We start from the raw sequence: 60,948 nt of genomic DNA on the forward strand, positions 1-60,948 counted from the left end.
CGTCTGAAAGAAGTCGTATACAACTAGGATTGCTTCAGGGTGAGTAATTTATGTCTTAATTTTCAGGTGAACTAACCCTTTAAACCACTGCAGTTACATGGAGTAGCCTACTTCAGCCTACTATTTCTTTCCAACCATTCTGAACTTTGAATGTGTAGGTTGCGTTGCCGTCAATACAGAAAGCTCTCAGATTTCATAAAAATAATATCTTCATTAATGTTCAGAAGAGGAACAAAGGTCTTATGGGTAAGAAACACATGAGGGTGTGTAATTAATGGCAATTTCCATATTTGAGTGAACTAAAATTTAAAACAAAATAAAAGACGAATGGTATGTATTAAAATATATATACCACTGTATTAAAATATATACTATCAGATATTGCTCACTGAATAATATTACAGTACAGAAGAAAAAGCTGTGCTGCTCTAATGCTTTCTAGCTGACATGTGATGTTAGCTTGCTAGCTTAAGTTAGCTACTTGTTTCTATGGACAATATTTCAAGTATTAATTGCTTTTTATTGCTGATGTGTGAACAGCATGTAACGGAACTTTAAAAATGAGAGCCTGCACATATTTTACCTCTATTCTACACAGCTTGTTCCATTCTCGTTAAAACGGTCTGTTGAGTTCCTGGCTCTATGAAGCCACTCCTTCAGAAATACGCAATCAGGCTAGGATTGGTTAGTGTGCTGTGATTTGCTAAACATCATGCCCTCATACCATTACGGGTAGTTGCATGTTCCCGGGGACAGGGTTTATGTGAACATCTGGATTAGTTATGTCACAAATCTGGGAAAAAGCTTGTTGTAGTCCTTACCAGCCTTTTTTGTAGCCCTTTTAATAGTGATTTTTTTTTTTTAAGAAAATATCTCCCTTTGCATTGAACTTCGAGCATTGTATAACTTTGCAAAAGTTGTTCATGCTCTAACAGCAACATTACACACTAACTAAAGTTAGTAAAAAAAAAAAAAGTAATCACAATAAACCACCCCTTAGAGCTAGTCAAGTAATACTAGTAGATACATTCTTACAAAATCAGTTCAAATCACACTGATGTCAACTAACAGGTGGATGAGAATACCTGAGGTGTGCTCAGCAAGATTTTACAGTGCAGGTGTGCAGTTTGATGAACTGTCTTAAATGGCCAGATCTCTGGCCTACATCTTTGATCCTATTTCAGTACAATTATGCATGTTAGCTTTATTTTTGGAGGCAAAGTGTGTAATTTCTGTCCATCTAGCTGCACTTAATGGAATTAAAAATGCATAAAAAATTACTGTTTTCAAACAGGTTTCCAGAACACTCCCCCTCTGCCATTTGTGGACCAATTGTTTCTTTTTTTTTTATAATATTATAATTATTATTTTCTTATACTTGCAGCCCTGGTTACATCAGCAGAACAGAAAAATAATTGTAAAAGAGGATAAAGCTTTTATGTTTTAATGAAAGATTGTAAAAAAAATAAACATTTATAATACCTTAAAAACAATCTGCACGCAAATTTTGAATTTAATTTTAATTTAATTTTATTTTTCTTAATGCGTGTAAATTCTTAGGACAAGCTTCCAAAGTCTCATTCTCTTCATTTCATAATTAACATAAAAAAAGAAAGAAAAAAATACTTGATATGAAAGTGTAGCACATTTAAACTTTTCTCACAATGAAGATGACAACTTTAATTGCAAACTCCTAGCTGGTTTCTTCACTCAGAAACAAATGTAAGGCTAATATATTTTTGTCTTAATTATTTTATCAGATATTCATATGTGATGTTACACTAGAGTGCCACCTCTAGCTCATTATGTTTATTATAAGCTTTTATTAAACGCGAACAACCTGTGAATAAGGCCAGTGAATACGCCACCAGCTGCCCACAGATCGCTTTAAACCAGAGTAATAGTGCTGACTGAAGATAAGGTTTTGCTTTTTATAGCCAACTAAATACGGCATAGCAGCTATTCCTGGATCAGCTCGAATCTGATGCTTTATATAGACTGTGATAGACAGTGACAGACTGGAATGATATGCATGTGTAATGTGTCAGCTTGTGCTGATTAGGGTCGCTGGGTATGATTGCTATCAAAAACAATTGGCCAAGAGTTAATTAGCTTTTCTTTTAACGTCTACTATCGAATGTGGGACCAGGATTGAAACCAAGCGTTGTCTTCGCAGGACAGCACGCACGCGCGCACACGCACGCATACTACTTCGAATACTGTCCAGTCCCAGGTGTACAGGAGCTGCGTGTGGTTTGTCCTACTTCCTGTACAGTGTGACTGTACGTCGGATTGTGCGAGAGCATGTGTGTAACGTTGCGACAAACACTGACCTATTTCAATATGCTGTAGCCTAATATTTGCAAGCCCGGATAAGTTTGATCTTTTTCGAGAGAGTAGGATCTGTTCATCTTGTAATGCAAGCGGATTTAATTATAATCCAAGAACGCCAGAATTCAATTTAGCACCTTTACTTGCCAAGATCAATAAGACCCATCCCCCAAAGTCAAAGTTTGCCACGGACAAGATCTTGCATGAGAACTGCTGCGTTAAGTGAGTTCGTGCGCAACGTCGCCACTACTTCACCAGTGTGATCTTGCCGAACGTTCGCAGGCAGAATTCTCTTAAGTGCGCTCGTGTGTGTTGCGCGTCGGACACATGTCCCAGTTTTGGCACTGAGGCGAGTGTGTAGGAACCCAGCGCGTCCTCCTCTCTCTCCTCTAACCTCATCACAGCGAGACGGCACGATTCACAGGATTCTTCGCCATATGCTTATCTTATCCACTGAGGTTGGGGTTTGGAAGTAAGCGATCCATCGGGCGCAGAGCGAGTTCTGGATTTGGATGCTTCGCTGGCACGGCTTTGCGGGTGATGGTGAAGCGCGTCTTGCGCGCTGACGCTCGTTTCCTCGAACTTTCATCGGGACGTTTGGCGAAGGGAAATGTGAAGAAGGCTTAAAGAATGGCATGTAAACATGGTTTCTGCCAAGAAGGAGATGGTGACTGCGATGTACCCCACTTCTATTCCCACTCTCCTCTACTTTCTGTGTGTGGCGGCTTGGTGAGTTCCAACTGGATGTGAGCGTTACGCATGGCTTCTTTACGCCTCGACAAACCCGGGCGTCTTTGAACTGTTTGTGCTGTTGATTGATACGAAAAATAGGCGTTTATATTTCATGTGTGCGCAATGTTAAAATGCTACAGTTTGCTCTGTGTTGTTTTTAGCATAAAGAGAATATCTGGACAGATCAGAAAGGATGAGAAATTATACCCGGAAAATTTCACACGCATTCTGGACCGACTTCTGGACAGATATGACAACAGGCTCCGACCTGGATTTGGGGGTACGTGCCAAAATTTTCACAATCATAAGAAAAAAGAAAAAGAAAAAGAAAAAGAAAAAAAACACGTTGCTTTTAATACTTCTCGCGCAAAGCGAGCTCTCCAAATGTTGTGTTTTTCTGCAGGTCGCATGCTGTTTACCAAGTGTTGTTTGTTTGGTGAGGGTTGGTGTCCTCTGAGGGGAGATGGAGGTGTTAGCCAACTCCAAATGTCATTTTGCTGCCCACTTTCTTTTTCTGCTCTCCGTGTATCTGTAGATCGGTGCCGTTGAGTTATGTAATCACGCCGAGAAAGCCGCTTAGAATGCACACATTTTAAGTAGGAAGAGTACAGATGTTCGCTTTGTTTGCGTAAACCGCTCACTTTCTCCACACTATCCTATCTTTAAACAGCGCGCATCAACGTGTTAACCTGTTTTTCCAAATCCGAATGATTCGCTGCTGTACAATGGTTGGTCATGAGCGAATTATTTTATTGTTGCTCTATTTTTGAGTACAATAGCAAGAAAGATTTGACTGGTCATTGTGGTTAAAAACTTCAGTATTAACCCTTTAGAGTGTGCTTGAAATGTTTAAAAATAGCCAAAAAGATCTGGATATTAAACTTCGCGTGTTAACACTTAATCTCTTTGTTAACAGCATGAAAAAGCATTATTAGATTATATGATGCTTTAGAGATCATTAGTTAGTGTGCATGCAAATAGTTAGAAATGGAATTTAATATTTTCAGCCTAGAAACATGAGCTAGTGATGTATTAATCATTACATAATATTGATTAATGACTTATTGATGAAAGTTACTATATAAAGAAAAACATCAAGACTTTCTGCACACATCACAGTTTCCGCTCTTCCCTTTCCCTCGTTTAATTTTTTACCCAAGAAATAAATAATCAAATCAAAGACTGTGGTTCTCTATGCGTAATGCCAGGATGTGATTGGAGCTCTGGGAATGAAGCTCTGTTTTTTTTATGTAACTTTTTAGTGAAGAGGCAGAGAGCACATCTCTCCTAACAGAGCAGTACACCCACCTTCACATAACAAGAGCTCTCGAGCGGAGCTGGATCAGGCTGGAGGGGATTGATCAGCTCTCAGCTAGATGGTGTGGGTTCACAGTTCTAGTAGGATCGCATGAGTTACCCTTGCCGAAGAATCCAGTGCTTCAGAGATGATAGATATCAGGGCTTGGGTGTGTCTCTTACCTGGCTTTGTTGTTGTCATCTGATTGTTGCACTGAGGACTTGGGTTTGAAAAAAAATGCACTTTTAAATATACTGTATTTTGAAATTGTTCACCCAAAAATGAAAATTCACTCTAATGTTGTTATTATTTCTGTGGAACCTAAAAATAGCAAATTTGGTCAATGGTGCATATGTCAAAAAAGCACCGTAAAATTTGTCCATATGACTTGTTCACTATTTTCCAAGTCCCCTGAAATCAGTGGCTTGAGAGAAAGATTTGTTTTGTAAATGACAAGCTAAATTTTGAGTTACTGTTTCTCATACAAGCTGTCTGATGGCTTCAGATGGCTTGGAATACAGAGCATGAGTCATATGGACTATTTTATGACATTTAAAAGGATTTATTTATTTATTTTTGTACTTTCTAGAGCTTGACTAATTACTACAGAAAAGAGGTGTAGGATTTACTTTCAAGCAATTTTCACAAATATTTCACAAATATATATATATATATATATATATATATATATATATATATATATATACATATATAATTTTTTTTTTTTGCAAAATGTACTCCAATGGTCATTGTTTTTACAACTCTGAAATAATAATAATAATAATAATAATAATAATAATAATAATAATAATAATAATAAATTTTACATTGCATGAACTGTTATACTGTTGAAATAAAAGCTGTGTGAAAATCTTCCTTTTGTGTTTCAATAGAAACAAATTAGATAATTGTCCTGCAGTAAGAGTTTTGATAAAGTCAACGTGAAAAGCAGCTTGATATTCAAAGAATTTGATGAGAAATGTTTCATATCGAGACCTTTGACTTGTGATTGTATACGTTGGTCTTTTTGGCAAATCTGAGCAGTTTGAGGGACTGTTGAGATCTCTTTTAAATCTCTAGAGGAGATGCATCTGAAAGCTGGAGACCTAAGAAAAGCAGTTTAATCTAATTTCTGTTGGAGAATCATTTGAGATATTAAACAGGTCTCTCTTTTTTATTTTTGTGTGCATTGGAGTGAATGAGATTGTTCCTGTCTTTCATATTTCTGTAGGATTCATGGTTGTCAACTGTGAGAGATGCTCAGAGTGTCTGTTTAATGACAGATGATCCATTTTCTTGTGTTTGACTGAAGGCACTTCTGTCTCAAGTGATTTACTCCAGCATCTATCAGAGAACCTCTAGAACATTAAGAGTTTAGCCCTCACAAGTTCAGCCAATGAGACGGTTCAGTGATTAATCATGTGATTTAGAGCTTTGAATGCCTGGGTCTGTTTCCAGTGACATGTTATTTATTTATTTATGTATTTATTCTTTTTTTTTCTCCACAATTTTTTAAAAGTAGATAAATAAATGAGAAATTGTTTCAGTCAGAGAAAACTGGAAAAATTTTAATCCAAACTGATAAAATTTCCTTTCCTACTACACAATCCTGATCATACTGTGCAGTACTTGGCAGTGTAGGTTTTTAAGAAAAGTAATCTGCATAATCTGCCTCAGACTTGACTTTCCTTTTGGCTGTGTCACATCCAAGATGAAGATGGGTTTATTTCTTACTCATTTGGAGACATTTAGCATTACATCACTTACCAATGGATCATCTTGCAGTGAATGGGTGCCATCAGTATGAGAGTCCAAACAGCTAATAAAACATCACAATAATCCACCATACTCCATCTATTAACATCTAGTAAAGCAAAAAGCTGCATTTTTGTAGAAAACAACCCCATTGTTAAAATGTTCTGACCTTTTAACTGCTGCTTTTGGATAAAATATGAGTCCTCTATCCATAATTTTCCTTTTATTCAGTGCGAAAGTCATCATCAAAGTTTTTATCAGCTATTTGTAATCTCATTCTGATGGAACCCATTAACTACAGAGGACCCATTGATGAGCAAGTGATGAAATGCTAATTTTTTCCAAACCTGTTCTGAAGAAACAAACTCCTCTACATCTTGGATGACCAGAAGGTGAATTTTTATGTGAGCTATTACTTTTAGCTAAATAGCTGTTTAGGTATTGTTTTAGACTACCACAATACTGTAGGTAATGCGTCAAAGAGTTTGTTATCTAATGCTGCTTAACATTGTCATAAACTTTATGCAATATTAGCTAATAATTACAGATTTTCCTCTCTCAGATTCCATTCTGATACTTTATATCATCAAATATATTCCTGATTGATCAAATCAATACCTGCCAAACATGTTTTCTCATTTAAGGCGGCAAATGACTCGAGAATGTGGATTTATGTTGACTTAGACAGCAAAAAAGCAAAAGGAATGCTATTAATCCATATATTTATTTATTTCATTTGTTGGTTCGGGTCACATTCATAAATCACATCAGTTTTGTGCATTTCTTTTAGATTGATTTCTAGTCATAAGAGGTTTAATGTGATTCTGATTCCTGTGTCCGACCAGGTCCAGTGACGGAAGTGAAGACAGATATTTATGTCACAAGTTTCGGCCCAGTTTCTGATGTGGAGATGGTGAGTGCTCTGAGATTTTTATGATTATGTGTGAACAGGTTGGATTTGTGTGTGTACATGTATGTGTGCACAAGCAGCTTTTATATAAGGTGTCATATCCATCCGCTGAGATATTATTAAAATTAATAATTCAGGCAGCTTGTCATTTAGATCAGTGCAAGGTATCTGCTTAGTCAGATTGAATCAATTACTATGTGGCAGAGATTCAAAAAAATATATATAAAATTTGTGGTTGAGTCAACAGTTTCAGCAGGTATTTTCCCCTGAGAAGAATATGAGGTTCAGCACCTTGCACAAGAGCATAACAACACTAAATGTGACCAAACTTATATTGTTTACAGCAGATTGGTACCTGCAATATTAAAACCAGCAAAAAGGAATGCACAAAAGGACATTCAATATCCATTTTCTGTATTGTCATATTGTTTCCAAGTGAAACAGAATATTCAGCTGGTTTTCTCCAGTACACTAGGGAAAAAATGGTCTAGAAACAATTTTCATTCAAATAATTAAAAACAAATAATTACAAAGAAATGTCAAGTAACATTAAATTAAATGTGAAATTTTGAAGTAGAAAAAAAAGAAGAAAATAAATTGTATTTAATTGTAAAACATGCTCTCCAGCAATCTTTGTTTTATTTACAACTTTGACTTGATTGGCTAAAATATATATATATATATATATATATATATATATATATATATATACAGTACAGACCGAAAGTTTGGACACACCTTCTCATTCAAAGAGTTTTCTTTATTTTCATGACTATGAAAATTGTAGATTCACACTGAAGGCATCAAAACTATGAATTAACACATGTGGAATTATAGTTCCCCGAGAGATGCTTAGCACTTGTTGGTCCTTTTGCCTTCTGTCTGCGGTCCAGCTCACCCCTAAACCATCTGGATTGGGTTCAGGTCCGGTGACTGTGGAGGCCAGGTCATCTGGCACAGCACCCCATCACTCTCCTTCTTGGTCAAATAGCCCTTGATGCCTTCAGTGTGACTCTACAATTTTCATAGTCATGAAAATAAAGACAACTCTTTGAATGAGAAGGTGTGTCCAAACTTTTGGTCTGTACTGTATATATATAGTATGATGATGATGAATAAATGCTGGAGTGATTATGGAGACCCTTGACTTTAGATTGCATACTCTTTTGAATAATCTGAAAAAGTAGATTTTTTTTCTTTCTTTATTTATTTACAAGGAAATTCTTTTTTGGAGGAATTTGATTGAAAATATTTAAGTTCATGTTGAGAACTTTGACTTGACTAAATTGCTTACTTTGATATTTGCATACTTTTGGTGAATCTGCACAGTTTGAGAAGTAAACAGGGTTCAATTTGATTGTATGCTATTTTTAAGGGTTACACTGGATTTCTTACAAGAAAACTCTTACTTGGAAGAATCTGATGAGAAATCTATGGTACCCGGGAGTTGACATGGTTGGTTCACTTAGTATTGTCGTGGCCACAACATAATAACTCGTGGGAACGTGATAATATGTCGTGGCCATAAGATTTTAATTTGTGGTCACATTATATTAACTCGTGGGAATGTGATATTATGTCGTGGCCTCGAGATGCTATGCTATAATGTGAGTTGCTTTGGTCAAACAGGTTGTTTACGCATTAAACTTGTCATTCCCTCAACATAAGAAGTTGTGGTCACGAGAAACAGATCATAGCATCTCGAGGCCACGACATAAGGAAGTTGTTACCTTGACAAAATGATCTCGTGGGCATGACATAATGTCATGTTCCCATGAGTTATTATGTCGTGGCCATAACAAAACTAAGTCAACTGACCATGTCTGCTCCTGGGCACTATAGAAATCTTTGAGTTCATACTGAGATTATTCAAAAAGTAAATAGGGTTCATTTTGATTGTTTTTAAGGGTAACAGGGTAACATTTTTTTAAATGTGTAGACAGTGTTTTTGCAAGATTATGGTATATTTTTTATTTTATTTTTAATTGATAAGTAGATTTTTACAGAACCACTTTATGAAGGATTCTGACAGGAGTAAGTCAGATGGATTTGAGTGCTGTTCTGACTGCTCTATTTCTGTGCTTTTTTCCAGGAGTACACCATGGACGTGTTCTTCCGCCAGACATGGGTGGATAGGCGGTTGAAGTATGATGGCCCGGTCGAGATCCTCCGGCTAAATAACCTGATGGTGACCAAAGTTTGGACCCCAGACACTTTCTTCAGGAACGGCAAAAGATCTGTGGCTCACAACATGACGGCACCCAACAGACTCTTCCGAATCATGAAGAACGGCACCATCCTGTACACTATGAGGTACAGCACACATCCGTCCAGTCCTGAGTTCAATTTATGCTGAACAGAGTTTGGCAGACTTTGTTTGCTCTTGGGTGACTGACGTTATGCCAAGTAGGATGTGTTCCTGGATCATCTTTTGTTGGTCCTGCAGCATCATTTGTGTTCAATGGAAAATGGCAGGTTGATATGAATGTTGCTGAAGCCTAAAACGCCACCCTAAGGCTAACACTACAATACTAGCTGTTTGAAAGAAAAGGATGTTGATCCAGGAACATGTCCTGCTTGGTGAAAAAGACTTTGAAGGTGTCTCTGGACTTCACATCCTCGATATTTTAATCATTTCTATCGGTGTTTTTTCAACAGGTTGACAATAATTGCAGAATGTCCAATGAGACTCGTTGATTTCCCGATGGATGGCCACTCCTGCCCTCTGAAGTTTGGCAGCTGTGAGGATTACACTATATATATATATATATATTTTTTCACAGAACACTAAAGCATGATTTGAGACAGTATTTCAGAGTAAAGGAACATGGCAGTTTGAAGTGAGGAGAAGAACATTACTTATGAAGCGTTTCTTCAAGAGCACTGAAATATTCCCTTCTTTGAAAAATGGATTTCTCTCTCTTCACTGTCAGATGACTAAACAATTTATATGGGAAACAGAATTGATAATTTAAGGATTTATTTTATGTGACCCTACAAATTCAGAATTGAATTCATCTATATGCTTGTGAACTTCCGAAAGCTGATAAAATTCCCTTATAGCATGCCAATTTAAAATTCAAAAGATTTCAGGAAAAGGTCAAACCTATTGATAACTTGTCCCGTCAAATGCTTTCTAGGATGCAAATATCACTTAATATTAAAACACACCAAAAACACACTTCGAAAAGGTGGCTGATTCAGAAAAGCATACTACCACAGGCTAATATGTTAGTATAATATTTCAAATTGAGACAGTGTTTGACAAAACATGGCTATGTTAAAAACAGCACACTGCGCATACTATTTCTGCTTCATATAGTATATACACTACCATTCAGAAGTTGGAATCCATGGTATTTTTTTATGATTTTGAAAGTAGTCTCTTATGCTCACCAAGGCGGTATTTGTTTGATCAAATACATTAATGCTATAAAATACAATTGCATTTTAAAATAACTGTTTTGTATCTGAACATGTTGCAAAATGTAATTGCTGTGATGCAAAGCTGAATTTCAGCATCATTACTCCAATCTACAGTGTCACATGATCCTTCAGAAATCATTCTAATATGCTGATTTGCTGTTCAAGAAACATTTCTTATTATAAATATTGAAAACAGTTCAACAGAACAGCATTTGTTTGAAACATTACAAATGTCTTTACTGTGGCCATGTGAGTGTGTCTGAATAAAAATATGAATTTCTTTACCAACCCCAAACTTTTGAACGATGCTATATATAGTAAATAGTATTTATATTTTATGTGAGTAAAAGCCAAATTGCTTAATACATTTGCTAAAAAAAATTACAGTGTTCAGCAGAGAGTACTGCATGGGATACTGCTTCCCACAATGCAATCTGCTCAACTTGACCATTCAAGTGATGTTACAATTAAAAATATTTTTTCTTAATAGTCAGGCTGTCAAGTTTTGTATAAATAAATAAATATTTATTTAAATTTAAATAGCATGCAGTATTCAGTGTTTACTGCATGTTATGTAAACTGCGTGATTCCTTGGCTGCTAGTTTAAACGCTGAATAGTTCTTCATCTTGAATTACTTTTACATAGTTGGCTAAGCAAATGCAAAGAAAATAAAATAAAAATACGTATATAGATATACATACAGTATATAAGATACAAGTTTAATTTAAAAGCAAATACCTTAGAGGTCTGAAAAGCAGCTCCTTTCCACAAGGAGAAATTACTTTTTCCTCCGAGTGTGTGAATACGGAGTTGGTTCATACTCTAAAAACTGAACAAAGAATCTCCATATCAGCAGGACTGTTCATGACAGTCGGTCAGCAAAAATGAAAACGGGAAAAAAAAGTTCAGAAACAGAAAGAGACATCTGAAAAGGCGTAATCTCAAATGGGAATATGTGGCAGGTGGGTAGGGCTCTTTTATGGAGACTGCTGGAAGATCTGGAGATAAAATCAGCCCAGAGAGCTCCAGCTGGCGCGTTGTGACATTGTGATGGAGGACGTTCTCGATGTTTTGGGTTTTTTTTTTGGTGACTGTGCTAATGTGCTGACGGATATATTGCTCTCTCTTCTTTGTCTGCTTATGCATCTTTCTGTCCTTTCTCTGGGCCGGAGGGGAAGCATCTAGACATAGAGCTTTTCATCCCCTGTAGAGACGAGAAGGTCACCACAGCTTCCCCTCCTGCCCCGGGACAGCGCAGACCTATAACAGCTCTCGTTTTCATTTTACACTCTTTCCTTTGCACTCTGATACAGTTTTCTGCTCCTCTCTCATCTCATGTCATGTCATTCTCTTTCTTCTGTATTCATGTATTATGTGATGGTTGCTCAGGTCACTATAAGAGTTAGGATTAGTCATTTGTACTGTACATGTACTAAACCTTAGAACAGAAATTGTAGTATTATTATCAATGTCTGTGGTTTAATTAAATAAATATATGCACTGCATGTTTCCGAGTGAAGCACGGCACTTTGTTTATTTGTTCACACGCAGCTTGTGGTCTGGTGCTTTCAGTCTCTCAGTTTGTAGTTGATGTTGCTCTACTTGAACTCATCTCTGCATCTGCTCTGAGTTTGGGTTGCATTTTTAAATACAAAGTACAGAAACCATCTTCCCAAAGCTTGTTATGGTGCTTGATATTGCGATCTAGTGTTTCTTATCTTACTAATTCAAATGTATTGTCATAATTATAAACACACTGGTTTGTAACACAGTTTTGTGGTTTACTAGACTTCCTTACTTCCTTAGCCCTGCGTTCCTACTTTCTGCCATAAAAACTCGTTGGTTTAATATTTGGAAATTAAGTGATTAAGGCAGCCATAAATATTGGTATTATAATTTTATAGTTGTAATGCAAATAAATATAACATTTATTATTATTATTATTATTATTATATTTTAAGTACTCATTGTTTCTTTTACAATGAAATTTTACAAAAGCAATAGGCCCTATTTATTTTGTTTAATATTTTAATTTAGTAATAAAATTTAATAAAAACTGAATAATAATAATAATTTTATTGTACAGTCAACTATTATTTATTGTCATATTTAAATACAATTATAAAAGTTTTGACAAAACTGCACAGTCCTAAAAACAAACCTGCAATAAATCTGGAGCTTTTAAGACAAATCTTAGTATCTCATCTTAGTAACAACCAGTATTATTTTATTAATATTGATAATATACTATTGAACGTTTTTTATTTATTTCAACATTTTGTATGTAATTTTGTTGTTTTTGTCATTTTTATTAGCTTTTTATATCTCTAAACTGCTTTTATTCATTAGTATTTATTAGTTTTTGTTTTATTTATTTTGGTACTTCAAGTTATAAATAGGTTATCATTAAAGGTTATATTATATACGTAGATTATAGGTTGTTATTATATTAATTTCAGTTAACATTCATTTTGTTACAAGTAAAGAAAATGGTTTTATTTTAGCTCATTTAAATACCCCTGGCAAGTAGAAACATTTTTGACAGAAACTTTTGCTCTGACATGTTCCAGTCTCCAGAAAATAGTTTGTAATTATACTCATGTTTATCTGATCTGTCTTTTTCTCCCGCATGGGTTCGTTCAATTCCCCTCGAAAAATTCTGTCATGCCCAGTGTGACTTTGGATCAAAACTTGCTTAGTCTCTTTGTCCCCTCTCTCTCTCGTCTCTTGCTCACTCTCTTTCTATTTTCATGGGGTTGTTGGTGGGTGTCTTGGAAGCCCTTCCTCTGCTCTATTTCCCAGTGTGTGGGGGTTCAGAAAAAAAAAGATAGCAAGGAGGAGAGGAAAAAAAGAATTAAGGAAGATAGAGATGATGATGATGACGATCTCAAAGGAGGACAGGAGCACAGGGAACGTGCTGACGGACTCCTGGATATTTAGTCAGTCTCTACTCTGAGAGTGTGAGGCTTTGATGTATGGATTTACCCAATAAATGAAATCTGTCTGATTCCAAGCAGGAGAACTTCTCAGCGGATCTGATTTCTGTGTCAGGATGATTGTTCTGCTTGGCTCAGATTTTAGATTGGCATGCACAGTGGAGGAAGTGGGCAGCAGTGAAAAAAAAGATCAGTGTCTAAGCGGCGACCGTTCGACCCCGAGCTCAAGGACTAATACGCACAGTTCCATGCGTAGGCATACCCAGAGGAAGATTTATTGCTCAAAATTGCTCTTTCATAGCTCAGGAGACATAATAATGTTGTCAGATATGTCTAATTGAAGTATTAACCCCTTTATTTTTCTTCGGTGAAATAAAAATAGCTAAAACGAGACAGTTGTAGATATGGTGGAGTTTGTTCTTACTGTTTGCAGCAGTTTTTGGAAAGAAAAATTTAATATCTCATTTTTTCTTACAGATAACTGGAAGATAATTGTTCTTGTTTTGAGTATAAACTCATTTTGATCAGTTTTTCAGAAAACAACTTAATATACAAAGTATTTTTACTTCTCTAGTGGATGCATTGTCATTTAAAAATGTTTAGATATTTGTACTGAAAAAATACTTAAAAAAAAGATTTTAGAAGTTTTTATTTATTTGTATTTTTTTAAATGAAATGAAATTCTCTTGAGAAAAGAAGCCATTAATCTCACATGTAACTCCACTAGAACAACAATCTCACCAATGTCTGTGCTCAGATTTGCCAAAGCTACCAAAATCTGCAATCATAAATCTCAATATAAACAAATTTTTTCCAATCATCTGCAGTTTCTAGCAATATGCCAGCAAGTGCCTCGTTTGTTTCCAGTTTACCTAAGGCTTTTTTTACTAGTCCATTTACTCTCTGTTTAATCTCATTAGTCTTTTTCATTTCCACTGGGATACACACAATGCCACATATATGTGGTCTGATTGTTAGTGTTATGCACACATATTCTATATATGTCACTCTGGACCAGAAAATCAGTCTCAAGTGTCAAGTTTATTAGGATCTGACAATATTTGGCCGAGATACAGCGATTTGAAAATCTGGAATCTGAGGGTGCAAAAAAATCTAAATACTGAGAAAATCGCCTTTGAAGTTGTCCAAATTAATTCTTAGCAATGCTTATTACTAATCAAAAATTACGTTTTAATATATTTACGGTAGGAAATGTACAAAATTTCTTCATGGAACATGATCCTTAGATTTTTGGCATAAAAGAAATATCGAAAATTTTGACCCATGCACATTTTTTTGACTATTGCTAAAAAAATACCCCAGCGACTTAACACTGGTTTTGTGGTCCAGGGTTACAAATCATGTAAGGTTTTGTTAGGACAGCTCTGTTTTGTGTGTCAGATGCCTACCCAAAGACTGAGATGATCTACACCTGGACCAAAGGCCCGCAGCATTCTGTGGAGGTCCCACCTGAGTCATCCAGCCTGGTTCAGTACGACCTGATCGGACAGACTGTGTCAAGCGAGACTGTAAAATCTATCACAGGTACAGACACATAACACTCTCACAGTGACACCAACATTTTTGCTGCAAATATCTTGCAATATAAAGGATACGACCGTTCAAATGTTTGGGGTCTGCAAGATTTTCTGTGTTTTTGAAAAACTTTATTCTCACCAAGGCTGCAATTTGAATAAAAAATAACTGTTTGAAATTAAATTTAAAAAACATTTTAGCAGCATTTATTTAATTAAATACAGTAATACTGTAAAATGTTATTACATTTAAAATAACTGTTTTGAATTTGAATATATCTCGAAATGTAATTTATTGCTGTGATTTTTCATTTTCCTTCAGAAATCATTTTTATATGCTGATTTGCTTATTGTTATTATCAATGTTAAAAACAGTTGTGCTGTGAAACGAATTAAAACTCGACAGAGACAGAGACGAGAGAGGGGAGAGAGGAGAAAAAAAATAAAAATCCGGTTCCCAGACGCACTGCTGCTCGGCCCTCCACCAGCTGGGTGATCTCCTCCACGGTGCCTGGCGGTGGCACTGGACGGCCCTTGGCGGACGGCATGACACTCCTCCGCCGCCCGGTGGACGGTGACGGCTCCTCCGGTTTTGGGCAGCCGGCAGGAGTCCCCCGTTCCCTGCTCCTCCGGATTCCTTCACGGAGGCAGCAATCTCCGGCCCCCTGGCGAACGGCACCGACTCCTCCGCTCCCTCACGGACTGCAGCCGCCCCTCCATATCACGGGCGGCCAGCAGCGAGCTCGCCCGTCCCCGGCAACTCACTCCAGCCCACCGCCTCGAGCATCCATGGCGGCACACTCCCTCGCCTGCTCGATGGCACCGCGGATTCACCACAGCGGCGAGGGATCTTCAGCAGCGCATCCCTCCTTCTCCCGGGTTTCGGCACCACTGTAAGGAATTAAAACTCCATAATCATCGGGAAGAAGGAGGCAGGAACTGGCGGACAATCAAATAAGATTTAATAATGACAAAAGAAAAACAGAACAAATAAAAAGCAAAACACATACTAAAATCCAGGCCTGGTCCTCTCTCGTCCGTCACTGTCGTCGCTCCAGTTTTATATCCCTCCATCTCCTCCGTGGGACTCGAGACCGGTGGGTTGAACAGGTGTCGCTCATTTCCAATCACTCCACCGGACTCGCTCCTGTTCCCACGTCTCTCGGCCCCGCCCCACTCGTCACATGCTGCTTCAAATTTTTGTGAAAACATTGTTTTGGGATTCTTTGATTAATAGTAAGGTTCAACAGAACAGCATTTAAATGGGAAATCTTTCATTGTAAATATATTGACTGCTACCTTTGATCAATTTAATACATCCTTGCTGAATAAAACTATTAATTTATTTCAAAGAAATTGTACTGACCCCCAAACTGTTGAACAGTAATGTAGTGCTTGCAGTAAATTATTTTTGATAACAAGCAAAATATCTTTGCTGCATAAATCAGACTTACTGAAAATGCAAATTAATTCTGCCAGCAGGAGGTGCTTTAAAGCAGGAGAAACAGAGGTTTCCCCAAAAACTGGTGTACAACAAAACAGCGCTGAGCTCACATACACTACTTAAGAAGGCATATAACATGCAAGATGAAATAAAAATTGCATAGAACATTTAATAGACTACTTAAATTTAGTCTTCCTTTAGAAATATGAAAACACCCGCGCCTCGTTTAGATTTTTAATCGTGGAGTACGTGCTCATTAAAGCCTTTCGAAAAAAATCGATCAGTTTTGATATTGTGAGCACTAAAAATAAATAAATGTGAGGGAAACACATCCCACAGCACAACCACCTGAGCCCAACTCCAGTCTACACATCACCTTAACTTTAACTTCTTTTGTAGACTGCGCTATAGCCAGACTGATAAACACAGACTGGAAGTTAACTTAGGACCAGGCGCATGTGCCCAATGAAACCATCTACAGTATATACCTCATTTAAAAAATAAAGAAATAAATAAATCAGTTTGTTTTGTAAAGTTGAATTTTTATATTTTTAAAGTATAACAATTTTATATTTATAGAACTTTCAGCATTAAGGGCAATGACATCACAATTTTTGCATTCTAAATTCTTTCTCATATCTATTTCCATATTAGAATTGCGATTGGACAAGTTGTTGTTTTTTTTCTCAATATTTATAACCATTTATAGCAATTTGTCCAAACCACTGATCTATATATATAACTGGATCGCTCATCGCGTTCTAAACTGCCAGTGAAGCCACCGGAAGTGTTCGATCCGCCATCTTACTAATCCCTACCAGCAGAGAGCCCCATTGAGTTACATTCAAACCGCTGACCTGAAATCACCCGATTTGAAGCAAATCAGTCAAATGGGATTCATTTTTATGTTATGTGTATGTAAATTCATCTTTACTTCAGATGTTATCTGCAGTGTTTACATTCTTTTGGGGCAGGATAAACGATATATTTAAACCGTTTAGGTGGGTGTGTCTGCTGCGCACTGACGACACAGGTAACTGATCCAACACAAAATACAGCCTATTTCTTTATGAACATAATTTTTCAGGAATTATTAAACATGAACGTATTAATATCGGAAATGGATTTGAATATATTACAATGAATAATACAATTATGTTGTTAATATTGCTCTATAATGAAATTAAAAGCTTAATCTTAGAAATAAAGCTTTATGTCTTTAAATCCGTGCTGTTAGTCATTTATTTCTCTGAATAAATTCAGATTTCAAATTGAGAACTTTGTTGTTTGTTATATATGTTGAGGTCATGTCTGTCTGATGTTTTCAATATTCATTATGCTCGCTCCTGTGATATTATACGTAGCTTGTTAATAAGTAGGGGAAATTCTCGACATTTAAAAAATAACCGTTTACATGCCTAGGGTGTTTGCATTGTAATAATGTACAGAAATACTTAAAATGTATAAACGCTGAATTGTTAGGCGATGATTTTTCATTAAAGAGTAACTAAACCCTAAACCAACTTTTTTTAGTTAATGATCTATAAGAATGGGGCTTTATTAGTGCTGTTCATTGATTCAAGTAACTTTTTTGACATTTGAGTATAAAGTGTTTTAATTCTACAATATATGGTGTAAAAACGTCTGAGTGCTGCCCTCTTCAGGTTGAACGGTGGCTACTGAGGTTGATTTTTCCTATTGGATGTTGCGGTGGCAAGTGACGTAAGCGGTGGCAGGTGACGTAAGCAGTTTCCAGCTCACCACGCCCCTTGGTACGAGCTACCATGCCCTTGGCAGTATAAAACCATTTACACAGCACAGCAATAATGAGTCAGGAGCTGGAATTGCGAGTATTGGTAACAACCAGGATAGACTTTTATAGCATCTATTTAGCATAGCAATTATATAGTTATTTAGATCTTCAAGTTAGCGTAGATTTATCTGTATTTAGTACAGTGGTAAGGATGGTACGGAGGTGTGTTGCTAGTTGCGACAGCACTGCTGGACTGCATAGTTTACCAGCAGACTTTAAAATTAAGCGCCAGTGGTTGCATGCACTTGGCCTGGAAGACCGCAAGTTCCCGCCTAGAGCTCGAGTGTGCAAACTGCATTTTACACGGGATTGCTTCTCCAATGCAATGGAGGTGGAAATGGGCTTCTCCACACAGCTCGCGCTGAAAAGCGACGTGGTGCGGGAGTTAAGACCGCAGTTTGAGCCAGCAGCTCGAATTGATATGAACAGACACCTCGCTAGGGATTACCACACTAGGGATTACCAATATGGCGCCGCGGCGGCTTCACTTTCATGACGTCATGAGCAATCCAGTTCTATATTATAGATCAGTGGTCCAAACAAGCCCTGATCACATGACAGGACATTTTGTCAATTTGCTTGGTTTCTATGTATCTGGTCATTCATCTTTAAATCATTGGTAAATAAAATCCTGCTCTCCATAACCATATACAGTATATAAAAAAAGCTCTGACTGGATGTTATTATGTCACAATATGCAACAAAAATACTGACCATTTAAACCCCTCCTTGTTTACAAACATAACACTGGAATTTTAAGCCACTTAAGCCTGGCTCACACTACAGGATTTTTAAAATCCTAAACGATTATGAAATCTGGCTGCAGCACACACATTAGGTGAATCTTCGCAGATTATCTTCCCTCAAATCTTAAACATGCACACACTACAAGATTTGAACATCGCGGCGCAATACACGCTACAAGATATCATTAAGATTAGGTGAATCTTCGCAGATTATCTTCCCTCAAATCTTAAACATGCACACACTACAAGATTTGAACATCGCGGCGCAATACACGCTACAAGATATCATTAAGATTAACATACCAGAAAGAGCGCGTCACGTGATCTCACGCATCAGATCTTCACTGATATTTGATTACATATGTTAGCTAGCGTGCTAGCAGCTTTCTGCCCTCACCCAGTGCATTCAAAACTGAGGCGGTTTTTACTCCAGCGCTTCTCTTTCTCCTTACGGTTGTGATGCGTTTTCGACACATTATACAGACTTTCGTGTTACTACAAAATGTCAAGAATCAGTTTCCTCTGTCTCCACTATCCAATGGAGCCGTACATCAGCTGTTTTGCGCATTGGCTGTGAAAGTACTGACGTAATCATATAGCCATCATCATCCCGATTTAAATCCTAAATATCAAACATGTTTGATATTAATCGGGGATGCCCCGATTTGTGTGCGAGCAGATCGGGAGGTGCAAGATTCGATCGATGAACGCCTCACATTACCAGATATTCCACGCTGAACATCGGGACTGATCAAGGTGCTCGACAAGATGTTTGCTCCGATTCTCAGGAGGGGGAAATCGAGGCTAAATCGGGTAAAAAATCCTGTAGTGTGAGCCAGGCTTTAATGAAGTCACAGAATTTCTCGTTATTTTGAAATTGATGTGTGAATGGTGCTTTACCGGAAAAAAGACGAAACGTCCTTACCTGTGTGAAACAGTGCATTTTAGTATTTACTGGTAAAGTCATTCTGGTAATTTTACAGCAATTTACAGGTATTACTGTGGGAAAGGGGCTAATGACTCTGTGTGAAACAACATATTTAACTGACACAGAAATCTAAACTTACCATAAACTCAGAAACTGTTATTTCTTTCTGGAAATGCAAATCTAATTTTATTTATACTGCTTAATCTAATTGAAAAATGACATTTAAAACATCAAGCCTCCACAGATGTTATGCCTTAACCGTTTGTTCTGTGTGCTACAAATACCACAAGCCATCTTATCAGTCTGCACATTCAGAGACACCTGGTCTGTGTCCGAGTCACCTGATCAAAGCATATGGAGAATATCTGATAGCAATGTAAACTAGATTAAAAAAAATATTTTTACTCATGCCTCAAGGCCTAATGTCGGCTTAAATGAAAAGGTCAGTATGAGCGCTTGCAGATCGGCTTGGTTTTTTAGCAACTGTGCGCCTCAGTGAAACACAAGTGCGGAAAAATCAATGGCATTTGTTTATTTATTACGTCTTTTTGATCAAAATTACATAAGAGATTTGGAGCATTCAGGATGTGGTTTGATTACTGGAGCACTGTTTCCCAATAAGGCTATGAGCCTCATTCTGTTAAAATAAGATGAATCTGCCAGCGTAGCTTAACATCCAGAAAACTTTGCTGTTCAGCCAAAATAAATCTGCTGTGGTGACAGACTGTCATTCTGACCTTGTTCCTTTTTGTGTCTGCTCTTGGGCTAATAAGGCACTTTCCTGTTTCTGTTTCTCTGTTCTTTCAGGTGAATATGTAGTAATGACGGTCTACTTCCACTTGAAACGGAAAATGGGCTACTTCATGATTCAGACATACATCCCCTGCATCATGACTGTAATCCTTTCTCAAGTGTCTTTCTGGATAAATAAGGAATCCGTGCCCGCCAGAACTGTCTTTGGTACGTGTTACTCTCAAATCTTCTGCACCGTTAACCCCTCTGAGCTGCCAACACCATTTTCATGCAAATATAGAGAAAAATGCTGCTCCCTTCTGTCATATTTTCCTCCCTCATTCTATCCGTTTCTCTTTCTTTTTGTCTCATTTCACTGCGTGAAACTGTTGGTCAATGTCTTTTTTAACCCCGGGTAAAGGCCACTTTTGAAAGTAGATTAGCATGACTTTTTTACCCTGATTGCAGTACTAAAGGTATTCTGTGTGGTACGTGAAATGTGACAATACATTTTTTAGCAAATGACAGCCAACTATAAGCTGCCTTAAAGCTCTTACCATTAAAGATTGATGCATTTTCTATGGTTAAGGTGAGTCTTTAGTCTTGATCCAATTACAATGCTTTGATGCCTCACCATCTTCTGAATCATAACATGTATTACCATGTGTTTCATATCATTAGGTATTTGGCGATTCCCAGTACTATAAAAACGAAAGAGAGAGAGAGTGTGTGTGTTGCAGGATCAAATTAAAACAAAATGTGAGCAAGTGTATGTCTATTATAGTTTCCCATTTCATACAAAATGTTTTTCTCTAATTCAGTGAAAGTTATTGAATCATATTTTCAAAAGATGGTTTCAGACACAATTTGCAAAAAAAAAAATGATTTACTCATTAATCTTTTAGCCTTTTTCCCAGTAAAATATGTAAATATTCTAAAATGAAGATACAAATTAGTTCTTGGTTGCAGAGCAGTGTATCAAAATTAATTGAGTTTATGATTCAAATAAGAAAGAAAAAATTGTCAGTGGGGTCAGAAAAAAATACTTTTTTTTCCATTGAATTAAGTGTATTTTTCTCACCCCACTGGCATATTTTATATAGTTTTTTTTTTTATCTAGTTTTACTTAATTTTTAGGTGTTTTAATATCTCATTAATTTTGCTTCTCAATTAAATATATCTTGATAAAAAAAAAGAAGGTTTAGTATTTGTACTGGAAAACAAGACTATGTGTGTGTGTGTGTGTGTGTCATGGGGTGAATGAGACCACAGACTCGGTACTGCTGGTAAGTGCCCCGGAGGGTGATTTTATAACACACAACGGCCCGATGTTGCACCTGGAAACAGAAGTCCTGGAGCACTAGGAACCACCGGGTCACCCGGGCGTTTGTGTCTTTCACCTGGGACATCCACTGGAGGGGGCCGTGGTCTGAGGGTGAACCGGCAGCCCCTGAGGTAGTACTTCAACTCCAGGACTGCCCGTTTTATGGCCAGGGCCTCCTTCTCCAGCGCCGTGTACCTGGTTTCTGTGGGTTTCCTACTGATATAGACCACGGGGTGCTCTTCTCCATCCCGGAGCTGAGAGAGAACTGCTCCTAAGCCGGTGCCGGAGGTGTCGGTGTACAGGGTGAAGGGGCAGCTGAAGTTTGGGGCGTATAGGACAGGGGACGACGTCAGGGCCATTTTCAGGATACGGAATGCGGCTTTGGTATCCGGGGTCCAGACTATCTTTCCCTTTCCTGGTTAGGTCTTACAGGGGGCAGGCTATAGAGGAGAAGTTATGAATGAAGCATCACTAGCCCGCCAACCCCAAGAAAGCTCGTACCTGGGTTTTGTTTGTCGGACATGGGAACTTCTTCACTGCCTCAGCCTTCTTCTCCTGAGGCATGATGAGCCCTCTCCCAATGCTTGATGGGGCCTGAGCAAAACATCCATCAGCCGCTTGAACGTGACTGGAGCCCAGTGAAGCCAGTGTTGTCCTGCTTTGGTACCATCACGATTTGGCTGGCCCAGGGGCTACGGGAGGGCTCAATGATTCCTAGATGGAGCATCTTCTTTATCTCCTTCTCTATAGCCAGCCGGCGAGCTTCTGGTATCCGGTAGGGATGCTGCAGGATTACGACTCCTGGTGGTGTGCGGATTTCGTTCTCAATGATGGTGGTTCTGCCCGGGGTTTCACTGAACACATCCTTAAACTGCCGGACCAGGGTTTCGATCTCTGTCTTCTGGGCCGCTGACAGCTGCAGGTCCATGTCCACGACTGGAGGGGCTGTGTGGGTGAATGCTGCGAGTTGTTCCATTTCTTGAGTAGGTTCACATGGTAGATGTGCTCTGTTTTTCGGTGGCCGGGCTGTCACACACAGTACGTCAATGGCCCCATTCGTTCCACCACAGTGTAGGGCACCTGCCAGGTTGTCAGCAGAAACAGATCTCGGGCAATGTTCTTGGTGTTGACGGTACAAAGTGGGATGGCCTTCGGGTACCAGTGGCATAATTGACAATGGCGAGGATGTGTTCATGACCCCCGAGCAGACTTTGGCAGCGGTCCCACCAGATTTATCCAGATCCGCTCGAAGGGCACATCGATGACAGGGAGTGGAATGAGTGGGCTGAGGGGAGGTCGATGGGGTGCCTTCTTCTGGCAGGTAGGGCAGCTTCGGCAGAACCGTTTATCTTCAGCATCCAAGCCTGGCCAGTGGAAACGGCCCCGGATGCACTGGACTGTGTTTTCTGCTCCCAGGTGTCCCACCATTGGATGGGCATGTGCTAGTTCCATGACTGTCTCAGTCTTGGTCTTTGGCATGACCAGAAGCACTTTTTCCTCCCACCACCTGTGGGCAACACAGTTATAATAATCATTAATAATTCCTTACATTTATATAGTGCTTTTCTAAGGACAGAAAGTGCTTTACATTGTCAGAGGGTATCTCCTCATCCACCACCAGTGTGCAGCATCCACCTGGATGCAACGGCAGCCATAGTGTGCCAGAACGCTCACCACACACCAGCTTTACTGGTGGAGAGGAGACAGAGTGATGAAGCCGATCAGCAGATATGGGGATTGTTAGGAGGCCATGATGGTCGGAGGCCAATGGGAGAATTTGGCCAGGATGCCGAGGTCACACCTCTACTCATTTCGGAAGACATTTTAGGATTTTTAATGACCACAGATAGTCAGGACCTCGGTTTAATGTCTCATCTGAAAGACCAGTACAGCAGACCATTTGTTATGGTAAAGTGAGGGAGGGTATGTGGGGCTGTAAAAAAAAAAAATTAATGAGATCTTCATGCGCATCTTGTCAGTAAAGGCACTCCTGTGATTAGTAGTATATATCCAGCACGTGCATTCAGATCAGGATTGCCAGGTTTTCAAAACAAAACCTGCCCAATTACTCCATGTTTAGCCCCTAAAATGCGAATTTTACCAAGGCAACCCTGCCAAAAAAACATGTATTTTAACCCCGGGACGCAATTTTTAATCTGAGAACCTCCTGTAAATGCGATTGGGCTAGTTTTGAGAAGCAAGTGGGTAGGATTTGTTTTGAAAACCTGGCAACCCTGATCTGAACGCACGTGCTGGAGATGTACTTCTAATCACAGGAGCACCGTTACTGATGAGATGCGCATGAAAAACAAAACAAAACGCATTCGATTTTTTGCACAGCCCTAACGGTATTTGGGCCCGGTACCCGGTCTACCTCATCAATGTGGCATACTTGTTCCCAACAATTCCACAGGTGGTTGTCTTCTTGTTGTTCTCGGCCAAAGGAGCCCCCTGATGTGACTTGCGAAAACACATCGAGGTAGACAGATGGTGGATTCACCCTCCCTCTCACTATCCATTGCCATGCGGCCGGCATGCGGGTGTCGCCATATACGCAGGTGAGTGGTATCTGTGATTTTTGCTCGGTTTGAGGATTCACCATGGTGGGATGTACCAAGGTGACCGAACTGCCGGAATCCAGCAAGGCCCGATCCGGTTTTCCATCTACCTTCACTGTCCAGCTGGGCCCCCTGGAAGGTCCCTCGTGGTGTAGAAGGCACCCGGCCATCCAGGCTCGGACCACGGCCCCTGGGGGTTCAGTGGGCATTGGCTCGTCAACGGGGTCTGGGACCGCCGGTCTGCTGACTGGTCGAGGTGCACCTTCGAGCGGATGCCGCTCCATCACCCTGCGGGGTGTCAAGCCTGCTCTCTCCGCTGCTTCGTGGGCATTTGCCGCTTCTGCCAGCTCAATGGCTTCGACCAGGGTTGCGATGTCCTTAGGGTTTCCCATACTGACCGGGCGTTTCAGTGGGCAGGGCAGTGCTCATAACAGCCGATTCACAATGACCTTCTCTGCCACTTGATCTGCAGTGGGCAAGCCGACAAGGAGCCACAGGTGAGCCAGTCGGGCTAGTTGGGCAGCCTGAATTCTTTGCAACACTGTTCTAATAGGTGAAACAGAGAGATCATTATAGTAACCGGTCTCAATTCACCTGCTATGCCCGCATTCTCCATCATATGTCACGGGGTGAATGAGAACACAGACTCTGTACTGCTGGTAAGTGCCCCAGAGGGTGATTTATTAACACACATAACTGATCTCACATGCTCAGGTGACAGGTGCAGGCTTCCACTCTGTGCTCATGGGGTGCGGTGCTGTGGTGAATGTCACTCTCCTGGGATGCCATCTGAGTCTGTACGTGAGCAAAAAAGAGGTATGTTAGAGCCTTCTGGAGCTTCGGTGCAACTCGCCTTGAAAGCCTTTGTAGCCGGTGGGAACGAGCGCCAGGTGAGCCACTCATCACGTACAGGTATTGTGATCAGTGTGTGAGAGGTGTTTCTAGGGCGATGTTGATTTGGACCTGCAGATTTTTTTTTTCAGTTATTCTTTGCTTAACTGATTATACAAACGATCATTACATTGGCTATGGTATGTAGGCTAGTTGTTTGTGTAAATCCAGCAGAATTTACACACTTTTTTTGTAACATCCAATATAACATTAGAAACGTGCTTGCCACGTTCACAATGCACACATTTGAATATCTTATTTTGTGGATAGCCAAAAGCACAGCACAAAAAAGAAAAGGCCTTTCTCGTGTGTGATGTATGTGTAGAGTTGTACACTACTAGTCTCTTTTCTTCTTTGTGCTAAACTGTCCTGTTCATTTCCATAGATATTTTAGCACCATGTGCCTGATCAGTCCTGAATACCCTTTATGTGCTGTGACCTAATCTGTCTGCTGCAAACACGACAAAACACTACTACATCCACAAACACTCATTCACGCTCGCATACACTCATGCATGCACCTCCTGTTTCCTTCCACACTTCACCTGGGGCACTAAAGATGCTGAGAATAGCACGCCACTGGAAAAGTGTAACAATGACCCACCTTCAGATGGCTACTAACAGAGCGGTGCACTTGGACCCGGTCCAGAGGAACGGATTTTCATGGCCTAGATGGAAGTGTGCTTAGTGGAGGGGTTTCTGGGTAATGACAGAGTGGGTTTTTGATGGCTAGTGCATGTTCAGAATGGACACAGCAGGAGACCACAATGATATGTTGATTATCTGTTCTGGGATGGCTTCCATATTTTGCTTTCTCTACACATGGCTCGAGTGTATTTTGGAAGGTTACTGGCTTCCAAATGGCTCCATTACTGATTGTTTTTTTTCTACCTTTTGTCATCACAATGTAGTTTGAAATAAGTTTGGGAGTGTTCAATAAAAGGATTTTTTTTAATTATTTATTTATTTTTATTTGTTTTTTTGTCTACCCAGAACATTTAAGATATAAAAATGGGTCAGGATTAGAAATAGTCAAAGTTATGATGTCAGAGAATCATAATCATATTATCATATGAAGACCAATATTTGCATATCCGTGCAATACCCTTCAAAAAATTATTTTTAGGTCAACTTTATGCTTAAAACAAGACCAAATATTTGCCAGTAGGGTAAGAAAAAGAACCTTGTTTATCGTGTTTGTCGTGTATGCAGTACCTAATGTACATAAGTGTCATAGAGGGCAAGTACATTTCGTGGTAAAGCTACAATAGTGTGTTTAACTTTTGCAACACTTTATAAAAGGCGGGGGGTGTAGAATACTATAAAAAATACTGTAATAATCATAGTAAATACTGTCATTGTTTACTCATCTTTTACTATTTTCAAGTCATTTCAAACTTGTTAGACTTTTGTTCTTCTGTGGAAAACAAATAAAATTTAATGATATAATGAAATCCAATGTTGTTTGGTGTCATTGACATCAAATCTGTCATGGCACATCTTCAGAAGCCAAGTTCACAGAATACCAAAAAAAAGATGGTATGGAATGACATGAGAGTGAGGAAATATTGACAGAATTGCCTTTTTCGGTAAACGTTTACTATAAATTTATTACTTTTACTGTTAGTTAGCAGCTGATTGAAGGTCCTGTCCTCCTTTGAAACTCCTTTTGTTTGTTTCATTAACAGTTGTTTGTCTTTGCTCATTTCGGTGACAGAGCTCTCTCATTCTTCTCAGCCAGTCGCACAAGAGCACTAAAGCAAAGCTCTCACAGCACTCTGGAACTGGCAGTGCACAACACATCCAGCACCCCTGGCTAAATGTAGCCTGTGATGTACCTATTGATCGTTCCAGATCAGTCTACACGTGGGTGTTTGTGAGTGCGTGGTGATCATGTGAAGTTTTCTAGAGAGTGTAGATTATTCTCCAGAGCTCTAAACTCATCATATAGGCAGTTTCACCATGGATTTGTTTTTATTTGAACCTGAGCTCAATGCAAATACCGCAGGTCTGAGAGCCACCATGAACACTAGCGGTATCTCTTTACCACTGTAGTAAAGTAACTCAGGTGAAGATGTTAACTTCACTGTTTTTTTTCATGGTTTTGTTCTTTTGCTGTTACTAACAAAAATTAACATATATGGAACAACACTTGTGTTTGTCTACTGTGTGAGGAAAGAGATACAAAGAATGCTACTCACCAAAGGCATTTTCGAGACGAGCAGCTTTGAGATATACGTTTTATAATATAATAGGGTGCAAATATAGAGAACAGGCCCAGGTTATCCTTTACCCCGAACTCAAGAATTTATTTATTTAGCTGCGTTTAAAATTTTTATTTTAGAATGATTCAATATTTTAATAAATTATTTTATTTTTAGTAAAATATGAAAAAATTAATTAAATAAATATATTTATTATAATATTCAAATTATTTAAAATTTGAAATTTTAAGAAGATTAAGCCTGTTTTGGATCCATGAGATTGTTATTGTTGTTTAATATTTTTTTAATGAAAATGTATACTACATTTACCATTGTGTTATAATTTTTCATATTTCAATTTGTATTTTAATTTAATATATATATATACATATATATATATATATATATATATATATATATATATATATATATATATATATATATATATATATATATATATATATATATATATATATAAAGTTTGTTTAAATAACAATTTTAAATATTAAGAAAATCAAACTCAAACACTTTCCAATATATTTATACTAAATCTAACCTTCATATATAAATTATAAATTAAAGGGGTCATATGATGCGATTTAAAATTGTCCTTTCTCTTTGGAGTTTTACAAGCTCTTGGTGCATAAAGGAGATCTGTAAAGTTGCAAAGACTACATTACATTTACATTTACATTTAGTCATTCAGGAGACGCTTTTATCCAAAGCAACTTACAAATGAGGACAATGGAAGCAATCAAAATCAACAAAAGAGCAATGATATATAAGTGCTATAACAAGTATCAGTTAGCTTAAACACAGTACACGTAGCAAGGGCTTTTAAATAATATAATAAATAAATGAAAACAGATAGAATAGAAAAAGAATAGAGAAAGCTAGTGTTGAAGTATATATATATATATATATATATATATATATATATATATATATATATATATATCAGAGGTGGAAAGAGTACAAAAATATTCTACTCAAGTAAAAGTACCATTACATTAATGAAATTTTACTTAAGTACAAGTAAAAGTACCAGTCTAAAAATCTACTCAAGTAAAAGTAAAAAGTAGCTCATTTAAACTTTACTCAGAGTAAAAATTACTTAGTTACATTTTAACAGTGGGAGGGAGTCAAAATGGGACAGGCCAAGAGTGTCAAACTCAGTTCCTGGAGGGCCACAGTCCTGCACAGTTTAGATATAACCCTAATTAAACACACCTGATCCAGCTAATCTAATCATTTAGGTTTATTTGAAAACTACATGATATGTGTGCTGGAGCAGGGTTAGAACTAAACTCTGCAGGGCTACGGCCCTCCAGGAACTGAGTTTGACACCCCTGGGATAGGTCTATTAATCTCAAACTAGTTGTTTTTAATTAAAGGAATCAGTTATTTAGAATAATAAAACATTTGGGCTGTTACCAGGCAAATCAGTATCAACAAACTCATCTTTTAATGCAGAGGAAATGCAGAAAATTCATTGGAAGTGGCATTTAGATGTATTACACTGTTTAGTGCAGGACAAGAATGCATTTAACCTGCAGTTACAAATGCATGAATAATGTTTTGATATACAAGACATAAAATGTTGAATACTCATTTGAAATGATAAGAAATTAATTATTTAAAAAAATCAAAAGATACTTTAAATGTGAAATTAAAATGGCCAGTATGTGTCAGCAAGTCACTGTTAATAAGTGAGTCATTGCGATTGAACCGAATCATTTAAACGGTTGATTCATTCAGGAACGAAACACTGTCACGTTGCTCAGAGACGCAAAACTGTGCTTTGGTGGCTGTGTTTGGAATTATTTTCTGTTGTAGAAATAGAGCTAAAAAGGCAATATGGTTTCTAAAACGCAAGTCTCTTAATTAACTTGTTTACTGAACTGTTATATATATATATATATATATATATATATATATATATATATATATATATATATATATATATATATATATATATATATATATATATATATATATGTATGTATGTATATATTCATGATGATTTTTGGAGGAAACGATGGCATTCTTTGTGTGATTTTGATTTAATATATGAAATTATATAAATATGTGAATTTTCTGCCCCTATATCTTCAATTTTGTGATCATTCTAAATGCATTTTAGGAGACTGAATCACACAGTGAACGAACGCACTATAAATGCGCGCGCACATCATTAAAACAAAAATAGCACACTCCTCACCACTGTCTTTTTAGTTAATTTGTGCAAAACCTCTTGCTAAAATGTCAAACCTTCATTTTAACCACCAATGCAACGATGCAATTATTTAGCTTACCTCTACATTCTTGCGAATGGTTGATGTCTTGTCGAGATTTTATAAGCTGCTAGTTTGGTCTTCCTAGGCAAGTACAGCTTACACTGCATAATAATAGAGCATACATATGGCCAGGGGTTCACTTCATTTCCTTCGAGTTCAACTTCAGAATATGACGGGGTTTCGTTTTCAGCGGTGTCTGCACCACTAACGCCTGTTTTGTCCGTCTGCATCTTTCTTGTGATTTTAGCGCCAGTTTGCCCTCCTGCCCATTATTTACTGCCGTAGTTTCCAGGGAGCGATTTTTTTCTTTCTTTTTTTTTTTTTACTCAGTAATTAATGTGTTTTAAAATGTAGCGAAGTACAATACTTCAAACAAAATATACTTAAGTAAAAGTAAAATTACAGATTTAAAAAATTACTTTAAAAAGTATTAGTACACAAAAAAGCTACTCAATTACAGTAACGCGAGTAAATGTAATTTGTTACTTTCCACCTCTGATATATATATATATATATATATATATAGATTTCCATTGCTGTAGTGTAGCAGTGTTGTATTTTTACACTATTACAGTAGTACTGTAATACAACGTTTTCGTGAAAATCAGCATAAAAGCTGACTATCATGTATAATTTCTTTACACATTACAGTAATGAAAATTTTATTTTGTTTGCATTACAATAATGAGAATTGAGGACAAATGTGCTTAGTTGTCATGAAAATAATGCTAATGCCAACAATATAAATGGTCATAAAAAAAAAAAGCTTATTTTAATTAGTTTGATTTTGAATTGAAATCTGACCCAAAAATGTTCAGAAAACAGCTGTCATGCCAATCAACAAACAGCAAATTAATAATGTGAAAGTGCCTTTTTTATGTCCGTGTTTATTTCTAACGTCTTGCAAACTCAAGAATGCAGAGAGAATATGTGGGAGAGTGTGTTGTATTGTGTGCGGGGCTGGCTTGATGTGCGAGAGGTTTGTATGTGTGTTTTCTTATGTTTTATTAGTGTATGGATGTGTGTGTGTGTGGGAGGAGAAGGGATACTGGCTGCCTCCGTGATTTGTGTGTTGGTGTATATGTGTGACTCACGTCTGGCATGCTCACTGCTCAGTGGCATGGTTTAGTTTCACTGAGAGAAAAATGCTTCCAACTTCAGACATGCAGGTTAAGAGTGAATTCCCGACTCCCCCTGGTGGTTTAAAGTGTTACTGCTGAAGAAATCTACCTAATTTTTGATCTGACCTTTAACATTTATGTCAGGCCCACAGTATGACTAAAAAAACCAAACAAACCTAGAACATGGACCAAAAAAAATGAACGCTTGGAGAAGTTCTTAAAGCTGAAAATTCTTCATAAGTTGCAGAGAATTATATTTTTTCTTCTGTTTAAAAAAAAATCCACATGCGAATAATAAAATAAATATTAAAAAGAGGAAAATGCTTCCTCTACGTATTGTTGTGTGCACCAGTTATTCCAAGTTATCCACATTATTACAAGCAAAATACCTTTTAGTGATCCGTTTTTAACAGAAACATAGTGTGAAGAACATGTTAAAGGGGTCATATGATGTTGCTAAAAATAACATTATTTTGTGTATTTGGTGTAATACAATGTGTTTATGTGGTTTAAGACAAAGAAAAACACATTATTTTCCATATAATTTTCATTATTGTTGCCCCTCTATGCCCCGCCTTTCTGAAACGTGTAGATTTTTTACAAAGCTCATTGTTCTGAAAAGCAAGGTGTGCTCTGATTGGCCAGATATCCAGTGCATTATGATTGGCCGAATACCTCAAGCGTGAGACAGAAATGTTACGCCCCTTAACATACTGTGATGCCATGCCCCAGCACGACCAGACAAAACCAATAAAACTCATTACAAACGAGGCATTTGTTGCATCTAATGGGGACATAATTACTGATTAGAATGACTTATACTGTGTTTCTACACGTTGCGTTACATATCACGCAGCGTAAACATAAAACCATGTCTGCATTTGTGATCGGAGAAACAACAAACAACAAGCACTATTCTACACTGCTCAAAACTCACGTTTGTATAATCAGTGGCAAATTCTTAAAATATGTAAACGTACTTACAGGCTGTAAGTGAGAAGCGCCCAGACTGTCCTTGCAAAGTTGGAACTGCCCCACTTTATAGAAACAGCCTTTGTGCCACAAACGCATTGTAGCCTACTGGTTCAGGAAACAGTCCTCATTCTCCATAAAATTTGCTGCACACATCTGTACATTTGGGTTGAACTGTTCTGGGACAGTGTTGTTAATTCAACTTAACCACTGATTTCTTGTCATGTCCTCTTTTGGACGGCCAAGCGAAGTATTTTCACTTTTATTTTCACGAAGTATTTTCAACACACAGCATCTCCTCAATATGGCAGCGGCGGCAACAGTGAGAATAAAAGTTACACCTTCTTTCTTTGCGTGGACACTAGGGCGGTATTATTATCTTCCTACATCGTGATGTAGACATGTCGGGGGCAGGTTTAAATTAGCCATTTTAGGTAGGAGTGGTTGACTCTTAACTTTTATAAAGAATATTTCTTTGGATTTGAGACTTTAGTCTTTGCAACTTTACAGATCTTCTTTATGCACCAAGAGATGGTAAGACTCCAAAGAGAAAAGAAAAATTGAAATCGAATCATATGACCCCTTTAATCTAAAGAACCTTTTTTACTCAACAAAGAACCCTTTGCGTTATCGAAGTTTCGTAGATGTTAAAGGTGATGTAAAAAAAAAAAAAAAAGTTAATGATCATCCAACTTGAAGGATGTTGCAAGACAAAAAAAAAAAAAAAAACATTCTATGAACAATGCATAATGCATCTGGTTATGGGTTTAAAATTGGTTGTGAATACCATTTCATGAAGACTTTAAAGGGATAATCTACCTAAAAATTTAAATCATTTACTTACCCTGATGTTTTTCCAAACCCGGATGATATTTTTTTTCTTTTGTTGAACACAGAACAATATATTTGGAAGAATATTGGAAAGCAAACTTTTGCTGGTAGCCAGTGATTTTCGTAGTAGGAAATACAAATGCTATGGTAGTCAATGGCTACCAGCAACTGTTTGGTGTCTTATTTTGTGTTCCTTATAAAAAAAAGAAAGAAACTCATATAGGTTTGGAATGACTAAAGCTGAGTAAATGATAACACATTTTTAATTTTCTACAGAGTGTGTTTCTTTCAATTACTGCATCATTGTGCCTTTTTGTGTCTTTATAACCCATTGCTTCTGTTAGCCTAATGGTATGGACTTTTGTCGTCAACTGATGAAGCACTAATAGTTTTGCTCATCAACTTCACTTGATGTTAAAATCTCAACAAATTACATTGTTGTATGGTGGTCAGTTTTAAAGCACTCCTGAGGGAGACAGAGATATGAAAGAGAAGAGAATAAAGGTATAATAGCTAATGGACACTTACTAATGGTTCACAGGTCATGAGTATGCATACATTCAAACACATTTTTATAATACACAACCATAAACACACATTCATGTAACATTTGCTACTAGTTATTGTAATTAATATTTTTAATGTGCTTTTCTAACAGGTATCACCACTGTTCTCACAATGACGACCCTCAGCATCAGCGCTCGGCACTCTCTGCCCAAGGTCTCGTATGCCACTGCCATGGATTGGTTCATCGCTGTGTGTTTCGCTTTCGTTTTCTCTGCTCTCATCGAGTTTGCGGCTGTGAACTACCTCACCAACGTTCAGGCAGAGAGAGCCAAGAGAAAACAGGCCGCAGCCGCCGCCAAGAGCTCCACACGGTCAGGAAAAGCTAAAGACACAGAGGAGGTTCTACAGGTGAGATGATTTTACACACATTACAGAGACTACATATACATTATAAAACACGTAGTTCTTGCTTTAAGATTTGATGCAAAGAGCAATGTTAACAGAGTTCGTCGGTGAGCTCAGCATAGCAGGAACTGTACGTTCGACTTTATACACATTACAAATAATCCAACTTGGGAATTTACAACATGTTTTCAGTGCTGCTTCATAATTTCATCGCTAGATTTTTGCAAACTACTTAATTTTTTTTTTTTTTGAAAGAAGTCTCTTATTCTCACCAAGGCTGTATTTATTTATTCAGAAGCTAATTAAATATTATTACAGTTTAAAATGTAATTTATTGCTGTAATGCAAAGCTGAATTTTCAGCATCATTACTCCAGTCTTCAGTGTCACATGATCCTTCAGAATTCATAATAATATTCTGATTTGCTGCTCAAGAAAAATATCTTATTATTATGAATGTTGAAAACAGTTGTGCTGCTTCATATTGTTGTGGAAATTGATACACTACCATTAGTTAATTAATATTTCTATTTAGCAAGGATGCATTAAATTGCTCAAAAGTTACTTTTAAAAATGTTAAAAAAGATTAATATTTCAAATAAATGCTGTTCTTTTGAACTTTCTATTCATCAAAGAATCCTGAATTTTTTTTATCAGTTTCCACAAAAATATGAATCTTGATAATAATAATCCTTTTTTATAGTTTAGCACCAATATTAACTGACAATAAATGAGCTCCAAATCAGCATAAATCGGAATGATGTATGAGGAATTATGTGACACTGAAGCCTGGAGTTATGATGCTGAAAATTCAGCTTTGCATCATAGGAATAAATTACTTTTGAAAATACTCAATTGTTGTACAAATTTTTTTGAGAAAAAAAATTCAGCCTTGAAAAAAAAAAGAAAAAGATATAATTATATATATATATATATATATATATATATATATATAATTATTCCAAACCCTAGACCTAGTTTTAGTGGATTTAATAATAATAATGATAATAATAATAAATTGATCTGAACCCATTAAGAAACATTTAAGAAGAAATCCTAATATGGATCAATTTAAGTCTTTGTACGTTCATGCTGACCACAGCATGGTTCTTTGCCTAAAAAGACAGAAAGGTGAGCCAAAACAAAGTAAACAAAAAACAAAAACAAGTCAAATATACGAATGATCAGGGAAATGAAATGAACTCAGCATCATGGGTTTAATCCTAGAAATCATATTTAATCCCTGTGTCCAAGTACTACATCTGCTGAGATTTGAATTTGACACCTTGCTATCCCATGGGGCCATTGGAGTGGAGTTGTAAAATATGTGTAAACCAGGAGGGTTTTTTTAAGTGTCGGTGACTGCAGTTACTGTAGTTACCAAGAAATGTGTTTCTTATAGTTAAAAAGTAGTTCTTGTTTAACAACATGGCAGATTTATATGCAATATGCACAGAATGTTTTTCAACAGAGAAGTTAAGATCTTCATCAAATATAGTACATACTACATACTATGAACATTCCCATCAGCCCCTGCTGTAAAATATCCTCCCTTGATATAATTGGGATCTTTTTAACTTGCACACACACACACACACTGAGTGGACTCATCTCTCTTGTCCTTGTTTATATGAAAAAGCTGTTTATAGAATAGCTCCACCCCCCTCCTCCATACACCCACAAAGAGCAAACCATCTGATCATAAAAGCTCCTTACAGCCCTGAACGTTACTGCAAGCATGATGTCTGTTCAGTTGCACATTACAGACACATGCTCACTGCATGGTGCACTTCATTTAGTTCCTGATATCTTGTTTTAAATTGTTTCAGTGATGCTTATTGTGTAACCAGAAATATTATTTGTGTACAAAAAAAGTTTTATTATTTTGTCTGTAATAAAATGTCTTTGTCAAGTGGGTTATGAATGTGCTTTGATTTGACCAGTTTGATTCAGAGTCTGTTGCAAGGATCTTACATGTCTTCTCATTAAAATAAAGGTTTGGCAGCTCAGATGTGGAAATGCAGTCTTTTGAAAATATAATTAAACTATAAATTGATTTTATATTGCTTCATATTACAGAAGACAAAGTGTTATTTTTGTACCTTTGTTTGCTTTAAGATTTTAAAGTTACTCTCAGTGTTGTTCATTTTAAACAAATAGTTCAGCCCAAAATGAACTTTTTCTAAAAATGTGCTAGCCCTCAGACCATCCAAGATGAGTTTGTTTCTTCATCAAAACAAATTTTAAGATTTTGGATCACTTGCTCACCAATTGATCCTCTAAAGTGAATGGGTGCCATCAGAATCAGAGTCCAAACAGCTGATAAAAACATCACAATCAAGGAAGCGTTGTTATGGATTACGGACTTGTATTTTGGCCAGAAGCGACGTTTGCATTAAAACACTGGACTACAGAGGTGTGGATTACTTGTGGATTATAGTGATGTTTTTATCAGCTGTTTGGACTCTCATTCTAACGGCACCCATTCACAGTAGAGGATCCACTGATGATCAAGTGATGTAATGCAAAAATTTTCCAAATCTGTTCAAATGAAAACACAAGCTCATATACATCTTGGAAGTCCTGAAGGTGAGTACGTTTACATAAAATTTTAATTTTTGCCTGAACTATTTGACCTAAGTATGTAAATAATGAAAACCATGCTTTTTTCAATAACTAATTCTATTCATTTCAACTTGAACAGCATTATTGACAAATGTCTGTTGTGCATTATAGTTACCTTTTCTCCAATTTACCCAACAGCTAAACTCAGATACTAATGGCAACCTGCGGAAACGTGTCAACTCCAATGTACAGTCTCAACCAGACTCTAAGAAGACCCAAAGAACTGAAACGTCTAGCAAGAGCGGAGCAGCCACATCCAAACCGACCTTGACCAGCCAATCATCTTTCACCTCAGAGGGCACCAGCAGTTTTTCCAGCCAATCACGTCTCAGCCCCAGTTCTGCCAGCCAATCAAATGCAGCCACTTCATCCTCTGCATCCAAGACAACACTGCCTGCCCCGCCCTCTACACCAACAGTTCCAGAGAAACCATCGCCCGCTGCAACTCCGGGCGCCGCACCTCTTCATCATCTCCTGGGGCCTAAATTAGAGAATATTAAAAAGAAGGAAATCAAGCCTGCACCTCAACCTGCCACTCCTCCAACCGGAGGAGCCAGCAAGATCGATGAATACGCACGTATTTTATTCCCAGTGTCCTTTGGGGCATTCAACATGGTGTACTGGGTGGTTTACTTATCCAAAGACACCATGGAGGCAAAGGGAGGCTAACGAGAACAGGCTTGGATGTTTGTACCTTTTTTTCTACAACTGAATAAAGAACCATCTTAAGGATTACACTAACAAGCAATTCCAAGAAACTTAATTATATGATTGCAGACAAAACTGCACAAGCACACAGAAGAGATTATCTGGGTGAAATAATATTACAACTTTTTTTTTCTTCTTTTTTTTTTAATAAAAAAGGGCCATACATAAGATTAAGCATGTGGATATATTATAATAAGTAAAAATAATTAAATTAAAAAACAATCCAAGCAATCTCACAGGAATGAATCATAGATTTATATGTTGTCTTTTTGAATAGCCATATTTCCAGTCAGGAGGAACAATGCCACTAAATAGATAGAAAAATAAATAACAGGGTTGTTTAGTCTATAATAATAAAGATTATTAGTATTATTATTTTTTACATAGAGACACTTCTGGGAAAAAATCCTTCATTCGGAAACTGGAATTTTCAGAAAACCCAACAACTCTGAACTGACCATGCAGATGTCTGCCAAGAAGAAATATTTCTGACATAATACACAACGTTTTTCTTTCAGTTGAGATGAAATCTAATTTTAAACCACATCATGGTGTATGTAGACTATCAGGCATGAATGGTATCTATCCTGTGTTCTATCGCCGAGAGAAAATGTTGGAAATGAACGTGTCCTGATTGTTGAAAAACACATATGCATGTTTTTTTATATTTTTTAAAGAGACTATAAGAATTATTGTTGTTACAAATTAAGTAGTTAAAGCTCAAATGATGATTTTCTCTTTTTGTTTTTGAAGTTGAATGGCTTGTTTTCAGTTCAGTTCAATTTGGGTTTCGTTTTCATTATTGCAGTATTTTTTCATCTTATAGCTGATACATTCTCTGCTATAAAAAAGTAAGTGTGACATAGGGAAGGAGTTTCACCATTTGAAGCACACAGCATGTGCCGAAAGGCCCCCTGGAGCCTGGTGCCGTGGCAACCGCACAGGGACCAGATGGTTCTGCAGTCATTTAGAACAGTTAGAGGGTTAAATAGAATGATGTTGTCATACAAGAGCCAAAAGATGACGAAAACCTCCACTGATCCACATAGGGCTGTTTTTCTATGGATTTTAACTGTGATTGGTTGAGGTCTTCATTATCCCAAAAAAATATAATAATATATATGACTCAAAAATGGTGCCACGGAACAATAAAAGAAAATTTTCAGTAGAATGTTTGATGTCAAAGTCCAAGAATGATAAAAAAGCACCATAAAATAGCCTTAATGACATCTGATAGACGTCTGATAAAGTCATATGATAGCTTTGTATAAGTTGTTGTCATTTTTTGCATTATAATTTTTTAATAGTGTTATTCCTATAAGATATGGAAGATGTTTTTATCAACATATGATTTCATTTTTGGCTTGTTTATCAAACAAAGCTATTCTATGATTTTAAATATAGAGCATTTATATGTTAAAATAGTCATATAAAATACTTTTATGCTGCTTTTTTGTGCTTTTTGGTGCTTGACAGACTAAAAAGGGGGTTTCTCAGCGATGCCATAGAAGAACCATTTCTTCTTCCCCAAAGAACTAGTGAAAGTTGCTTAAACATTTTTCTTAGTGTGGCAAAACCTTTAATACCCCCAAGAACCTTTTTACACTCCAAAAGGATGTTAAAATGTTTCTTAAAATATCCTTTAAATAGCTCTAAAGAACCTTTTTGCACTATAAAGACCCTTTTGTGCATTCTAAGGGTTCCTTGGATGCTAAATGTTCTTAATAGAGTCACAGATCCCAACAAAGAACCTGTATTATTTACGATGTTCATTTATATACCAAAAATCTCCTTTTGTGTTCCACAGGAGAAAGCAAGTCATACGCGTTTGGAACAGCATGCAGGCGAGTTCATTTTTGGGTGAACTGTCCCTTTGATTTATTTAACTCATGGCATTTTGCTGTATAGTATAGGTGTGCTGGAGATTGCTGAACTGATTCTGTGATTTTTGGGGTGATCTGAGAAGACAGCTTTTGAATCCATTCCACCATTCTTTTAAAATATGACAACAAAACATATATGGCACAAACTTGTTTTATTTATTTGAATCTATAAAATTTATTAAATGATTATTTGATTACTTAGAACACATGTGCATGTGTATTCTTAGACCTGTGTCTACATAAATACATGCATGACTGTGGATGTGCTGGTATGCCTTTGTGCAAGTTAATATGGAGATACAGACAGTCTCACTGATTAGAAATCTCGACTATCACTCCACATGTTAACGAAGCAGCACAGTTCATCTAATGAATCATTAACATTGCTCTCTCTTTCACGCTGTCGCCAACGTAAATGTATAAAGAAGGCTTTTAAATTTACTGATCAGAGAAAAAGAAAACATTTTACATTTTACTCAGCATAATATTTACTACATACTGCTCATTATATACTGTATATTGCCTTTTGTATTTAAAACAGAAGACCTGAAAGACCGTGCATTATTAATATTTTTATTATTCTTTTTATTTGTATTTTTCCCAAATTGTCTTGTCTTGGATTTCTAAGTGCAATATGAAATATATATATACACTACTGGTAATTTTTTTTTGAATAATTTTGTTTTTGAAATAATTTTACACATACAATTTTATACATAAAATATTAAATATATTCAAATAGAAACAATTTTTTTTATTATTTTATTAATATTTCACAATATTACTGTATTTTTTACCAAATAAATATTTAAGAAATAGTGAGTGATTAGAATATGAGAAAAAATTAAGTCACAGGAAAGCAAGACAGAAATCAGATAATGCTTCCTCAATATTTTACATGGTTACATATGCAAAAGACTTTAAATTTAGTTATCTCAGGATTTGGCTAAAATATGATTATTTAATTATGGGATACAGTATCCAATTGTACAGTATAAATCACATGTTTTAAAATGGTAGGCCATTCAGGGTCATGCTTGAAATTTTGCATACTACTGCATATTAATTTCTCACTCTCAGTCTATTTTGTTAAAGGGTTAGTTCACCCGAGAATGAAAATTCTTCCATCTTCTACTCACCCTCGAAGAATCCTAGGTGTATGTGACTTTATCTTTCAGGATAATCCAATGAAATTACATAAAAAATTGTCCTTGCTCTTTCAAGTTTTTCAGTAGGGTAAGTGGGTGTTTGTTTTCAACAGTTCAGAAGTCGTGAAATAAAGGGTGCACATCTGTAATAAAATGTTCCTCACACGGCTCCTGGGGGTGAATAAAGGCCCCCTGTAGCGAATCCATGCAATTATGTAAGACAAATATCCAGATTTCAAATGTAATAAACACTTTTTTTCCCACTTCTGCTGACTGTTGGGAACTGGAAGACGTGCATCGATGCATCAAGAGTGAGTAGAAGATGGATGAATTTTCATTCTCGAGTGAACTAACCCTTTAATGTGACGCTCCGAGTGTGTGTGTGTGTGTGTGTGTGTGTGTGTGTGTGTTTGGAGCAGGCTATCAGTAGCATGATGGAGTGATCAAAATGTCTGACTTCCCCGGGAACTCAGCCTAGTGTGAAATTGACTTTGTATGTTCATCCTCCATCACGCACATACCTCGTTAACCTGCCACTTTAATGGTTCTGTATATTGTTCTCTCTCTAACAATATTACCCATTCAGAATGATAAATACGTGTTTATATGCATTTATACACACACAAATATTAGTTCATGCATGTGTATTTCAGTCCAATTTCCAGCCTCAGTTGAAATAAGAGCAAACTTGAGCTGCAGTTTTGCATTCAGGCTTAAAGTTATTTTATTTATTTAGGCTTAAATTTAAGGTGTATTTGAACTGCATATAACATTTGCATCCATTTGGATCATGCAATTTTAACACAAACTAAAAAATGTAAGTGATGCATATTTGTCACTCATACAGTAAATGACACAGGTATTGCTTTAATAATACTAATAAACTGTATGTGTTTTAAACACAATAACCAGGTTTATATATTTAATATCAGTAAATACAATATGTTTTCATTTTAACTAATTGAATATTGCTTGTTCCACAGTTAGCCATATTTAAAGGGTTAGTTCACCGAAAAATGAAAATTATGTCATTAATGACTCACCCTCATGTCGTTCCAAACCCGTGAGACCTCCGTTTAACTTCGGAACACAGTTTAAGATATTTTAGATATAGTCCGAGAGCTATCTGTCCCTCCATTGAAAGTGTATGTATGGTATACTGTCCATGGTTAGAAGGTAATAAAAACATCTTCAAAGTAGTCCATGTGACATCAGAGGGTCAGTTAGAAGTTTTTGAAGCATTGAAAATACATTTTGGTCCAAAAATAGCAAAAACTACGTCTTTATTCAGCATTGTCTTCTCTTCCGGGTCTGTTGTGAGAGAGTTCAAAACACTGCAGTTTAATGATATCTGGTTCGCGAACGAATCACTCGATGTAACCGGATCTTCTTGAACCAGTTCACTAAATCGAACTGAATCATTTGAAACGGTTCGCATCTCCAATACGCATTAATCCACAAATGACTGTTAACTTTTTTAATGTGGCTGACACTCCCTCTGAGTTAAAACAAACCAATATCCGGGAGTAATTCATGTGCTCAAACAGTACACTGACTGAACTGCTGTGAAGAGAGAACTGAAGATGAACACCAAGCCGAGCCAGATAATGAACGAAAGATTGACTCGTTCTCGAGTCAAGAACCATTTCTGTCAGACGCGAGAACCGAGGAGCTGATGATACTGCGCATGCCTGATTCAGTGTGAAGGAGACTGACACACAGAGCGTCTGAACCGAACTGATTCTTTTAAAGATTGATTCTGAACTGATTCTGTGCTAATGTTATGAGCGCGATAAAACCGAAGGCTTAAATCAAGGGCTATCATCGCCAATGACGTCATTACTTCGAGCGCAAAAGAACCGGTAAACCGTTTTCTTCAACTAGTTTACTGAATCGAACTGCCCGGAAGAACCGGTTCACGGAAAAGAACCGAACTTCCCATCACTACTGGTGATCCGAAAACTGATGCAACCGGTTCTTGACTCGAGAATGAGTCAATTTTTCGTTAATTATCTGGCTCGGCTCAGTTAACATCTTAAGTCATTTGTGGATTAATGCTTATTGGAGACGGGAACCGTTTCAAACGTTTCAGTTTGATTTGGTGAACTGGTTCAAGAAGATCCGGTTACATCGAGTGATTCGTTCGCGAACCGGATATCACTAAACTGCAGTGTTTTGAACTCGCTCACAACAGACCCGGAAGAGAAGACAATGCTGAATAAAGACGTCGTTTTTGCTATTTTTGGACCAAAATTTATTTTCGATGCTTCAAAAAATTCTAACTGACCCTCTGATTTCACATGGACTACTTTGATGATGTTTTATTACCTTTCTAACCATGGACAGTATACCATACATACACTTTCAATGGAGGTACAGATAGCTCTCGGACTATATCTAAAATATCTTAAACTGTGTTCCAAAGATAAACGGAGGTCTGGAACGACACGAGGATCATAATTTTCATTTTTCGGTGAACAATCCATTTAAGCCATTCCTTTTAACCGAATAAATGTTTTTGTTTTCACATTGAAGAGATTTATGCTGATTCTAAATAATTTTATTTTAAAATCATTATTGAAAATATGATAATTTAAATAAAATAAAAATAATAATAATAATAAAATGCCATGAGAAATTTTGCTTGTTTCTTATCATAATACTTATTATACTTAATTAAACTTAACATATATATTATACTTAACATTATGCTTATTATTGTTTATGCTAAAACTGTGTGATCCTAATTTTAAATGCAAATCAAATCTATAAATCACAAAATAGGGACTAATTATGTTGTGAGTGTCTGTATTTAGGTTGGTGCTGTAAGGGGTGAGCATGTGTAGAGATGGGAGAAGAGTATGAATGCTGACTTCCCACTTTGTGTCCCCACGGGCCGTTTGCCTCAACGCATCTCCTCCAGCACACCACAGCTTATCATTTAAACACAGAAGACTCTTTTGCTCCACTGAGTCAAATGCAGGCATTGCTATTAGACCTCTTACTTGAGACGCCTAGAGACCAGAAATGTCCTTGGAAAACCCAAAAGTTTCAAAGATGAAGTTCATCTAAGGTACAACAACTGTATATGGATCTTGAGTTGCTGCATGGTCATTTGGAGATTTCAACAAGCCAGGAAAACATTTCCAGGTCACATTAACTTCAATAGCAAGGGGGAAAAAATAAGAAATTAAATTTTGCATCAAGAAAATTAAGCCTATTTTTAGGACCTTTAATATTTTTGCACTTAGCCATTATTTCTGGTGTAATTGTGATTAATTTTTTTTTTTTTTAATGCTTGCATTGCATTGCATTGCATTGCAGCACATGATTGTTGTGGAAATCACACAAAAATCATGATGACTCTATTTCTTTCTTTTGATGAAATATGACCTGGACAAGATTCACCCAGAGAGTTAAATGTTCTTTGAGGAACTTAGAAGGTTCTTCTATGGCATCAGACTGCAAAACCTTTATTGGTTCTTAGTGGACACGCTATTATAAGAGTGAATCCTGTGAACACAGATTCAGAGTTGTGTGTGCCACATGCATCTAGAAAAGAAACTTCAGCAGACTTACTTTTTAAATTCAGTTTCTTTCGGTCTTTCTTTAATCTGCAAAACCACTTTGTGATCCGTTATTTTAAAATTATTATCACAATTAAATTTTTTATAAGACTTTTTGAACGCAGAGAGGAAGTCATTTGTATTGCCACTCTAAAGGCTCCACAGAGCGGGTGAGAGTGTCTTGGGGCCAGTAGCTGTCTAAATTGTAGCTGTATAACTGGAGACAGAAAGACAGAGATATTGTGTTTATCATGCCTTACAGAATTTATCATGTTGGCGGTGATAAGAACAAATATCCATAATCTTCCTCTGGATGGATCCCAAAAAAGAAGAGAAATGTAACACAAAAAGAGGGAAGAAAACATGGACTAACAGCTATTGAGTGGGAAATGGATTTCATTTGGATTCATTTGTCAAACTCCGACCTGGAGGGGAAAAAAACCACACCACTTCCTTTGTATATAACTCACATAAGTAACTGAATGTCTGTTTATAAAAATGAAGAAAATATACAATCAGTGTTTTGTAGTGTATATTATTATTATTATTATTATTTACTTACTGCCCTATGCAAGAAAACTACTTCAGAACTGATGAACAGGTGCCTGTGATATCGCAATGATGATGTCATTGCTCTCGGTCCAATGAGGAAAGATAAAAAAATAAACATACACATCTGTCATGTATGAACAAAACATCCTTGTGTCTTTAAATGATCCTTATTTCTATATTTTTCATTTCAGCATGTGAGTTAATGAATGCTGGGATTTATTCTCATTTAAAGACTGTATTTAAAAAAACATGAGCAGAAAATTTCACTCAAAAGTTGCTAATGAATCATGAAACATCGTATTGTCTTGTCTTTCTCTTTGACTGAACTCGCATGTGCAAAATGTCACCATTTCCACGAATTTGCGTTTTTGTAGCTTACTCACAGATATATCCTCACAGATATATCTAGATATATATCTAAACTTGCACTTTGAATCAGATTTTCAGGCCACCAAAATGCCGTTGTTGTGTAAATGAACAGCCAATGCACACAAAATAAGTTTTCTGTATTTAGTTATTTAGCCAAAACAGTCTACTTTTAATGTACGTCAACAATTGTCTCACGTCTATTTTTATTCCTCCAAATAAATTTTAGAAGAAGCATCTTGCATCTTCACAGAAACTCAATTGAGAACTCTATTAAACCTCATGAGATATGAAAGAATGACCTCTGAGCAACAAAATGTGCCTCTGGGGAGTTACGACAAAAAGAAAACAAGGATTTGACAAATTAGAGTTCGTGTTGAGAGGCAAATCATTTTATCTGATAAAACCAGGCAGACGCACGTTCATGGCATCAAGCTTTCGACAGAAGCACGCTTCACCTCCGTAAAGAGACATTAATCAAACAATCAGCATCTATATCATTTTCCCGAAGAAGAATTATCACATTAAAAATATTCTCAGGCAAATCTGGCCTCTTTATTATAGTCAGCCTCCATCCAAAAATAGCCGCTGCTGCCATGGTAACAGCTGCTTCAAAGTAATAACAGTAAATAGCTTATTGTGGCTGTTTTGAATGGGCATTTTGCAGGAGGCAATTTCAAGCCAAGCAATTATACTCTGATAATAAGATTTGGCCTCAGATTTGGCCAGCGGAGACCTGAACACACACACATATGCACTGCAGGCTTTTTCTTGTGTTTATTGTCTTTTTTTTCTTTCTGTGGCTCGGTGATAATATCTTTAATGTTGAATTGACTGCGACAACAGCTCAGTGTTAGCGCTAGTGAGTGAGATACACCTCAGTGTGGTTAACTGAGTCCTTGTGAGTATACTTTCTGGGTTTTACTGAACCATCAGCATCACTTCTGGTGTTTAATACGTTTGTTGTCTTGGAGAATATGAGTTTGATGTTCAGCCTGACCAATGTCAATGTCAATGTCAAATTTATTTATATAGCACCATTTATCCATTTGTCCATTTGTCCAATGTGCTGCACATATTGTAATAGACAATTGCACAAAACAAATAAGCAATAAAAACATCATAATAAAACAAACATTTCAATACCACTTCCTCACTTAGAATATGCTAATTCAAAAAGATGCGTTTTTAGCATAGTTTTAAAAACAGATAAGGATGATACAGAGCGAATACACAGAGGTAAAGCATTCCATAATCTTTATGGATCCATAATTCCATAAGCAGACCAATCAGTGTCGGTTCTACACGGAGGCCTAGGGAGGCCCGTGCCTCTGTAGACATGTCCCTGGCCACCCCTGTGGCCACCCCCGTGCTAAAAAAAAAAAAAGCAATATGATTTTCTTTTGCTGTCTATGGATTAATGATCCATAGACATGGACGCAACGTTCTACACGGGTAAATTAGTGCAGCACACCCAAACTCTTGGGAACTTAATCATATTCAGGGATGCAAACATCGCGCTTTTGGGCGCCTCCCGTTTTTTTCCACATCAGTTTTGGTGACTTGGGTCTGATTATAATTTCTCAAAGTCATCTGAAGCGATTCCATAGCTTAATGTTATGGACAGAAAACTATTTACATCATTAAATTAAAGTTTACGGAAACCTTGTTTTCCCTCCTCTGCGGCTGTCAATCATTCTCCATTCAGTATTCAAATAGCGCGCACCTCGTCCATTTACAGCAGGATGCATGGTAAAACTCTCTCCAATATTATATAGTACTCACATTATAATGCTTGATCTGTAGATAAAAAAGCTGTGGATTTGCATAAAATGACTTTATTTTGTGTATTTGTATTCCATGTTTGTTGCTGTTTTTAAAAGATTCGCTTGTGTCTGTTAGATCAAACACGTTTTAAAAGCCGTAAACTTTTTAAATCACTTTGTGAGCTCAGTATTGAAGCATTTCATATTATCATGGTTTTGCGCACTGAAAGATTATTAAAAGCTTATTATATTTTTAGCCTGCACAATACATTTAAAATAAGCATAATTTAATTGTATATTATTTATGTGTAGTGTAGTGTAAGCATTATAAATATATACACTTCTGAATTCTTGACATTCATATATAAATATTAAATTGTGAAATGTATGATTGCCTAATTGAATTTTATAAGAGTACTAATAGTAATTTGTTTTTATTAACATGTTTAGATTGTGTAAAATTACTGTGTAGATTTTTACAAGAATTACTTTTTGTATTTATTTGCATTACGTTTAAATAAAATATGTTGCCATTTTTAATGTGTCCCTCTGGTTAAACACTGGCCCCTCCTTGGCCCCCCTAGTAAAATTTGTCTAGAGCCACAACTGTGACCAATAAAGATCTGATCACACCGCATTACAGTTTACAAAGCAGTGAGAGCTCTACTGGTGAAAACTGGTGCTGCAACAACATCAATTCTGCCAAAAGCGAGTTGCTGACATGTAAGCATTTATGTGTGGCAGTCATTCCATTCCAGACTGATGAATTCCAACACAGGCACACCTCAGTCTGCTTAATGAAGTGATGATTAGGGGATTACTTCAATCAAATCTTATTTAACAAGGAAAATTATATATATATATATATATATATATATATAACTGCTGTGGTGGGGTGTTCTGGGGTGAAGTGAGAACAGTTCGAAATGGTTTGCGGTATCTAGCAGTTTAATTTAAAAATAAAACAGATGAGACAGAAACAGCAAACACTCAGCATGTTAACTCAACTTCCAACCTACACTCACTTCATTACATCACGTTTGTAGACTTACATCACTACAGAATTTACTCTTTCACAATTATAGTAACAATGCAATGTTAGACATGAACACAACATTTTCCCCCTTTTTAATAACATACTTAGTGGGGTAACTAGGCAGCAATAAAAATTGCTAATCTACTAATTATTCATCTGAAAGCAGTCATCTCATTCATTTAACCAACCTTAAACTCTCTAGTATATAACGCTGTAAAACATATTTAATAATAGCAATGGTACAGATTGTAAAAATTCTGTATTATTAGAACTTATTGAGTCAGGATAGCACAACTTGGTAGCATAAGCTATGCAGACACAGTGCATGCAATACATCAGATCTAAGGAACATAGTGATTTAACCAACTAGGTTTGTGAATATTAAGTTTAGGTCTAAGGGTATGAATATTGGTACATTGACAGGGTTCTCAGCAGTAGTTGATGTTGTGCATGGGAATGCAGTGAGTTTGGAAGCATTCCAAGTTTTCCCATCGCTCAGAACATATGTACCCATCCCCAGTTTCTTGTTGACTGTGAGTGAACTTCCTGTGTCCCTTAGAAACATACAGATGGTTGCGATCTCTCACTTTACCCCCCTCATGCAAGCAAGGAGTGTGTGCACCATGCTTGGCATCAATATACAGTTTCATTTTATGTTGCAGCCGTGTAACCCTTTGGTGAACCCTTTTGGTGAACCGGTTGCAGCATGCGGGGTGGCACAGTAAACTTGCAAGAATTCAGTTTCGGCAGGTTTCCATGGCAGATGTTGCTGGATGGCCATTTGGACATAGTCTTTGAGCACACAGTTAAACCTCTCTACTGGGTAGTAGAGAGAGGTACGATGGTGCCAGTGGTGTTATTCAGTTTTTCCAAAAAAGCAGCGAAGGCAGCAGATGTAAACAGAATGCCGTTGTCAGTAACTATGCTAAATGGATTGCCATGGCGACTGAATACCGATGACTATTGTAAGAATTACCGGTAGCTGACAGAAAAGCAATAAACTCCTCATCCACATCATCATCCTGAGCTAAAGCAACAGCACTGTCTGTGGGAAAAGCAGGTAAGGGCATACTTGACAGATAATCAACAGGAGCATTTTGGGAAACTGGACGTTACACCAAATCATAATGTAATGACATGAGACGTGCAGACCACCTTGCTACACAAAGTCCAGCAAGGCCTACACCTTTAGTGGTAACAGGGTTGTCAGAGCCTGGTGATCTGTACGTAGAGTGAAACAGTGGCCCCATACATAAGTATGCCACCTCTCAACAGCCCACACTCATGTTAATGCTTCCTTTTCTACTGTGGCATACAGTATTTACGCTCGGCAGCATGCAGGAAGCAAAGGCTACAGTACGTTCAATACCATCTGGACTGAACTTGGAAAGTATGGCACTAAGACAATAATCAGAAGTGTTTGTGGAGACAATGGTTTGCATTGCAGGGTCAAATAATGCTAATGAAGGGCTATTTGCTAGGAAAAGTTTTACTTTAGTCTGTTTTTATCTCCTCTTTTTACCAGCTGAATCCATTTGGAGCTTGTACGTATGCGTGCCCTGGAGCTACAACAGTGGCATAATCAGGAATGAACTTACTGTACCATGACATAAGTCCAAGTAAGGAACGCAAAGTAGATGCATCAGAAGTTACAGGGGCATTGAGCTTGTGACTCATCAGGACAAAGGCCCTCTGATAACACTGTATGTCCTAAAAACAGCAGGCTGGTTTGCCGGAAACTACACTTGTCTTTATTGAGTTGTAACCCAGCAGCTTGTAGGCACTGTAAAACCATTTATAGTGTTTTGTCATGCGAAGATATGTCATGTCAATGGATGATAATATCGCCCAGATAATTTTCGACCCCTGATAAGCCCTCAAGGATGATGGTCATCATCTTCTGGAATGCCGCGGGTGTTGAAGCTAATCCATAAGGAACAGGCCATCATGGGTGATAAAGGCTGTGAGGTCACGACTGTCCTCGTGCAGCGGCACTTGGTGAGCATCAGTCAGTTCAATATTAGTAAAGACAGCAGAACCTTTAAGAGCAGCAAGCAGTTCATCCATATGCAGCAACGTAAAATAGTCCACGATTACTGCCACGATTTGGCCCTCTGAGGTCAATACTCTTCCTGATTTTTCCAGCAGAAAAAAAACTTGGGAAAGGCACATTAGCAACAGCCATCTTTGCGACAAAAACAGCAGAAATAAAAAACACTTAATCCTCATTGCCAATTTGTGGTATCTAGCAGTATAATTTAAAAGTAAAGCGGACGAGACAGGAGTAGCTAACACTCAGCACGTTTACTCAACTTTCAACCTATGCTCACGTCAATGCATTATGTCCGTAGAGATACAACTGTTCAGAGTTTACTCTTTCAAAATAGTAGTCACAATGCAATGTTACTCATGAACATAACACGGTTCCTAGGGGCAAGGCTAAGCTAGAAAAAAAGCCCTTTCATATGTGAAAGGCAAAGAAGAGCCAATGTTGGGTTTGCATAAGGATTAGACCATAAAGGACTGGAGTAAGGTGATCTTCTCTGATGAATCCAGATTTCAGCTTTGCCCATGCAATGACAGGTTGTCTAATGGTTAGACTGAGACCAGGAGAGGCCTACGAGCCACCCATTATAAAATTTGGTGGAGGATCGGTAATGAGGTGATGGTGCTTCGGCAAGGCTGGAATCGGGCACATTCGTCTTTGTGAAGGGTGCATGAATCAAGCCACATACAAGGTTTTCCTAGACAAAAACTTGCTTCCTTCTGCTCTGACAATGTTCCTCAACTCTGAGGACTGTTTTTTCATGCAGGAAAATCTGGAGCCAGTCTCCAGATCTGAAAACCTTGGTAATGTGATCAAGAGGAAGATCAAGAGGATGGTTACAAACTATCAGCCATAACCGAGTTGCATAAAGACACCCAATAGCAATCCGAAAGATGTGGAGAGCATGTCAGAACTAATTTTTATTTCATAATTTATTATTTTTGCCATAATTTATTTTTTTTTCAATTTCTTCATATATTATAATTTTGATTTAGTGTCTCATAATTTTGTCTTTTTATGTCATAATTATGACTCTTTGTATCATAATTTAGACTTATGTCATAGTTAAAGTTATACCTTATCTCATTATGACTTACTGTCTCATAACGTAATCGTAATTATTATTATTTATCTATGATTTTTTTTTTATGTTGCATATATAATCTCACATACTTAGCTGATACAGACATGTGATCTAATAAATGTAACCTTAAACTCAAAAGGCTGTATGTAAGTCCAAGCTCGGCTGGCTCCGTGTGCTTAAGTGCAGCCTTTTCTGCTTTTATCTGCCAAAAAATTCAAAATGAATAAACACTTACATTAAAACATGATTTCATTTAGTACATATAATTTGCGCTGAAAGATATTGTGCCTGACATTTGAAATAGTTGCCCTCTAGGGGAGCTGCAGTCATACAGTAGCTGGTAAAAAGGTGTTTTTGTCGTAGTTGTTTGCTAGTAAACGAATCAATTAGCATCCAGCACCAGAACAATACATTTAGAGAATATACATTTAGATCTGTAAATGTATTAAGAAAAATAAACTAAATCATTACGCAAACATGACAGTACAGGCTAAAGTTGCACAGCTCATCCTACAGGTAAACTAGAAAGCATGTATTCTGACACAGGCCTTGACAGCAATCAGGCTGTACATTTAGATGTTAAAGGGCTCCCTGGGATACAGCTGTGAAAGTTATTTTTGTGCTCTAAATGCTCTTGGTTCAGGCTTCTGAGGGAGAGGATAGTGGTGGGCGTTTGCCTCTGTTAGATCATATGCTGAGCTGTCAAGGGTAGGCGCAGGTTGGCTGCACTTCAGATTGTGTCTGAATCTCAACTCACTTACGGTAATTATGCTCTATGCGGGAAATGTTTGCCGTTCCTTCTTGCACAAGTGCATGAATAACGCACACACACACGTTCAAGCACATGTTCTCACATTCTGCCCCCTCATACACACATTCTTGTGGATTTTAGGATAACCCACTCTCACCATAACTACCCACACAGAAGACAGCTCATATAGCTCCTTTCTACTGGTTTCATAGAATTGCATCTCCATGGCAACACTTATGCATATGCATAAACCACATTCATTTATAATATAATGCATATTTCAGTAAGATATAATACAATACCAGATGTGTGAGAAATCGTGATATTCTAATGTTTTACAGTATGTCAGCGTGTTTTTTTTTCTGATGGTCTATTGCTATCATGTGATGCAGCATGTAGCAAAGCTCGATAAACTCTGACAGTCATTGCGAGTCCATAGTAACCGTTTCCCTGGAAACCAATCTGAAGTGAATTAGCAATTAAAAGTGCTGAGAAACCCCCATCAGTGAATAGAACTATCTGCATATTATGTGCGTGGATGGATGTGGCTTTTATTAGCAAACGATGAGGAATTGTTCTGTGATTCTGACCAGTGAATCACCATTGTTGTAAATGCAAGGATGATTTTATTTGTTTTACCAGGTTGAATTTGCATCATATGCTCATTAGTATAATAACCTTGTAAATGAAGAGAACGAACTAGAGTAGGATCTACTTTGAAACAATTTTCAATCAGTTTCATTCATTTATATATTTATTTGAGAATAATTTTGCCCAAGTTAGCGTCCACCAGGGAAAAATCATAAGTCTGATTGCTTGGAGAGAAAGTTTTTGGGTGTATTAAAATAACAGCAAAACTTCATGTATGGAAATGTTATAGTCAAAGTGAGCAAAACTTCATGTATGGAAATGTTATAGTCAAAGTGAGCAAAACTTCATGTATGGAAATGTTATAGTCAAAGTGAGCAAAACTTCATGTATGGAAATGTTATAGTCAAAGTGAGCAAAACTTCATGTATGGAAATGTTATAGTCAAAGTGAGCAAAACTTCATGTATGGAACTGTTATAGTCAAAGTGATCACTGTAGCCTGTCAAACAATTGCTTTACTTTCATTATAAGTATATATAACAGTATATTTATTGTATTCATAACCAAAAACAATTTTACTCTAGAATCCAACATAAAAAACCACTGTTAAAGAAAAGCATCTGTTACTGTAATTTTGATTCAATTAGTTAATTACAGTTGAAGCCCTTCCATTTTCTCTGCAGTGACGAACCAAAATTCCCTGCTCCATTTTATCACTACCTTTTCTTCCTCCTTTATGCAATGCATTAAAATGACAAAGTACACATGTATCTTGAATGAACACAGTCCATCATTTCTAATGATGATTTATAGCTTTTGTTAAGTACTTGGGTCTGAGCAGAAGGGATGTAATGTTTATTTGATGATGGTATAGTTTATCTTATTCTGTAGTTTAATGGGAGATTATGGATGAGTGTAACCCCCCCCCCCCCCCCCCCCCTTCACTCTCGGAGTGATGCTGTTACCCAGGCAACGGAGCTGGAAACAGTGGCATCAGTAGCAGAGATCAGCTGATTGCCATGCTGTTCACATGAGCATGTGATAAGAGGACACACTGCATCCTTCACATTTGTGCTGATGCTCTGAAGGGTGTATGATGGTGTGATTCTTTGTTTAATGCAAAGCATTCTGTCATTATTGCATGTGATTATGTTTTGGAGTGTTCAATATAGCGTAGCAGCTCAGGACAAATGGATCAAACTCAAGTCCATTCTGTAGTCCATCAGTCTCTGGGAAATCAAATGAATGCAGTCTAGAGCAGCTCTCTATGAATATAAATACATATATGGCAGCCTGTCAGAAATAACAAACCAACTACAGATTTCCATGGCTGAAGTGTTTGTGCAAAGATCACCACAGTGACACACTGTTGTGGGGCTACTGGGTGGCTGCTAAGGTGATATGGCTGGTTGCTATGGTGTTCTGGGTGGTTGCTAGGCTATTGTAACTGGTGTTTTGGGTTCTTAGATCATTGATAAGGTGTTAAAAATGATTGATGGGATGTTCTGGTGGTTATTAGGTAGATGTTAGGGTATTTTGAGTGGTTGTTAAATTATTGCTATGTGTTCTGAATGTTTTTAAGGCGTTCAGGGTGGTTGCTGGGGTGTACTTCCTGGTTGCTAGGTGGTTGGGTATTTTGAGTGGTTGTTCAATTGTTGCTAGTGTGTTTAGAGTGAATAACATTCTGGTTGGTTGCAATGGTGGTTGTCAGAGTGTTGTTGGTGCTTGTTAGGGTGTTCTTGCTGGTTGCTAGGTGAATGTTAGCATGTTTTGGGTGATTGTCAGGGCCTTCTAGTTAGTTGCTAGGTGGTTGTGAGGGTGTTTGAGGTGGTTGTAATGTTATTCTGGCTGGTTGATACAGTAGGTGGATGTTAGGGTATTTTTGGACGTTTGATGCTAAGGTGTTCTGTGTGGTTGCTATGGTCTTCTGATTGGTTGCTAGGATGCTGTTTGGATGTTTTAGGTGGTTGTTACATTGTTGCTAGGATGTTCAGGTTGTTTGCAAGGTGGTTAGTTAGAATGTTCTGGCTGGTAGCTAGATAGATGTTATGGTCTTTTGGATGGTTGTTAGATTGTTGCAAGTTTTTTTCAGGGTGGTTGCTAGGTTGTTCTTGATGGTTGCTAGGTAGTTTGATGTTTTGGTGGTCATTAGGGTGAATGTTAGATTTTTGCTAGGGGTGTCCTGCTAGTTGCTAGATGGTTGTTAGGGTGTTTTATCTGTTTTTTTTAGATTGTTACTAGGATGTTCTGGGTAGTTGCTAGGTTGTTGTGGTTGGTTGGTAGGTGGTCATTAGGATGTTTTGGGTGATTTTTAGCTTTTTATTAGGGTGTTCTGGCTGGTTTCTTTATGGATGTTTGGGGGGTTTATCAGATTTTTGCTAGGGTGTTCAAGATGGTTGCTTTCTGTTAGCTTGTTATATTGTTTTGGGTGGTTGTTCGATTGTTGCTAAGTTGTTCTAGCTGGTTCCTAGGTTGGATGTTAGGGTGTTTTGGATGATTTTTACATTGTTGCTAGGGTTTTTAGGGTGGATGCTAGAGTGTTCTGGCTTGTTGCTATGTGGTAGCTTCTTAAGTCACTGATCTGAATGGTTGTTCTGGCTGGTTGCTAGGTGGTTGTTTACTGCCTCCATACAATGTCTCTATAATCTTGCAGCCTTTAGTTATGATTCAGGTTCCTCATTTTATTGTAAGAATTTTTTTTTGTGCCTATTTTATAGTCCATCAGTTGATTGTAAATCTGATCAAGTTCAGGGCTGCCTGTTTGTAATATGCACTTTTTTAGTGAAAGCACTAGAGGTCACTGTTTACTCATAGCTTGTAGCAGCACCAGCAGAGGAGCCTGCTGTGTGATTTACAGTCATTGCAACTCAACTGAGAAATGTGGGCCATTATCTCAGAGGTGACCCTCGCTGCTATACTGCTGTGATCTGCTAAACTGTAACAAAGTATTTATAGTTTCCACGTTATCATTCCAAACAGGTCTGTTAAGTGGTGCAGATGGTGGTGTAATTTGGTGCAATGTAAAGAGCTGAATGCTTATGATCACAAATGAAGTGTTTATATTCAGTTTATATTCAAAACCCCTCCTCCCGTTTACAGCAGCGGAAAGCCTGAGTGATGTCAAGAAGCCAGTCTCATTGTGAATTAGGGTAATTGGATAGATTAGAACATTTCATACATAATTGACCATTTCACGTTCAAATGTTTGCTTAAGTAGCCTAGTGACATTTGTGCGACAGAGCGGAAATATGACACATCTGACCCAGTATTTAAATAAAAGAGAAACTCTGAAATCAAGCAAAAGTGTCAGGTGTTGCTGTACTTCAGGTTTATTTGAAAGGTAAAATTTCATGTATGAATTGTCACAAACCCAAATTGTATTTGTTTGTTTATTAAAATTTTTAATATTTTATTTTAATAAAGTTGGTGTTAAAAAATGAGACCTGATATATTGAACAAAGAAACTGAAGCCTTTTTGGACATTTATTATTATTATTATCATTGATATCGATATTGATTATGGGTATTGGTTGATATGGTGTTCTGGCTGGTTGCTAGTTATGTATGTATGTATGTATGTATGTATTGCATTTCATTAGTTATATGCTCACAATACAATTAATTTAATGGTCCTTAAATAGTTTTTATGCTATATTTAATTCCTTTTTCACTGTGAAATATGAGCCAGACTCTTCTTGACAGGTTTCTAGAGATTCAGCTGATATGGATGCAAGAATAACATCCCCATCTGCTGCGGGTCCATGTTTTATTTATTAGGCTCTTCTGCTGCTTGTGCCACACAGGGCATCTACACATATGAAAGAGGGTGTAATTGTGAGATTTAGTGGTCAAGCTGAACTCAGACCTGATGAAGTGGAGAATGAGATCTGATTGAATCGTGACTGATAGCATTTAGAATGAAGGTTCCTGGTGTGTCCCCTTCTGAGGGTACAGACAGCCTTCAGGTAAAGCACAGACAACACAACACACACACAAACACACTAAAGAACCAGGACCGGATTATCAGTGCAGTGGCCCCAAAAGTGTTTTGAATGTCACTGCAACCAGACTGCAACACATTTCAAGCCAAACATTTCACAAAGAAAGAAGTTTGGTTGGTTTAAATGATACAAACAATGGATATACAAATAAAGACAAAAAGTATTGTGACACTTTAGTTATCCATACCTGAATCCCTGAGCAATGACTTTATTGTTGTGGCTGCTATTGATATTTGATTGAAGTGAAGGAGCCCTGGGTTAATCCTGGCACTTAAAGAACTATCTTTTTTTTGTCCTGCTTCAGTTTCTGTCCCTCCGTCTCCATTTATTGAATAACACATCTAACTTGTGGCCTTGCATATGGTAAACACTTTTTTATGGGCTAAATAGCCCATAGATTTAGATTTTAAAAATAGATTTTTTTCTTCCCTCGCAGAGTGGCTGCAGAATTACTGTTATCGGTTGTGCACAATTAAACTTAATGGTTTTCTAAAAGAGTCATCTTAAATTATTTTACACATTATATCTGGTTCAAAAGGAAAAATACTTCATTATTATTATTATTATTATTATTATTATTATTATTATTATTATTATTATTATTATTATTACTTTACTATAGATTTTAGTTCAATGAGTGTTTGCCTTGTGTTGCTATGTTGTTTTTATGGGTTGTTAGGCCATTTCTTGGGTGGCTGCTAGATGGGTTGTTGGCCTAAGTTTCTATGATGTGAAGACATCTACAAATTGTTTGAAATCCGTCAGGCGAAAATCATAAATCATAAGCTCACATCTATTATTGTTAACTAAAACTATGAAAATCCTTTTTACTAAGTGAAATAATAGCTTTAATAAAATGAAACATAAATAATTACATAATTCAAAAAAGCTTTTTTATGGAAGTCTCTCATCCTCCCCAAAACTGCACTTATTTGATTAAAAACACATTAAAACGGTACTATTGTGAAACATTTGTATAATTTAAAATAGCTTAAATTTAAAAATTTAAAATTTTCTATTGTAATATTAAAATGCAATTTCATAAATTCCACAAAAATGTGAAGCAGCACAACTTCAAAATCTGTTTTCTTGAGCAGAAAATCAGTGTGTTAGAATGAATTCTAAAGGATCATGTGACACTTAAGAATGCTGAAAACCCAGCTTTGCATCACAGGAAAAAATACATTATATATATATATATATATATATATATATATATATATATATATATATAAATTTCAATAATATTCACTGTTTTTCCTGTATTTTTCATCAATTAAATGCCGCCTTGAGGAGCATAAGAATCGTATAAAAAATACAAAAATTTTTTTTTTAAATATATATTATTATTTAATTATTTCAAAATGTTGACTGGTAATGTAAAAAAATAAATTATATTAAATATTATTACATAATAATATATAAATAATACAAAAATAACACTGGTAGCACAAACAGTACAGGATGAGTAGCATACTATGCTTAGGTTTAATGGTTTGTTTGAATCATGAAGCTTTATTTTGAGTAATAGTAATAATAATGCTCGCCTTAGCAAACACAACTGGTAAATCTAGTTGATTAGGCTTAGTTTGTATTTCAGTCTACTTTTTTAACCTCTAAAATTAACTCACCCGCCTACATGCATATGAGCTCAATATTAACACGGCACAACCTTTTGGCCTGTGTTTGCATATGAGTTCACTAAAGAAAATCTTTCATCTTATCACTCCAAAACTGTGCAGGCATTGAAATTTGAAGATTTCAAACTGTTACGTGAGACAGAAACCAATAAAAGATTTCTTATATTAGTCTTCAGATTTTCCTGATAAAAGGTATTGCTCAGAGAGAGACGGGAAAAATCAAAGAATACAATTAGGGAAAGATCAAAATTGCATCTGAGCTTGAGAAAAGGAAAACCTTATTTATTAGCCGAGGAGATGATGTTTGGACACCCACGTTCCTCGCAGGAACCAAGGAAGCATGTGTGCTACCGTACTTCAGAGGCATGACAAGACGTTTGCATCGAGTCGTGCAGAAAAACAGCTCCTGTGGAATTTAAGCTGAAATATAACAACTGGAATTAGATGATGACATATCAAACCAAGGCAGCATTAATTTGATTAATAGATAATACAGTAAAAACAGTACTATAGTGGAATATTACAATTTAAAATAACTTTTGAATATATTTTAAAATGTAATTGATTTCTGTGATGCAAAGTTAAATTTCCATTGTTCGTCACATAATCCTAATCATTGTAATATGATAATTTGCTGGTTAAGAAACATTTTGTATTATCAATGTTTGAAACAGTTGTGCTGCTTAGTATTTTTTCAGGGTAATTTGATGAATAGATTTAAATAAAACAATGTAAAATGTATTTATTGTCACTTTTAAACTATTTTAAGCATCCTTGATTAATAAAAGCTTTAATTTCTTTAAAAAAAAAAAGATGTTCATGTATTTTTTCACATACAATGAAATCTTATACAGACTGAAGCTTGAAGCTGTCAAGCTACAATTAAAAGCCCCATGAAAACTTGAACATAGACATGCACTTTATACTAAGTCTTATTGCTTTATGTGGGGAAAGTGGAAAAAAAAAATTATCAGGAACTGCACGCCAGTGGTTTGAGTCGTACCTCTCAGATAGGTTCTTCAAAGTATCTTGGAGAGGTGAGGTGTCCAAGTCGCAACATCTAGCTACTGGGTGCCTCAGGGCTCAGTTCTTGGACCACTTCTCTTCTCTGGCATCACGAGGTTCTGTCATTCAGAAACATGGCTTTTCATTTTTCATATTTTTTCTATTCTACCTTCTTGTGTGTGTGTGTGTGTGTGTGTGTGTATACAGTACATATACACACACACACACGCACATATATATATATATATATATATATATATATATATATATATATTAAATCTCATTCTCACATGCACATTCTCAATCTTTGCACACCAAGATTTGTTGTCGAGTGGCACCACATACTGTACACACCATTAGTCCTTGCATCTTGTAACTGAGTGAAACGGATCAACTTTGAAAAAAAACAAAACCCCACAATATTTGAGATTTGATATTTTGAGATTTGAGAGAGCATTTATTATTAAATCATGTCTGTTGCTGCAAGAAAACTATTGTATGGCTTCAGAAGATTCTAGAATACAGTACATGAATCATATGGGATGACTTTTACAATACTTCTAATGATGTTTTTATCTATTCTTGTTGTTTTATACAACATCCTGTTGTCTACTTACAATTTGAAGAGATACTTGCTTCTCATAGAAAGAAAGTCACGTGGGGTTTTGCAGGAATGCCATTTTTGGGAACCATTTTTGGGTCCCTAAATGACCTTTCAGTAAAGACAATCTTCTTAAAAGAGACATGTTTTAGTGTGAAGAACATTTTATATAATCTATAGAACTTTTTTTTCTATTTTTTTTTTTTCTTGTGGAATGTAAACTGAAAAAAAAATCTTTGTGGAACCATCAAAGATTTAATTTATGAGAATGTACATCAGTGTGATTAAATGATGATGAATTTTATTTTTTGATTAAGCTATTTGTGGTTGTTAGACTTATAACTGTGACTCATTGCATTTTTTAATACAATGTTTCTGTGCATGAGCACTAAGACAGAACACCTATCAACCTCGGTGGTGTTGCAAAGGTAAACGATTCAAATATAGCATGTTATTAACCAAAAGTTCACCTGCTAGTCCCACACAACCTCATAAATTCAAATTTAACTCTTCTGTTGTGTTCCAGATGCATCCATCTCATCGGAAATGTCCAGAAGAGTGAGGCCCGTGGCATTTTGGTGGTCAGCGAGCGGCTCTGCTGGAGTCTGTCTGGCTCTGTGGCTCGGACAGTCTGAGCCAGCGATGACATATGTGAAGCTGAACACCTGAGCGCTCATGCCAGACTTGAAGAGATTCGTACTCACAGATGATAGCATTTATTTTCTCAAGTGCAGAGTGGCACGCCCAGTTTCCGGGTGACTGTATAATCATTTTGACTCAATAATCCAAAAGGGATCATTTGACCACCACTTTATCCTCGGAAGAGCGAAGATATTGTACATACAAGTCTGTTTTTGTTTCAGGAGATCACACTTTTGATCTACTTCCACGAGGTGGTGAAGCAAAAGTGCCTGTCTTCTATAATTTACGCAAACCGCCGCCCATTTTGTTCTGTGAAGCAAAATACTTGCGTTCTGCCGGGAAGGCGTTGCGAGGGAAAGGTCCTCATGGTTCATGCTTTTTTATAGTCTGAGCTCATGCAATTTCAAGTTTAATCACACACTGCCAGACAGATTTCACCATACTAACTGCCTCAATTAAATGCCATCATCAACCATGCAGCTTGGACACTTGATTACTCCAATGGAGATGACATTATGACAGCTGAATGGGAGATGAAACTGAGTGGAAAGATGCTTATAATGGCAACATAAAGATCAATAGGTTTAGTGAGCTGTTTTCTCAACATGGGTGGGTTTCCCACCTTTTTTCACATCTAAAAGACTAAAATATTTCAAAAAGAAACTGCTCATAGTATTATAACTTACCAAATAGGCTACTGTAACAACCTAAAAAACATTTTCCCTGATGATATTTAAGAACTAACCGGAAATAGATAGAACATTCAAAAATGACGTTTTCATAACTTTATGAGAATGTTAGCAAAACATTCTTATAACATGTTTTTCTTAGCTGGTTTGATCCAATCAGTTAAACGAGTTTGCAAAATTGCCCTGAAATTGTTTGATTCGTTCAGACAGTTTACTCACTCACTGAATCGTTTCCAATGCTTGCATTGAAATAGCAACAGGATATTTTATAAGACAGAAAACATAAAGACCATTAGATGAGGTTAATATTTACCTACAATTCATTTTAGGAAACAAAATGTCTCAATGAAGCAGATCATTATTGTACATTCATCTTGAGAACAACTATACTGCAGGTAAAAACGTATCCAAATTATAAAAATGATGAAAAGCTAGAAATGACCCTATTGCCTAATATGTAAAAAAAAAACATGTTTGCTATATGCATAAATGAATAAAAAAATAGAATGTGTATTATGCTATACAATGCTTCAAAAGGCACCCTTTTGTACCT

The 60,948-nt window shown here is 36.9% G+C and overlaps 1 protein-coding gene across 1 annotated transcript; it reads left to right on the forward strand.

Annotated features, from left to right (window-relative positions):
• The first annotated feature begins 2,295 nt into the window (after positions 1 to 2,295).
• Positions 2,296 to 38,582, forward strand: LOC132113918 (gamma-aminobutyric acid receptor subunit alpha-6-like). The gene is made up of 9 exons (XM_059521975.1): positions 2,296 to 3,060; positions 3,225 to 3,343; positions 6,961 to 7,028; positions 9,118 to 9,338; positions 9,684 to 9,766; positions 14,790 to 14,933; positions 20,662 to 20,814; positions 33,443 to 33,699; positions 36,459 to 38,582. Exons 1-9 carry the CDS (start codon positions 2,975 to 2,977, stop codon positions 36,987 to 36,989), a joined length of 1,662 nt encoding a protein of 553 aa, XP_059377958.1. The 5' UTR covers positions 2,296 to 2,974; the 3' UTR covers positions 36,990 to 38,582.
• Positions 38,583 to 60,948: the final 22,366 nt, after the last annotated feature.

This window comes from Carassius carassius, chromosome 33 (genome assembly GCF_963082965.1).
Source record: "Carassius carassius chromosome 33, fCarCar2.1, whole genome shotgun sequence".
In the NCBI taxonomy this organism is placed as follows: Eukaryota; Metazoa; Chordata; class Actinopteri; order Cypriniformes; family Cyprinidae; genus Carassius; species Carassius carassius.

What these genes read in the sequence shown, in the direction of transcription:
- LOC132113918 (XM_059521975.1), top strand. Translation starts at nt 2,975, where the DNA reads ATGGTTTCTGCCAAGAAGGAGATGGTGACTGCGATGTACCCCACTTCT. An exon ending in ACCATCCTGTACACTATGAG is followed by an intron (nt 9,339 to 9,683) that starts GTACAGCACACA and finishes TTTTTTCAACAG; the next exon opens with GTTGACAATAATTGCAGAAT. An exon ending in ACACAGAGGAGGTTCTACAG is followed by an intron (nt 33,700 to 36,458) that starts GTGAGATGATTT and finishes TTTACCCAACAG; the next exon opens with CTAAACTCAGATACTAATGG.